We start from the raw sequence: 53,176 nt of genomic DNA, 5'->3' as shown, positions 1-53,176 counted from the left end.
TTTTCTGCAAAAGCAGTTGCTTTTGCGGAAAAACTTGCCAGTCTAGACACAGCCAAGAAGTAGCAATTGGGTACCTCAGTAATGAGTGTGTAATTAGGGCAGAAAGATGATAGCAAGGACAAGGCATTTCTACTTGATGTAGAATTAGCTGTGAAATCAATTGAGAAATGTTTGTGTTTGGGTAAGAAGGCCAAGGAAGTAGTGGTCATCAAGCAAGAGATAATAGGGCATAGACAAAAAGTTTTGACATTGAGAATAAGGAGGAAGAAGCAGATTTTGGAAATGCAGAGGGAGACTCGCCAGAATTTGGTGGATATCTAATGGCAGGAGGAGAGAAGAGAAGACGAGGATGACCCTCAGGTCTGTGGGCTTGAGTGACTAGGAAGATAGGGGAGTGGTCAGCAGGAATAGAGATAAGGAGAAGGAAGAAAAGTGTTGGCGTTTTGATATGTGAGGAAGAAAGAAGATATGCAGAAAGAGAATTTGAAGAGACAAGCAGCATTATGGGATTGAAGACAAGAGATGAGTTGCCAACATAGGAATCATGTACAAGTGCTGAGAGAGGAGGAAGAGAAGGCCATTTACTACTGCCATTGGGCACAAAAGTGAGGAGAATTACTACCTATAGAGGGGTTGAACAGAGAGGAGGGCCCCAGAAGCCCTCAGAGGAAAGGGTCCAAAGAAAGAGTGTAGTTTACAACACTGAAAACAGCAGAATTCACAGTGAATGAGACCTTTGGGATATATTTAGGAAAGAAAGGATCATAAAAGTTAGTGGGGAGATTGGCAGGGAATTCGAGAACAGGTCAGGCTGCCAGTTTGGTAACGATATCTTCTGTCTGCTCAGCATTACCGTCTGCATTGCATCTTAGCACCTGTCTCCTTCTCTATCTACCTGATGTGTATAATTACTAATTGTTGAAATCAATGAGTAATTTGAAATACTTGGTTCTCTTGTTTCCAGCAATGGGTTACACTGGCAGCCCTCTCTGTCAATGCAGCAGCCCTCTCTGCTGTAAGCAGTTCTTCCACTATTTCCTATGTGTGTGCAGAAGTCTTTGCCACAGAGTGATTGGTCTGTCATGCCACTTCCAAAGCTTTCCAGCCCTTTGTCTATTGGAAGTTGTGCTTGGAGCCGTGAAACTGGCTTTGCCCAGCGTGATTCTATTCTCTCAATGCTCTTATCTGAACTGGCTCTTGTTTCCAGTATAGGACTGAGGACACACAGCATGCCTACAGTCATCTTCCGTATTCCATAGGGGGACTTTTCAAATGTCATGAGTGGCATTTCCCTAAAAGATAGTATGGAGATGGTTAAATATATAGGGGATGCCTTTGGTGATAGACTGGTTCCAGCATGTTGAATGGTTCTGAGAAGTTATGTGAAGGTAGGGAAAGATTAAATTAATTGGTAGCTTGATCTGGGGAAGTGTAAGTTAAGAGATTCGTAGTGCTACAGTCAGTTTGCTAGATCTATAGATTTTGCTTCCTGTTCAGGCTCCTACTTTCCTGTGAAGGGTATGACAATATTAGTTGTTTGTTCAGACATTAATGCCAAGCGTCTTAGTGTCCTTGAGATTAGATGCAATCCCAGCAGATTTATTCTGGAAATGGGATGTTTCCTGCTAATGACTCCCCTGCCAAACATGTGGCTGTATGCTCTGGAACACCACCCCTGAGGAGCAGAAGCAAGAAAGCCCTAAGTAACACAGTGCCGTGCATAGAGACTTTCAGCGTCTTGAATCAGGATTAGGGATGTGGATGATTAACCGGTAAACTCTGACTAGTTAGCATCACCCTTGCCAGGGGATGCTTACTGGTTACAGTTAACTGGTGGACCTGGCCTGATCAGAGCAGCCCCTGCCATACCACAGGCAAGAGGGCCACTCCCGTTTAAGTCATTAACCGGGTTACACATAACGTTTAACCGATAACTGATTAAAAGGGATTTTACATCCTTAATCAGAATGGCTTCTCACCTCTGGCCTCACACAACACATAATCAACCTGTGGAACTTGTTGCCAGGGGATTTTTGTGAAAATGGTACTGGGTAGCCTATGACTTCCAGAAACTGAGACTGGATGATGGGATGGATCATTTGAGGATTGCCTGCTGTGTTCTTTCCCTTTGAAGCACCTGGGATTGGTCATTGTTTAAAGACAGAATTCTGGGCTAGATGGACCATTGGTCTGACCCAAAATAGGCATTCTTGTGTTATTCCCTTCACTGGTAGGCCCTCTGCCTAGGCTCATACATAAGATTTCAGTTCTTTAGGATAAGGGGGCCCAGTTATGTTAGAGCATTTTAGAATTTCCCTGGTCACAATAGCAGTTCTTAAAACACAGAAAACCACAGCTCACGTGGAAAGTACCATCTGTGGATTTTGTTTTGCACAGCCACCCATTGTAGCATGGGCTTCCTAAAGTCTATGCTTATAGTGATCTGGATCCTAGCAGTGCAGGGTCTCTCCAGGCACACACAGGAGTCTGTTGCTCCTACAGAATCTGAAACAGAACTTCTTCCTCCACAAAGATTCTGATGGGGATGCTTGGATTAACCCTGCCGCAAATTACCCCAAGGGAAACATCTGTGGGATGAAGGTAGCTCGCTTTGCTTAGTATATTAGATATTTTATATAAATATGTTTAAGAAACTGTGTAACATGAGGCTGTAAATCCAGATGGGAATTAGGGATGTAAAATCCCATTTAATTAGTTAACAATATGTTTTACCAGTTAACCAATTAAATAGGGCAAGTGGTGGAAGAGGGGCTGCTCAATCCCATGGATTGGAGCAGCTCTACAGTGGGCCGGAGGCTGCTCCAGCCCTTACCAGTTAAACATTCACATCCCTAATGAGAGTACTTGTGACTAAATTGTGAAAGTCTCAGAGCTCCAGTCACCAAAACTCCAGAGTAAGTTTCCTTGTTGTATTACATTTGTCCAGTTTTCACAATATAAAAAGTTCCCTTTATATTCCCATCTAATTCCTGCGGCCTCTGATGTATCTATAACATCTCATCAATTCGGGCAGTTTGTTTTATCTGATCTATAGGAATTTTCAGACATGTATATGGGATACACAAAGTTGAGATTTAACAGAAATAGGATTCTTTCATTTCCTGCCTTGACTAATGAGAAATAATTATTTTTGTGTCCCACCCTAGAGGGACACTTCATTTCAATGGTGGTTGAAGTGATCCTGGTATATAATTTGTAGGCATTTTTGGATGTTCGAGGTTGGAAGATGCTAACATGTACTTGTGTACAGTTAACCAATAAGCCTGGTCTCATTGGTTAACCCCCATGATTACATGCACATACACCCTCTGCCTCTGTATCAAAAGCAGTGGGGAGCGAGGCAGGAGACTTTTAAGCCAGCTCTCCACAAGTACCTGCTCCTCAATGTGTAAACGTGTAACCGTTGAAAATGACAGCACTTACTCATTTTAAAAATAAATGTGTTTTAACAACCCTAATCTAAATGAGTGACAGTACTTAGTAGGGCAGGGATCTCGTGTAGCTGCACCTTGAAACTTCATAGAATCATAGAAGAATAGGATTGAGAGGGAGCTCAGGAGGCATCTAGTCCAATCCCCTGCTCAACACAGGATCAACCCTATCTAAATCATTCCAGTCAGTGTTTTGCCAAGCCTTGCTTTAAAACTCTCTTAGAATGGTGATTCTACCCCTTCCCTAGGCAACTCATTCCAGTGCTTCAACACTCTCCTAGTGAAATATATTTTCCTAATATCCAACCTAGACCTCCCCCATGGCAACTTGAGACCATTGCTTCTTGTTCTGTCCTCACTGAGAACACCCTCTCTCCATCCTCTTTGGACCACCCCCTTCAAGCAGTTGAAGGCTGCTATCAAATCTCCGCTCACTCTTCTCTTCTGCAGACTAAATAAACTCAGTTCCTTCAGCCTCTCCTCATAAGTCGTGTGCCCAGCCCACTAATCTTTTTTGTTGCCCTCTGCTGGACTTGCTCCAATTTGCCCACATCCTTTCTGTAGTGGGGGGCACAAAACTGGTCTCAGTATTCCGGTTGTGACCTTACCAGTGCTGAATAGAGGGGAATAATCACTTCCCTAGATCTGCTGGCAATGCTCCTACAAATGTAGCCCAGTATGTCATTAGCCTTCTTGGCAACAAGGTCACACCATGACTCATTCAGTTTCTCATCTGCTGTAATCCCAAAGTCCTTTTCTGCACAACTGCTGCCTAGCCAGTTGGTCCCCAGCCTGTAGTACTGCTTGGGATTCTTCCATCCTAAATATAGGACTCTGCACTTGTCCTTTTTGAGCCTCATTAGCAGGGCTCGACAAATAATGTAATCTACTCGCCCGTGGCAAGTAGATTACACCCTGGAAGAGCCAGTGCAGAGTGATCTGCGCATGCACAGAACAATCTGCGCATGCGCAGAGCGCAGAACCACGTAGCTGATGAGCCCTGCTCATGAGATTTTTTTTTTTTTTTTTTTTTTTTTTTTTTTACACAGTTCTCCAATTTATCTAGGTCACTCTGGACCTTAGCCCTACCCACCAGCATATGTACCTCTCCCCCTCAACTCCTTGTTTTTTGTTTTTAAAATAAGATTGAAAGAGGAACATTTTTTATGACTTCCTGAAAATTAAATGGGAGATCCTGGCACCACTGAAGTCATTGAGCATTTTTGCCTTTGACTTCCATGAGCCAGGATTTCACCAAAGGCCCCTTAACTAAACATTTAAAAATAGACACCAAAAGCTGGAGCTGTTAAGGCTGTGGGAGTCAGCAGTTTGGAGCTCCTACTTCCTACAAGTTCACTTATTGTGCAATGGTAAATCTGAGGTGCATGGGGCTTTCAGGAACCTGTTTCTTATTCACTGCCTGCAGGCATCCCTTTTTAAGGACAGGCAATGCATGTGGAAGCCAGGGAATTTGAGTTTAATTTCTTGCTTTCCAGACCCTTTTCTGTTGAAAGGAGTGTCAGAGTGGTAAAAGCAAGGGGAGGGGGGAAGACTATGTCGAAGATTCTTATAGACTAGTGTGTGCTACAGTGAAGTAACATGTGAACTGTCTCCCATTTATTGGTTCCGACTATAGCCTGGGCTCTTGGTGAAAGCACTGTCCCCTCAGAAACTGGTTCTTTCTGTTGTTTGCAAGTCTGATAGTCTCTCTCTTCTGTCTGATAGGGGAACTGTACTCTGGGAAGACGCTCTCTATCCGGTGAGTCTTATGTTTGAGGTACAACTTGTATTTTATTTCCTTTTATAACGGCATAGGCAAAGGGAAGAAAACTAACTAGAGTTGATGATAGAAATAAACCAGCGCTATCAGAGTCAAATATATTCTCAAAAATCATCATAAAGACAAACAGTCACAAATTAAATCAGAAGAGAAACAAGTTGTATCTTTCCACCGGTGTCTGATGAGCTAATATAAATGATAACTGGTCCATTTAGCTAAGCTGAAGATTCCCAAAGGCAACAGAGAGATTTAACGTAACTCGTAAATAAGCTAATTGGAGATAAGAGCACTGATTTTAAAGTCATCTGGTCTGAAAGAATCCATCAGAGCTTTTCCTATAGGCCTGAACTGGATCCCAAAGTGCTCTTGCTCTGGACAGCACACTCCATGTCCACCCTTTCATTTTTCCAGGTCTGCTTTGACCATCAGTTACAGCTACTCAGTGTGTATAGTCATAATCTCAAAGCTTTTGATCTTTAAAGAGAATATGTATTTTAGCAGGGAACAGCATGTCAGAGTTGCAGTTTACCACCTCAGTCATTTTCCAGTGAAATGATCTCTCCTGTCTGACCTTGCATAGCTCTGAGGAAATCAGTATCTTCTCAGATTCCTATGCCAAGTGTCCTTAATCTAAGATTAGGACAGAATCGTAATTACCCTGTGCCACAGGAAAGGCAAAGGTCAGGATTGCAGTATATGATTACAGTTTCCTAGTCTCCAGCCTGAAACCAGAGAATGTATGAGCATGGTGAAGCTTACAAAGTTTAAGAAATGCTGGAGAACATCCTTCCTCTCCAGTGCTTTTTCAGAAAGCAGTTTTCTTTATAGGAGATTTCCCGTTTGTGCTTATAACAGGGCAATAGGCTCTCCTGTGGGTGCCTATTGGGAGTTGAGGGGCTCTTGTCTTTTCCTTATTTGGAGCTCCTTGCTGCTAATACCATCCCAGCTGCAACCCCACATTCAATCAGGATGGGCAGCAGTGTCACAGGGTATCCCTTAGGCTCTTTTAACACTGAATAGATTACACTGAGCTTGCTCAGAAGGGTGTCTTTGAGTTTCTTCTTATAAACCCTCGCCTTTGTGGTGGGTGTATGGCTGGGTAGCTGCCTATAGGATAAGTTTTCAGTTGAAGTGGTTTCTGCTTTGCAGGTGTATCTCGGAGCCAGAGGCTGGCTTACACCAACAGCAGCAAGCTTGTGTAAGTATCCATGGAAAAGCTAAGGCCTGCTGCAGCATGTCAAGGGGAAAGGCTGCCCTAGCCTTGGTATCTGGTGAAGTGTCTGCTCTAATTGTCATAAACCCCTCTGCACATCATAGGGGCTCAGCACGAGACTCAGGAAATTCATGTGCTCTGGCTTTTATGGGCCAGGAATTGAGACTCTTAACAAAATATGTGCTGGTTTGATCTGAATATGGATACATGGAAGAGACAGGAATGAAGAGGTCAATAGTAAAGGGAAGGGGATGATTCGTGTATCCACCTGTCCATGTTGTCACTGTTACTGCACCTGTCACTGTGGTGTTTAGTGGTGGCCTCCCAGCAAAGACCTATTGGAAGCACAGCAAGACAGAGTCTCCTTGAGGAAAAGTGGGATGGTTCTGGAACAAATGATGTTTGGGCAAGGCCTGCTCTGCTGGGGTGGTCTTAGTGCACAGCAGTGCAGACCAGATACAGCAGGCCTTCCTCCCATGGGAGCCCACGGCATTACACATTGGGACATGTGTGGTGTGCATCTAGTAGTGCTAGAGCCTGTTCACTCTTGCTTCCCAAATGTATTAGCTCTTGAAGAAAGTGATACTTCTGCAGTATCTCTCTAGAACACTTGGGATGCCTAGCTCCCCCTGAAGGGCAGTGTCAGAAATGTCTGACTAATGTGGCTGTCAGACTTTCTGCAATAGCGTCGGCTTTGAAGCACCCCTTACAGTGCTGACACTAGAATTAGAGGCAAACAAATCATTATTGCACTAGCCAAAGGTGTGGGGTTGGAGTGTGGTCAGCTCTTTGTCAGGCTCTAAAGCCCCACGGCTTCTGTCTGCTGATCTCTATAATACACCCATGACTGGGGTACCTCCTTAGAATCAGATTCTGTAAATACCTGTTATTCATGGACTTCTGTACTCCTCAAAGGTATGCTGAGTTTTCTTTGGGTGTCTAGCAGGGATACTAAGCATAAACCACTAGGTAAATGTCTGTTGGAGCACCTGTGCATGCATCATCAGAGCAGCTGAGTTGCCTTCGGATTAATTGGAGCAAGCCAGTATAAACTTGCGACTCACTTAGCTGTCCATGAGAGGCCTGGGCTGACCACACTCAGGGCTTTTTCATTTTGTGTTCATTTCTTTCTCTGTTTCTGCAGAGTAAACACCTCCAGTGTCTTCACCGTCCGTCACTTCAGAATCACAGCAGTGTGCAGTAAGTAGCTAAGATCCAGGAACCAATGGGGCTACTTGGTCTGCTCCCCTCTGACTGGAGTGCACATGGCCCTGAGCCATAACTAAATCACCTTTCCACCCTTGGTCTAAGCCTGCTTCAGTCTATCCTCCATGGGTGAGTGGTGGGAGCTAGGTTTGTGCTTTTGGCCCTATTGTAGTGTGTGGTTTTCTTGTGTTGGGTGTTTCTGGCACTGTGACTTCCTGTCTATATGAGTGCCTAGCTGTCAAAAAGTGTGGTGTTGGCCTTCTTCCTCACGTAATCTGCTGATCACTGGGCTGCCCCTTTCCAGGCAATTCCCAGTGTCCAAAATGGAGAGGTGTTTGAGTGGGTGCTTGAGTTCTGAATAGGTATCAGGTTCTCACTTTCTCTTCCTTCCACAGGGAATGACGTGATTACAGTTAACACACCAGCATTTGCAGAATCAGTCACGGAAGGAGATGTCAGGTGGGAGAAAGGTAAGAAGTTGCACTCCACGGATTGGCTTTGCACTGCTACTGCATTCTTTTCATGCTTCCATGGGACAGCCCTGGGGACAGTTTGTAGCTGGTTGGCTGAAGTTCTGCTTCTTAACACCTTTCAGCCTGGGGAGGATGAGGCAGCATGGTGATAACTACACTTCCCATTGGGGCAAGGAACACTTGGCACTATCACTGCTTGTCTAAGGGCCATGATGTAGAAGGATGAGACTGGAGAGAGGTACCTGAACTGGGATCAGGAAGACCCTGAATGTACTGTAAATCTCTTCAGCTTCATACAAGAAAGATCGTGCAAGTCTAGTGTGAAAATTCTGGATTACTGGGAGACTGTGCTGTGGGTTGGAAGGGGAGGTCAGAACACAGCTCCCTGCTCACAGCAGTTCTTATGTTGTTCAGCTGTTGGAGACACAGTGGCAGAGGATGAAGTGGTGTGTGAGATTGAAACAGACAAGGTAGGCATGTTCCATACTGGTCCCCTTCTTCTCCCTCTCCCCAGTCTGTGTTCAACAAATATCCCATGGGCCTTTCACAGTTTAAAATCTTCATTTCTTTAGCATAAGTGCTTAATTGTATCTTAAATTAGTGAAATCCTTGGTAGTTTCTCTTCTTTCCAGTCATTTGATGGCACTAGTGGGGGCTGCTGTTTTAGCAATGCTTCCCATCAGGGACTCCAGTTACATAGCAGGGCCTGGGAAATCTTCTATTTAAAAACATGAGAAATCAGAAGCTGTGTAGGTAAGTTCAGAGTCCAGAAAAATGGTTAGAGTAGGTATGTCACTTTGGTTTTCAAATTACTCAGAATAGTTTCTAAAATAATTTTAATCAAACTAGTTTATTTTCAAGTGCTTGCTTTCCCCTGAATCCTTGGGAGCCGTGTTTCCTGTGTTGTTCATTGTCAAGAAGGCAGCTTGCTGTACGTGAGACCCACTTCATATTATGCCTCTGTGATGAGGCAGATGGATCAAGCAGTTATGCTGCTGGCTTCTTTTAAAGCCATGATGTCCAACCAGTTCTGAAGCAGTAGCCACTATAGTGGCTACTGCTATAGTGAACTAGACACACTCAACCAACCAAATAGCCACATGTGGCTAGCGTGTTGAACACCACGGTTTTAAATACTCAGAATCACAGCGCTGTGTGTGTGGTTTTTTTGTTTTTTTTTTTTTAAATAAAAGGTGAGATGGTCCCTTTGCAAAGCTCTAGCTCCCTTGCTGGTATGAAATCTGGAACACAGGATGTTTCCCTTCATATACCCCCTGTTAAAGATGAGGGTCTTCTGTTTGGATAACTGTTCACTTTCAATGGTCTGGGAGGATTTCACTCCTCTCCTTTCTGCAGACATCAGTGCAGGTTCCATCCCCGGCTGCTGGTGTGATTGAAGCACTTCTAGTACCTGATGGGGGGAAAGTGGAAGGAGGGACTCCTTTGTTCAAACTCAGGAAAACTGGAGGTAAGTCAGGAACACGTATTTAGCCCAAATTTTTATGTCTTTGTCTTCCCCTGGAGAGGCAGGGGAAGGAAGTGAGGCAATAGAATCCCCTTAGTGCTCTCCAACCCAAGAATTCATAACCAGTTCTCTTTGGTATTCCATCTCCTGCACAGTGATAAAACTCGTGCATTGGAGGGATAGAGCTTGAGATACAAGTGGCATTGTGAAGAGGACAGACAATATCATGGCCGTTCTCTGAAGTGATGTCTCCTCCTGGATTCTCCAATGGGAAAGTGGAAATGGAGAAGAGCAGTGGGGGACCTGTGTGATATGTGCATAGACTCTAGGTGGAAAGGAGAGTAAATGGAGAGATAATACATTTATATGGTAAGGATCAGTCTCCCATAGAAATGGACGTCATTACTGTCTCTCCTGTCTCTTAATACAAAACTAATAGCACTCAGGTTAAAAGAAGCAGATTTAAGTAGGATGAAAGCATAATTAGCCTGTGGAATTCTCTGCACTGTGGGGGGACCTCTGAGCATTACTGTAACAAATATTTGAGGCCTCAGCTTCAGCCTGCGATCCACTTGTTATTCCTGAGCCGAAGAGAGCAGCCTCTAGCTTTTGTAATACTGAAATGCACTTCAAAAATCCGGAAGGGTGAATAACTTGTGAGGGCAGGAGAGAGCTTGTGGAGGCCCTAGGACATAGCTGTCTCACATTCCAGGCTGCAACTGCACTTATTTGTTTCTGTCTTTCAGCTGCTCCTGCCAAGGCCAAACCGGCAGTGGCACCTCCTGCTGCAGCCCCTGCACCTGAGCCTGTGGCGGCTGCTGCTGTTGCTCCACCTGCGGAGCCAATTCCCACTACGATGCCTCCAGTGCCCCCTGTGTCAACACAGCCTATTGATACCAAACCTGGTGAGGCTGCAGCCTTGTTCAGTCCTCTGTTCGCAATGCCTGCCTTTGAGTGGGGAGGAAATAAATTTGAGGGCAGCAAAGCAATCTTGAAATTTAAAATAGAAGTTTCTCCACTTTGCTGCATCAGGCCCGAGATCTTTAGTCAGCCTGGAGCCTGCCTTTCCCATAATCACAAGCCAAGGCTTACTCCTTACATATCCTGTTGATTGTACAAGGAAGTTGGAGGCACTTATAATCAGCCTATTGGCAAGGGCCTGGCTAATCCTATTTTAAGATCCCATCTTGATGTATGTATTCTTTACTCTCAGTGTCTGCAGTGAAGCCGACTGCAGCTCCAGTGGCAGCTCCTGGTGTGGAGCCAGGGGCCAGCAAAGGTGCCAGATCAGAACATCGGGTAAGATTCAGAGGACCAGGGCTTCTCAAAATGCCTTCCTTCATTGCTGGATAACAGAGGCGCAAACCTACCTCTGGAGTAAACCTTCAGGACTCTTGTCTAAACTGGGTATGCTCATGCCTAGGTGTATTGTGGAGAGAATGTTCACACACAGATCAATTAGGAGTTGTAGTGCCTGGGGAAATACGTTGGCCCAGGTGCACCATAGAGGTAGGCAGTTTTGCGTTAGGTTAAGGCAGGGCCTGCTCTTAGGTCCCTTGTAGGTAAGGGCTTCTAAACAGGAAAAAGGGGGGAGGGAATCTCAGGTGATGTGTCACTATAATAGGTAAAGACTAAGCACTGGTGGTTTTGTGGTGCCCAAGTTAAAGGTGAGCAGCAGAGATCAGGCAATGCGGCTGCCATGGCCATAGGTATGAAACCTCAAGGGAATGTGGCTGAGCTACCCATATAATAACTGGTCTCAAGCACTGGTCTGGCTTTCTCTTCAGGTTGCTGTTCTCACACTAGCCCACCCACAGCTCTGCCCCAGGAACTTTTTCCTTCAGCAGAGTTTCAGGGGCACAGAACTGTGCCACATTCTGCCTGTGTTGTGATTTGATTCTGTTTTTCAATCAAACCATTTCCTGAGCCAGGAAGCCTCTCTAGTGAGCTTAGGGCAGCTCTCTGGGCCCACTGCACTATAGGTGATGTGTCCATCTCACTGTGCCCAAAGAGATCATGTGAACAGCCCAGCCCAAGGCACAGGCTGCTAATCATCAGGAAAGAAGACTGAGGGCCCTGTGGTTTTCCTCTGCCCATCTCCCCTTTATATTAACCCCATGGCTGCCCTTGCTCACTGCCTCTTCAATTGCAGGTGAAAATGAATCGGATGCGTCAGCGCATTGCTCAGCGCCTGAAAGAGGCTCAGAATACATGTGCCATGCTAACTACCTTCAATGAGATCGATATGAGGTGAGGATCATGCCCTTCCTTTGGCCCTAGCAGGGTGGGGATCCCCATTGCACCCAAACCAGCAGCAAGGACCTTGCTGATCACACTTGTTACTTCAGGGCTCCTGTAGTCAGGTTTCTCACTGCATTCATTTGAGCAGCTTCCTCCAAGCCATCCTGGTGTCCCACTGTGACATGTGTAGTTCACTAAAAGTCCTTGGGACTCCATGGGGTCTCTGCTTCTCAGAAGTAAGAGGGCAACCTGTAAAATTCTTGGTGGAAGACTGGGTAGTGCTGAGCTGAAAAAGCTGAAGCAGCTTATGTTCCAGCTGCTGGCGATATGAAGGCAGTCTCCTACTTCCTAATATCCCTTATGGGGAAACTGGAATGTGAGTCACCTCATGACAAGTAAGGTCCGGGTAGCTCACCCTCCAGATGTGGGCATCCCTTCAGCTGTGCCCTGCCCAGTGGTCAGGTATAGCAGTCTTGTGGAGCAGCTTTCCAAGCTGGTCAGCATCCCTTCCGCATCTCTTTGATCTGAGTTGGTGGGGGTCTCTTGACTCACAGGGAGTGCATGCCTGGGCTAACCACACTAATGGCTTTGGGGGTGGGCAGCTTAGATTTCAGTGCATTAAGGGAAATTGTGCCCAAATTGAATTGCCCTGTGAAATCCTACTCTGCTTCTTAAGACAAAACATGTAAATATTTGGGGCTCAGAATGATAAGGTTGGCAAAATAGTCTTGATTGGAGGGGAAGTGCTGCAGCTTTATCTCCTCTCTGAGGCTAATCAAGGTGTCGCTTTACGCTAGCCTGGGGCTCTTGTTGCAGCCAGTAATGTGGTTTGGATTGATTGCCCTTCTAGCTGTATGCCATGCTGCCGACTTGCAAGGGCCTCCACTGAGGCCTCCTGCTCCCCACTGGGGCTCAGCGTCTGAAAGGAGGAAGCCATAATGAGCTAGTTTCTCAGCAAACCTCCTCCTCGCTTCTGCAGCCCTTGCGTCTTGGGAAGCGCTAATGTCTTTGGGCAGTAACCCTAGCACTAAACAAGGTTAGGTGCAGGAAAACAAACATTTTAATCCCATTGAGACCTCATCCCACCTCCTGCTAAAACTGTTTCTTCAAAGACACATGGTCTGAGAAGGGGGCAGGGCAGAGGGTACAATTCCAAAGTATCAGGTCTTATCTCACAATGGACAGAGATGAGTCTATGCAGCTCAGTTCATTTTCTGTAACTGGTCTCTATTCCAGTGAATGGGAATGAGGGGAATAGTTATTTCCTATACCTTGATCCAGGATGGACAGAGCAGACTCTGTGCTCAGGCCCTCTCTGTAGTGTTTTGGAGAGGCCTCCCACCAGTGGATCAAAACCTCATGTGCCTGCAGCCTGTCAGCACCGAGGAAGAGGGCCAGTTCTTGGAGCACAAGCATGTGAGTTAGGGCCCAGAAGCCAAACTGAAGCTCCTTTTTTCTGCTGTGCTGATGAGTCTTCTCTTTCCTTTTGCTCTTGGCACCCTGTGTTATCTGGTCTCCTACCCCACAGTGCTTGCAAGGCAGCCCCTGGAGACTGCACACATTTCATCTGTAACTGCTCCCCAAAGCACCAGACACTGGATAGTGGTTGACACACCAAAGACTCCACTGTCCATAACACCAGCCCTGGAGCTCTGACGCATCTGGGCACAGCACATTCCTGCCTGGCAGGGCATCCTTGCGACTGCAGCAGAGCTTGGTTTGATTGGATTTGTGGCTCTGGGCTGATTCTTAAAGCAGCTTCCCTGGCAACTATCTTGAAACAAATTAAAAGCTGCCCTGTCTGTGAAGCTGGGGGCAGAATTGTTGCAGGTTTGAGATAGAACATTTGTTAGTGAAGGTTTGTAAGCACAGGAAATCTGTCATAGAAGAAGTGAGTGATCTCTGTTCCCCTCCATTCCTGGCAGTAATGGTTGTCTATTGGTGTTTGCAGTAACATCCAGGAGATGAGAGCCCGACACAGAGAATCTTTCCAGAAGAAGCACAACCTGAAACTGGGCTTTATGTCAGCCTTTGTAAAAGCTGTTGCCTTTGCCTTGCAGGAACAGCCCATTGTGAATGCAGGTGAGCATGCTAGCCTCTGCTACTAATGCACAGAGACAAGGGGGCTGTGTCTACACTGGGCCACTTATTCCGGAAAATCAGCCGCTTTTCCGGAATAAGCTGCGAGCTGTCTACACTGGCCCTTGAATTTCCGGAAAAGCAACGTCGTTGAACTGTACAAAATCAGCCGCTATTTCGGAAAAACTATTCTGCTCCCGCTCGGGCATAAGTCCTTATTCCGGAACACTGTTCCGGAAAAGGGCCAGTGTAGACAGCCCAGTAGTCTTTTCCGGAAAAAAGCCCCAATCACGAAAATGGCGATCGGGGCTCTTTTCCAGAAAAGCGCGTCTGCATTGGCCGCAGACGCTTTTCCGGAAAAAGGGCTTTTCCGGAAAAGCAGCCTGCCACTGTAGATGCTCCTTTTCCGGAAAAACTGAAAACGGAATAGTATTCCGTTTTAAGCATTTCCGGAAATTCATGCCAGTGTAGACACAGCCGGGGCGTCCTGAAACATGTGGCCAAGCCTGTAGGGAACTAAAGGTGCTGAAGAGCCACATCCCCCCACGTGAAAGGTGGGGAAGAGGACAAGTCTGTCAATACTGATGGACTACAATGAACTTAGCTGGTTTCACTCATGTAGGTAAGAGCCATTATGCTGGGAAGGCACTTTCACAGTGAACCCAGCAAGAGCTTTCAGGGCTCTGATCGACTGGGGACCATGTATATTAAGGTGCATCCCAGCCCAGCACTGCTCATAAAAACACATTCTACTAGATTTCACTGGAATGGCTATTGTACTGGGAAGGCTGTCCCTGAAGAGCTGTCTCCTGGGGGATTGTTGTGCCTATGAAGAGAGAGTGACACTTGGGGGAGGTGTGGTTGTCCCAGGAGAGTGAGCTATCCTAGCCAACGCCCCCTCTCTCCAGCCATCTATCTTTCTGGGCCGGTGCTCCCCCCCCAAAGAGGCAGTAGGACTTAACCCTCCCTGGTACTACAATTAAAAGCATGGAAGTTAGAGATGAGCAAGTTGTTGCTGGTCATTGATTACTTCTGACCCTTCATGACTGCAGAGCCCTGACTCTTGGGCTTTCTCTGTGTAACTGTTTTCCTCTCTCTCCCTAGTGATTGATGACACAACCAAAGAGATGGTGTACAGGGACTATGTGGATATCAGCGTTGCAGTGGCGACTCCCAGGGTATGCCCTGTGGGCTTTTTACCGGCCTAGACCGCAGCCCAGGTTCTGCAGGGGTGACAGCTGAGCAAACTGAGCCATGGGACTCAAAGGTGGCAAAAGCTGCTCACATGAAACTCGGATGCCCCAGATTATGTGTCCAACACTATCTAGTCCTGCAGCAAGAGAACTGCTAGCTGCTGACCCTGCTGGCAAGGGACAAGGCTTCCATAGCTTTGTGGGCTATTGGGGAAAGTTCACATTATCAAGATCTCCGCTCCCATCTTGGCCTCACTAATGTAGGTACATCAGGAGTCGGGGAAGTGGTGTGTCTTGGCTTCATGTATAGAGACTAACCTTCAACCCCACAGAGCAGTGCAAATAGCACTGAGAGTAAATGGTGTGCTCTGCTCTTCATGTTCCCAGCTTACCTGGTCAGAAGGGGAAGAGGTTAAGTGTACTTAAGGTGTAACCTCCTTTGTCTGAGACTAGGTTCCCCTTGGCTTTGTTCTCAGATGCCTCTGTTTGCTGCTACGTGTGACTGACTGGATTCTTTGCTCCCTCACAGGGTCTCGTGGTCCCTGTCATCAGGAATGTAGAAACTATGAACTTTGCTGATATTGAGCGAACCATCAATGAGCTAGGGGAAAAGGTAACAGGAGCTGGAGGTGGGCCAGGGTGGGGTGTACTGGCCAGGGCTTTCTGAAAGCGGCACAAAAGGGAAGCAATGAGCAGCCACCTTGATCTGTGGCAGAAGCAGCATTAATTTCTGGCAGGGGTGGCTGGCAGTGCACAAGTGTTCACCTTTGGCCCTTCTGACATGCTGCTTGTCTCTAGGCATTTTCTACTAGCCCAGATGGTGATCTCTCCTTAGGGGACAGACCCTTCTAAATCTTTTCCTTTTAACTGAAACTCCCAAGCAAACTTGGGCTCCAGTTGACTCTATGCTCCCATTTTCTCTCCTTAAGGCCGAGGCTTGTTTACCTCTTCAGAGGCAGGTAATTCCCTAAATAACAAGTTTTTATTGAAAATCAAGGCAAGAGAACCCTGTCAAACCTTGTAAATGGTCCTGTTAGAGGAAGAAGAAAATAACCTGCTCATAAGTGACTGTCAGTCCCTTGTGGTCAGTCTCACCATGGCCCTGTTTCAGCTGCAGATGGACCCCTTAGTATCTGAGACATGTAGCTCTTCAAACCTGGGATCATATCAAAGGTTCCAGTACAGTTCAGTGCTGCCTCCACGCACTAGTGTCTACTCTATCACTGACATAAGAACTTGTCACTGCCTCTCTTGTCTGCATTCTCCCCTCGTCTCCACTCGTGATTCTTTTTGCTGGCTGAGGAGGTGTCAGCATCTTGCTAAACCCTAAAGGGACAAAGCCCATATTTTAAAGTAACCTTATCTACACTAGCAAATCAGAATTGGCAGGTGAAGTTCTTTCCTTTTCCTATTGCTTGTGGAAAGGTTTCAGAAGAAGCTACACCCTACGAATGTAGTGAGTGAGGAGCAAGTACCTCCTGTCTCCGTCTCTTTGCTTCCTTGGATGCCTTCACTCTGAGCAGCTTTCTGAGATCCTGTTCTTCTTGTTTCAGGCCCGAAAGAATGAGCTGGCCATTGAGGACATGGATGGTGGCACCTTCACAATCAGCAATGGAGGGGTCTTCGGGTCCCTCTTTGGAACGCCCATCATCAACCCTCCCCAATCTGCCATACTGGGCATGCATGGCATCTTTGACAGACCTGTTGCTATCGGAGGCAAAGTAGGTGCAGCTGCAAAGGCCTGTATTCAGGGTAATTAAATGGGCAGAGGGGAGGAGTTCAGCAGCAGAGAGGACACAGCTATGACCAGGGCCAGAGGAGGTGGCGGGAGCCCTCCTAAAATGCTTTCCTGTTGCAAAGTTACTTACTGGGAAGGGCGCAGTGGGACCTGCAAAGGGTTCCAAGCAGTCACTGCTGGCGACAGTGCCAGTCTGTGGTGTTGAGGAACAGACAAGCCCTCCTTCCTCCACGCTGGGGCAATGGGGAACAATAAAAAACACAGTGGCTGGCAAAGGGATTTCCTGGATCCCCTTAATGCTGTTGGGAGACGGTGCCTGCAGTCTCCATGTTAGACATTAGCATGCCCTGGCACCTGGCACAACCACACCCAGAGCCTGTGCTTAGTGCGCGACTGAAGGAAGGTGAGGAGCTGAGCCTTGGCAGCCTGCTGGTGTCTCTTCTGACTTGGAGAAGCACATGCTTTCCTGAGCAGGTGATCTTGCTACGCTCCCTCCCTATCATGTAGGGTAGGAACAACTGGGTCTTTCTCCAGTGGGATGGATGCTGGTACAGCTGACATGCTCCATTTCTCCTCAGGTTGAAGTGCGGCCCATGATGTATGTGGCACTGACATACGACCACCGGCTGATTGATGGCAGAGAGGCAGTGACTTTCCTGCGCAAGATCAAGGCTGCAGTGGAGGATCCTCGTGTGCTGCTGCTGGACCTCTAGAGCACAGCCACAACCCCATACAACCCAACCAGGGCAGGGACGCAGCACCAGCAGGGGCAAGAGAAGACATTCAGGAATCAGCAGGAGTTCATTCCAGTCTCCTCCTCCTCCCCTGTGGTAGGAGGTGTTTTGGAGGGAACCCTGGAGCTAGCTCCTACCTCTCTTCTTGTTCTCTTGAAGGATGGTTCAGTGTCTTCCTGGGGCTCTTGTACAATGGCCTGGGTTTCCAGAACCACCTATGTAGCCTCTTTCTTACCTTTCCCGCCTTCCCTGAGCGTGCCTCACCTCCAGCAGAAGCTGCCTGCTGCTGTGCTAGGCCACCTTCCCCTGTGGCTCCTGTGCCAGTTCAGATTCCCTTCCAGCACTGGGAGGGAGGGAAAGGTTCTTGTGTGTTCCTGCCTCCTTCTTACTTCCCTGCAAAGCCAGTCAGGGATGCCTGGGGTGACTTCGTAGCAGTGTCTTCTCGCACCCCTGCATTCCTTTCTTTACTTGTAATCTCAGGGGCATGGACACTGCAAGGTTTGTCTGCCTCCACTGCTCCTCAAATTAACAGCTGAGATGCATCTATTAGGATTCTGGCACCTGGTTCCCTCCCTTCCCAGGCAGGAAGGCAGAAGTAACCTCTTCCATCCTCTTGTGTTAAGGTTTTGTTAATTTTCTCTGGCCTGGTCCACATGGTGTGAATGTCTGATGTTTGACAGAGATGAGACAGCAACTCACATGAAGGGAGGCAGCTCCATTCCCTGCTGGGCCTGAGGCCAACCCAGGCCTTAGGCCAGTACCTGCTAGCATTTAAGATAAGAAACACCTCCCTGCAGCTGCAGCAACTCCTGTTTAGCAGGGCTTGCCCTGCCCCACCCCCTGCTGTGAAACAGCTGGGCAAAGTGCCCATGCACCCTTGCCCCAGGCTGCTGGTGGGTGGGGACATATTCTTAGTACAGAGCGTGCACGTGTATCTGGGAGTGAGGGCCACTTGAAGTCCCTGCAGGGTCTATTACTCTCATCCTCAACACAATTTGTAATTAAAGTATTTAACACAATGGGTTTTAAAGACATGAACCAGGGAAATGAGCTAAAGGTGGGGTGTAGTGGGATGGGGGAGGGGAGCAGGAGTGTGTATTTGCTGGTGAAGGGTTTTGAATGTATGTCCCTGACTTGGTGCAAGAAATTAGCTGAATGCACTATAGGAAGAACAGATATACCCTGGTGAAAGGCTCAGCATGAGATTCTCCTCCATGGGGCCTGTGTCACCGGGGTAATGATGGAAGTTGAGGCAAGATTTTTCTCACTACGTTCTCTGCACCAGCTCCCTCTCATGGCCTTTTTCTCAAGGGAATAAATTCATTAACTCTCCAAGCCTGTTTTTGTCTGAGGGCACAGGTAGCTGGGGGAGGGAGGGATAGCCTGGCATGGCTGCCTCTGGTGGCTCCCTCACTCCCCATGTATGGGGGCTTTTCTGATTGTGGGGTCAAGCATGCAGTTCTATTTGCATGTCTATAACAGCATCAGCACGTGCGTCCTCATGCTATGGGCGTTACCTTCACTATATTTGTGGCTGTGGTGGGTTTGACAACCTTTGCTGGTTGTCTCTGCTATGGGATTGAGAAACACAGGTGCTTAGTTTGGTTCCATGATGGTCTGTTAGGGGTCCAGAACTGCTCAGTCAAATCCCAGATAGACAGGAACTTGTGAGGGATTCCATTGCAGTGCCATTTTAGGCTTCAAGTGCAGGCACTGGGACCACTCAGGTAAAAACTTCACTCTGGCATCTCAATACTAGCAGACTGTCAAAAGTAACGAGGGAGCTGGAGTTACTGGTTTGGGCGAAAGACTGAGAAGTGACTCTCTAGCTAGGTGGTGTCATTTAATTTGCTCTTTGCCGGGTTTTCTCACTGAGCAGCTAGAGGGATGTTTAGTTTTACAGAGGAAGGTAGAATGAAGGCTAAAGCGAGGAAATTAAAACTGGAAGCTGAATCTCAGGCACAATAGGCTGCCATGGTGTGACATCATTGCCTAAGGGAGAAGCCTCAGCCCTCAGAACATTGTCTTTGAATTGGGGCCATGCTGGGTAGGGCTCTGGCCAATGTCACAGCTATGAGCATGAACTGTCCTTTCCTACTAAAGGATCCAGTTGCATCTACTGCAGTGGCACTAAGGAGAGGGAACAAGCACCTGCCCCCTGGCAGAAGCCAAAAGCTCTCTGCTGCCAGGCCCTGTGATTCAAGCCTGCTTCATTTTGTGACTGATGCTGGCTTGTGCAGGGTAAGGAAAGCTGATCTTCATTTGAAGAAATATCCATGAGGTACAAAATATTTCTCTTTGAACATAAAGAAAGCAGCAGCCATGGTGCTATTTAATACAGGGGCAACAGCTAAACAGGAGCAAAAGGGTCACAGCTGTCTAACCAGATGTACTTAATAGCCACAAGGAGAAACTTTTGACACTACTGCAAGCCACCATGGCCAGTGCCACATTTAAACTCTGGCATTGTGTGTGGAAGAATTACTCTCTTCAGAGCTGGCAATTTAATTTTCCTGTTTTACCCTTAAGCTCCCTTCCCTAATTTACAGTGTCACTGCTCGCTTTGCCAGGTTAAGCCTGAGCCCACCATTAGTAAGTGAAAACTGCAGCAGCTGTGGCTGTGATAAGACATATCTTCCCGTGTGCTTTCCAGAACAGTAGTGTTGTTAACATGTATCAGGTAGCCTGGTACGTAAACCAGCTCCTCGGCTCTGCGGGGAAAGCTGCAAGGAAATGGTGTCACAGGCAAAATCCTGTAGGCCAGTGATCTCCAAAGCACAAAAATCACTTTGAATTTCAGTGTAATCCAGCAGCTCTCTCAAACATACCTGTGCCTGCCTCTTCTCCAAGGCCCACCCCTGTTCAGGCCGTTCCCCCAGGCTGGAGCGCAGGCTCTGGGAGAGAGTTTGGGCACAGGAGGGCTCAGGGACAGAAATTCACATGGCTCTGTTAAGTACGCTGAGCATGTTCAGCCACAGGTGCTCCTGCCAACATGCTCCCTTCATCCCAAGCTCTGTCATGTGTTCTCCATGTGTGGTGATGGGTTCAGGAGAACATCCTGACTGCAGTGCCCCCTTTCTTGCTCTCCCCCTCAGGCTGATCTTCTACACGTTGCCAAAAGGATAAGCCAGGAGCACTAATTTTATTTCTTGCTTTTGAGTAGCAGCTTCTCCAGGCATCCAGCTCACTGACTAAGGGCAATTAGTGAGGAGCAGGGGCAAAGCCAGAGCCAGCTACAGCCAGTCACCTCCATGTCTGTAAGTGGTTCTGTGGCTTAGCCTTTAGCAGGCAGGTAAGGGGAACCCAGCTGCAGTACAGCTTTGTTGGTACCGTTGACTTCCCTGCCCTGTGTACAAACTCCCCACTGCTCAGGCCTGCAGTCCTTCGAGGGACAGGGCTTGGAAACAGAAACCTGCCTCAATCTGGCTGTGAGGCTTATCAGCAGCATGGTCCATTAGTGTGCTTCCACGAGCTGCTCAGCAATGCCAGAGATCAGAGCACAGTGCTCATGGCAGCCTCTAAGCCCTTTGCTCTAAGTGCCAGGTCTTCAGCATAGGATGGCAGCAGCAGGAGGCCTGGCAGCTGCTCATCAGTAAGAACATGTGGCTCTTTCATACCTCTCATGGCAGCTAAAGGAACTATTGGCTCACCCACCCTGCTGCTGCAGCCATGAACTCAGTTCTCAGGCATCCCAACTAGCACTCCCAACATCTAGGCTCTGTCTACACTGGCAAGATTTTGCGCAAAAGTGGCCGCTTCTGTGCAAAAACTTGCCACCTGCCTACACTGGCCACGAGTTCTTGCACAAGAACATGGATGTTCTAATGTAAGAAATCAGTGCTGCTTGCACAAGAACTATGATGCTCCTGCTCAGGAATAAGCCCTCTTGCACAAGAGGCCAGTGTAAACAGGCAACATGAATTTCTTGCACAAGAAAGCCCAATGGCTAAAATGGCCATTGGAGCTTTCTTGTGCAAGAGCATCTACACTGGCGCATCTCTTGCGCAAAAGCACATGCCAGTGTAGACGCTCTCTTGCACAAATACTTTTAATGGAAAAACTTTTCTGTTAAAAGTATTTGCGCAAAATCATGCCAGTTAGACAAAGCCCTGGGGTTTAAGAAACACCCTCTGCTGCCAGCTAAGGCATAGGCAGGAGGCACTGGTCATTCCCCAGAGCCATGGTGTCCAACCAGTTCTGAGTTCTGCTATAGCAAACTAGCCCATTCGACTGGGTAAATAGCCACTAGTTGCTAGCATGTTGGACACCGCAGCCCTGGAGGCTGTTGGGGAATGCCTGAGAAGATGCTGCCCCACTACCCAGCTTGAGGTGGTGCAGAACAAGCACAGTGGTGAAGGCAGCACATGGACACTTAGTTCTGCCAGCCTCTCCCATCTGCTCCTGTTGCCCTGCTGGGCCCTCACCACCATGGGCCGGAATAGCAGCAGAGCTGCTGCAGAGCAGGCCTGAGCTACCAGAGGTCAGGAACAATCCCCTCACCTTGTCTTCTTCCCACCCCTTGCACTGCAATTACTCAGCATAGTTAATGGCTTGCCTGCTTCAGGCACTTGGCCAGTTTCTCAGAAATTAACCACCAGCTACAGGCCCTGCCCCAGCCATTCGTTCCACCCTCACCCACTAACCTCCTCTTGCCCACAGCCTTAGAGGCCAGCAAGTTGGGAAGTCAGTAATCCTAAGGAAGGAGCAGTGCTTGCAAGTGCAGCAACATCTCCCTGAAAGGAGAGCTCAAGGATCCAGGGCCAAGGGTGCTGTAACCAGAGTGGGTGGGGGACACAGAGCAGGCAGAGGAACAGGTAAAAGGCAATAGGAGGGGAAGTAATGGGGTTCAGTGTGGTGACAAAAGCACCCCAGACTTGCTCACTGCCAGACAGGCAGAAAACAGACATGCAGAATCCCCTCCTACCCTCATTGAGAAAGGCACAAGCAGCTCAGGACACCCCAGACAGAGGCAGCAACCTGAGTGTCATTATTAAACAGACTTATGACCAATCTGTCTAAGTCCTAGTCCTTGACCTTGAAGCATGGCCTGGAGGGCACAGAGGTTGCCCCAGCCTGGTGGGGGGAGAGGGTCTCCTGCTCTCAGGTGGTTGAGGGAGGTGTCTCCGGCCAGGCCCCAGTTCTCTCAGGAACAGGTGTTGGCCCGCAGCCTTGAGTGCTCATAGTCCTGTGTGGCAGAGGAGCTAGTGCCAAGGCCTGTGACCTTTGAACAGGTCTGTACCTAGGCACCCTAGCCCAAGGTTCAGGAGCCCTACCTGGAACAGGAAGCTGAGCAAGAGCTCCTGCTATGTAAATCAGAAACAAACACTACTTGGGTGAAGCTGTTTTATTGATTTCAGACATTCACTGGGAGCAGGTGAGTTCGTGGGGGAGCCTCTCACACATGAGGAAGGGTCATCCTCAGCCCTGTCACAGAACACCATGGGCCAGTGCTGCTAGTGCACATGCAGCAGATGAGACGCACAATGCCAGACACCATCTAGTGGTAGCCATTGGGAATGCATCAGTAAGCCATAATGGGCTCAGGCAGCAGCAGAGAGAAACTGAAATAGGGGATCCTATGTTGAGAACCTCAGGCAGAACCAAGGAACTAGTGGAGTCCATGAGCAGAGAAAGGGCCAGACACCAAGGCTCTGCCCACACTGGTGGGTTATTGTGCAAGAACACATCCACGCGGCCATGTGTTTTTACGCAAGAGCATCCATGGCAGTGTGGACACTCTCTTGCGCAAGAAAACTCCTATGGCCATTTTAGCCATAGGGATTACTAGTGCAAGAATCCCCTGCCACGCTTCCACACTGCCCTCTTGCACAAGAGAGCTTACACTTGTTAGAAAAGAGCATAGCTCTTGCGCAAGAAGCCCTCTCTTACCACGCTGCACTGTAAATCTTGCGCAAGCGAGGGCAGGCAGGGTGGACGCTCTGTGAAAGAACAGTCGTTCTCGCCAAAGAACCCACCAGTGGGGCAGCCCTGTTGGGCTAAGTCTACAGAGGAAGCTACTGCCCCACTAGGCCCCTGGGTGAGTGGGATAGTCTCATTCATAGTTATGGAAATTGGGTCTCCAGGAAAGCACCAGGCAAGGACAGCATAGAGCTGGGGGCAAGACTGCCCACGGAATCCATGGGACAGCAAAGGCACTATGCCCAGGGGACTGAGTTTGGTCCCTTGGCACTGCCACCTTTACACCTGTTGGGGTCAGTGACATACGTAGGTGAGTTAGATATAGGGTAAAAGTGGGAGGACCTTAGGGAAGTGGGGAGCAGTACCTCAGGAGGACCAGGGACTCCATCCTGGCCTGATCTCTTGGAAATGTAACTGCAACACAAATGTAAGTTAGCTCAGGAGGAAGAACCCAAGGCTGCAACTTAGACCTCTCCCCTCTCTCTCCCCCCCCCCCCCCGGCAGACCTACACAACCAGCCTGTGCAGAAGTGGACCTCCCCCAGAGATGAAAATACCACCTAGGATCACAGGTCCCAGTGATCTACTAGGATAATCTGCCTCCATGGCAGGATCTGGCTCTCTCCCTGGACCCTACCCTGCAGGCCCTCAGCCTAGCACCATAACACTGTCCTTCACTCCTCACTGCTCTGCATGCATCTGTCTATCCAACCAGCTTGTTCCAATGGACAGGACTGAAGAAGGGGTGGCTCTTCAGTTTGTTGACCCCGCCTCCTCCAAAGCCCAAGCGCCGCTTGGGGTCAAACTGCAGCAGCTAGAAGGAAATAGACACGGATGAGATGGGAAGTGGCAGTACAACCCCAATGAGGACCTGTCCCACCCCAGAAGGGGAAGGGACATCTTCAGGCTGCAGCTGAAGCTCCCTTATGCCTACTCCAGAGCCGTGGCCCCCTGCCCACACCAGCAGGGTGTCCTCACCTCAGTGAGCAGGGATGCGGCAGGCAGGCTGAGCTCCTCTGGAAGGTGGAGCTGGGTGTGAGGTTGAATCCCTGAGGGGTGGCTCTGGGACAGCGACTGTGAGAGACAGACAATGAGGAGACCCCATGCAGGTGGCACTGTTCAGAAATAGGAATGTCCCCCTCACACCTCATCTGCCACTGCCCCTCCCCAAACTGCAGAGGGGTGACAGACTCAGCCCCTCAGTGCCCATCTCCCAGAACTCAGTAGATCATCAGCTTCTGGCTCTCAACAGGAGAGCAGCATCCAGATACCAAGGCTCAGGTAGTAGGAGTCACATGCCCAGCAACAGCTCGGCCTAGAGCCTGATCTGTGCCCCAGAACACTAGCTCCAGAATGCAGACTCCACCGAGCCCCACATATGCACTGGGGCACCAACATTAGGATTGTTACTGTGCTGCCCCCTCCCTGTAACATGGGATGAGGACAGAGAAACCACTCACCGTTCCAGTTAGTAACTCGTACAGCAGAGACCCAAAGCTCCACCAGTCACAGGCCTCGGTCAGCTCAGCAATCCCACCCACTTCTGCAGAGGAAGCCAAATGAGTTGAAGAGAAAATAGGAGGGAGATGCTGAAAGGCAACTAAGCATTAGGATCCCATGGGTGCTGGTGGCTGCTGCCCTTGAAAGAGATCAGGCAGAGGGGGAGATGCTGCAGGGCAGCTATAAATCTCTCATTGCATTTCAAGGAGGCACCATTGCCCCACATATGGGGGGGGAGGGGAGAAGAGAGAAGTAGACAGTCCCCTTACCTGGGGCGCTATACATATCTTCCAGGGCCTGACTGCAGCACTGCGGCTCCACCTCTGTCCACTGGCCAAAGAAGGTGAGACGGATGTGACCTGTGAAAAAGTGCAGTCAAGGGCAGGGCAGGACCAGACACCCAATAACTGTAGCATATGCCACAAGCCCTGACTCTGTTCCACTGGCATCTCCCCTGTACCCTGCAACACGGTTGGGCTCTGATGTATTCACGGTTCTGAACCCCACAGAGCACCAGGCCCCAGAACATGCAACTTCCCACATTCATAGTGGGGCTGGACTCCCCTGGGGAAGGAGCAGAGGGAGTGACAGTGACAGCTAATGGAAGGGCTGGATAAGACTAGAACCAAGCAAGGGTAGCTGGATGCAGGCTGGAGCAAGGAGAGGAGGAGAGGCCTGGGGCAGATGTTGTTTTTCCCAGCTCCTCATTTAAAGGAGCCCTGCAAGGATTCACTGTTTATTTTGTAGGTTGCTAAAGTTGTCCCACATTCTCTTTCACTCACACTCACACTGCAGTGCTCTCTGAGGAGCAATGAACTCAGGCTGCCAGGCCTAAGGCGGGAGGATTGACTTGCAGAATCAAAGGCCTCTGCACCATTAACTCTGGGGACTATTAGCCTGACTGTCCCCAGTTGATCTCATCTTCCCCTGTGGGGGTCACAGGGTTCTCCCAAGTAGCCAGGACTCCCCAGAGAACAGGAATAATGTGTTCCATGTAGCTAACATTGCTGAGCAGCCTTGTTCTGCCTCCACTGGAGTTCATGCTGGTCTACAGGCTCATGCACACTAGGGATGTAATAGTATAGTCAATTAACTGATAAGCAGAAGCTTAGAGGTTAATGCTATAGACGATATGCCTTTCTCCTTCCACTTGCTAGTAAATTTTTTAGCAGGCTGGCCAGCAGCCTGGCTCAGTCTCCGCTGCAGTTCTGCATTTAAAGTGCATTAGGAGCCAGGTGGGCAGGCAGTCTGGTTCAGTTCTGGCTCATGCCAGGTTCAAAAGCTTAGGCTCTGCTGCCTCTGGACGGGGTCTGCTGCCACTCGCACTGCTCCTCTTGCAAACCAGCTCCTGCCTGGCACCATACACTGCTGCCTCTGATACAGAGGCAGAAGCGTGAAGTGGCAGGGGGCTCCCCGGGAGTGAGGCCATAGCGCACTGGCTGCTGGCCCCACCCCCGGGGACTATAGAATAGTTGTGTAACAGATAAGAATTCATGAGGTTAATCAACTATTCAATTAACCAATACAGTGAAACCTCTGTTATCTGGCACTCTGTTAACCGACATTGCCCCCAGCCACAATAATGTCACATTTTCAGGCACACAGGCATGGCTTGATTTACCATGATTGGCTTAAATAAAAAATTAAGAAGTACTATCATCTTTAACTCAAAATAGAAATGAGAGACCAACTGCCTCACACTACAAAACTACCAATATTAAAAACCTGAGTTTTACTATTATTGTCCATTGGTTTTCCTAGGTTGATGGGATCCTCAGATAATGGGAACGCCCTAATCCCTGAGCATGCCAGATAACACAGTTTTACTGTATTGAACATCCCTGATACACAGCAGACTGCAGCTGTTTGCTAGAGCCTGGAGCTCAGTGGTAGGGTCTGGAGATGCTCAGACTTCACAAAACAAACAAAGATGGAGTGAGGGGGATCAGATGCCACAGGCCCCTTAGCTGAGGAGATAAAATCTCAAGCAGCACCTACCAGCACCATCTAGCAGCAGGTTTCTGGGGTTAAGGTCCCGGCACAGCACCCCCTGTTGATGGAGTCCCTCCAGAGCCAAGAGCATTTCAGCTCCCCACAGCCGGACGAGTTCCTCATTCACATGCCAGGACCTCTGGCCATCCCCTTGGAAAGTCTGATGGGCTGGAGGCCCACGCTGTCCCGCAGTTGCACGCTCTCTATATTGACCATGGCCTGCTCCTTCTCGGACCCTTGAGATACTCCTCAAGGACTCCTGTCCCCCAGAGTCACACCAGTAGGACTTCCTGGAGCTGTGCAAGGTGTTGCCAGAGTGCAGTTGCCTTTGTCCTGGGGGAGCCAATGCAGGCTGTGTGTGCCTAGCCCTGGGAGCAGCAGATACCTGGTAAACCTGAGGTTCCACCTTCACCAAGCAGCCTCCTCCCATAGTCTTCGAGGCTGCTGAAGGAGACTGGAGCAGCCTTTCACCAGCCTGTAGCCTTAGGTCCTGCTGAGAAGTTTCCCTCTTTGATACGCTGCTGACACCATCACTGTTGGTTAACAAGTCACATGACTGGAAGCTCAAGCACTGGTTGGTCAGATGGCTGTGTCCCTTGGCCATTGCCAAAAAGACAGAATCGGGAACACCAAACATAGTATGCGTTGCACTTAAATCCTTCCCCCCAGTAACTTCCCTCAGGCCATTGATGAGTCCAGTATGGAATCTGCAGCCTATCCCTGGTCTAGCATCTGTGTGCTCTGGAGAGGATGATTGGTCAGCAATTTCTGATGGGTGGGGATTCACAGAGGTTGGGAGGTCAGTGCCATTCTCTGGGTAGAATCTGGAGCTCTGGCTGGACCGGGATCTAGCGCCCAAATGGCTCCCTCCTCTCTGCTCCTCACCAGGACCTGCCAGAGTTGAGTTGGGCTTTGAGTTTAGGCTCCTTAGGCCATCGGAGGAAGCTTGCTGTAAACGAGGCTGAGATTGGAGATGGGACCAAAGTGTCCCCCCTGGAAAGTGAAAGGAATACAGAAGATATTAGGGAGTGGCAAGCATTCCAGGCCCCTGACAGACACCCCAACAACCTGCTACCTTGACACCCGCCATCAGGGTCACATGCTGAACAAATTCACCCAGAATCTTCTCTGGGCCCCAGAGTCACAACGGGTTCCTCTCTCCCTTTCCTTCTGGCCCCCCATCAGCGGCTCGTCTCCACCTCTTCTTCCTCCCAGGACCCAGTTCCACTCTCTCTCCCCTTTGATCCTAAGAGTGGTCTCTTTCCCAGACCTCCTACCCATTTTCACCCATCCTCTTGTCCCAAAACCATCTCTTCTATGCCCCCCAGCAGGCCTTTCAGGCCCTCAAGGCAATGAAGATGAAATACTGTCAGAGACTGAAGTGCCCAAAGAGGGGGAGTGCTGGAACAAATAGATACATTTCAGATCAGGGAGTCCCCCCGGGCTCTGATGGCATTCACCCAGGAGTTTTCTGCAGGTGCTTGACAATGAAATGACTGAGCGGTTAACAAAAATTTGCATTAAAATCAGCTACAACCTGAACACTACAAGGGTAGCAAATGTGACACTTACATGGGAGAGGCACAAGGATAATGGTGGGAACTGAAGACCAGGGAGCCTTGCAGCCAGAGGAGAACTCCCCTGGTGGAGGGCAACACCTCCGTGGCATAGTCAACCCGCACAAGCTACCCCTTCTGCCAGCCATCACATTCCACACAGAAGACAGAGGGGGAGGGAAAGGTGGCGGGGGAGAGGGGAGTCTAAATTAGCCATTACCACTCAAGAAAGATCTTGGGCTCATTGTGGATAGTTCCCTGAAAACATCTGCTCAACGTGCAGTGGCACACAAAAAACAAGAAGTCCTGTGGTACCTTATGGTAAGCCTACATTACAGATAACAATCGAAGCTGCCGCTATCAATCTTCCAGGGTTCGAATTAGTGGGTCTAGTTAAGACAGCTATTTGAACTGAAAGGGGCACTCCTGTCAATGTTAGTAGTCCTGCTTCCCATAAGGAGTAAGGGCAGTTGAAGGGAGAGTGTTCTCCCTTCGACTTCCTGCAGTGTGGACAGCACCAAAAGTCGAATGAAGGTACTTTGACTTTAGCTATGCAATTAACACAGCTGAAGTTGTGTATCTAATTCGACCTTATCCTGTAGTATAGACATACCTTTAGAGACCAACAAAAATGTATATAGCATCATGAGCTTTTGCAGGCACAACCCACTTCTTCAGAGGAACCGAAGTGGAAAAAACGAATTTAAAAATCTAAACACAATATTGGGAATGATTAGGAAAGGAATAGATGAGACAGAAAAAAAATCGTATTACTTCTATATAAAGTCATGGTAGACCCCATCTTGAATATTGCATGCATACCTGGTTGCCCTATCTAAAGAGAGATCTATGGATTTGAAAAAGGTCCAGAGAAGGGCAACAGACATTATTAGTTTAAGGAACTGCTTCCATATGAGAAGAAATTAAAAAGACTGGGACTTTTCAGGTTGGAAAAGAAATGACTAAAGGTTGGGGGATATATTAGAAGTCTAGAAAATCATAAATGGTGTGGAAAAATAGAATCAGGAAATGTTATTTATTCCTTCACTAACATAACACAAGAAGGTCACCCAATGAAATTTATAGGCAGCAGATTTAAAACACACACAAAAATTATTTTTTCACAGTCGACCTGTGGAACTCTTTGCCAGGGAATAGTGGAAAGGCCCACACTATAACAGGATTCCAGTACGAATGAAATAGGTTCAGGGAGGATGGGCACAGATGGCTTCCCTAGCCTGCCTGCCAGAAGTTGGGAATGGGCAACAGGGGATAGATCATTTGAGGGTCGCCTCTTCCGTTCATTCCTTCTCAAGCACCTGGCATTGGCCACTGTCAGAATACTGGGCCAGAGGGACCATTGGTCTGCAGTCTGATGTTCTTATATAGTACCCAGATGGATCTGCTCCTTGCTATAACCCACTAGACCAGGGGTGGGCAAATTCAGGCCTGGGGGCTGGATCCAGCCCACCAAGCATTTCTCTTCAGCCTGCCCAACTGATAAGTAGAGGTGCATATTTGCTAGCAGTCTGTGTTCAGCTGCCCCTACCCTGACTTTGCTCCATCCAGCAGCTAAGCCACTTCCAGGATTTTCCTGCTAGCTGTGCAGAGGGATGGAGGGGAGAGGGGAGTGCTGAAGTCATGGTGTTCTCCTGACCCTGTACCCCATCTCCACAGAGCAGGGGGTCACAGAGAGAGACAGTATGCGGAGAAGGCGGTGGGGTGAGACAGAGCAGGACAGATTTCCCTTGAAGAGTAAGAATGCAGCTTCTCTCAGATACTGGCGCACACACACACACACACACACACACACACACACAATTACTGTCACACACACCCAGTCAGTGCCACGCTGCCTCTGTGCCACACACAGTGTCTGTGTGTGACACACACACACACACACACACACACACACACACACACACACACACACTGTCTCTCCCAGCCCAACCCCTTCCCACCCGAGACTCTACTCCTGCACTAGACTCCCCTCCCTGAGCTGATATAGACCCAGCAGTCCTGGTAGTCTCAGTCTCTCTCTCTCTCTCTCCCCCCCCCCCCCCCCCCCCACCTTCCTCCTGCCACCCTCCCCCCCCCCCCAAGTTAGCAACGAAAAAAGAATATGCATTAAAATGTTAAGGCTAACCAGGGCCCCCTTAAGTCACTGGCTCCCAACCACCGGTCCGTGGACCAGTGCTGGACTGCGAACCACTGGCTGCCGGGCCACAGTGGCTCTGGGGGCCAGGACTGGGATACACTGCCTAGCACCTCCCTTCCCTGGGTGGCTCTGGGGATGGGGCTAATATCGGGAACTGGGGGCTGGCACTGGGGTCTCTGGAGGGGTTGGGTGCAGTGGGGCTCTGGAAACAAGAGGCTGCACTGGGGGGGCTGTGTGGTGGAGTGTGCTAAGGGGTGGGGGGTTGGCACTGAGGCGTTAGGGATGGGGCCTGGCACTGGGGGGCTCTGAGGGCAGGGCACTGGGGGGAGGGAGGGTTGGGTGCAGGGGACTCTGGAGTCAGTGGCTGATATTAGGGGGAAGTGGGGATGGGGGGGTTCTATGGGTTAGGGCTGGCACTGGGGGGCTGTGGGGACCGGGGCTTTTGGCAGCCCAGTAACATTTTATTTGCATATATAAAATGTTACCAGTCCGCCAGAAGTTTGTGAATGGGTTTGCCGGTCCGTGGTATAAAAAAAAAAAATGTTGGGAATCACTGCTTTAAGTGACCTGCCACAAGATGTCAGAATGTGTTAGTATTAGAACTGAGTGGATCTAATACTTAATTGTCTTTCTTTTATAAAGGAATTAGATACAATGCTCCTGTCAAGTAGTTGCTAAATTATTTGCCAAAAAACTAGTTTTCAAGTGCCTTAGTAGCTCCTGGAAAGAGGTGATGGGGAGATGGAAAGGGTCCATCTTCCTCCCCATTTGCTTCTTGGCTTGTACGGAGCATGCTCAGTAACACTGTTGAAGAAATTGTCCTCAGTCTGGCCCACCCATGCCCTCACTCTGCCCCCTTCCCCCATTGTGGCATGCACAGGTCACCTTCCCTACACACAATCTGAAATGGCACCTCTGCACACTGCCCAGCCACTGGATCCCCACAGTATCTATCTGATGATGATATGGTGGGGGCAAACCAGAACGGTTTCTGCAAAGGAAAATCATGCCGCCTCAAATCTACTGAATCAACAAAACAACAAGGGAGAAAAGGAGAACCGGCCAATGTAGTTTATACATGCTTTCAAAACCAAAAACAACTTCACAATGCCCTGCCAAAGTGACTAACAAAATAGTACAGTTTTTCCCCTAGCTCATTTCTAATCCTGGACAAAAACAAAGGGCAATTTTCAACATGTCAAAAAAAGTTGAAAGAGGCACTGTGACGTGTGGTACTGTTCTCTGCGCTTATTAACACTCTGGAGGAGGGTGAAGAGCCAGGTGGCAACATTCGCAACTAATGATTTACGCAAGTGGAAACTAAAAACTGAGGCACTCGTGGGGGACCCAACAAAGCTGGGTGAATGGGCAGCACCATGGCAGATGGAATTCAGTGTTGACAAAGCAGGATAATGCACAATAGAAGGAACAATCTGAATTACTCAGACAAGAGGCTAGAATAGAAATGAGCTCCAGCTGTAACCCACATAGGTGTGTGGGTTACACAGCCACACAGAGAAAAAGGTTAGTTGCTGTCAGATAGTGAGTGACAATCTGTGCTCTGCAGTGTTGGGCAATAAAACAAAGTATCAGGATTCATAAGGAGTGGAATTGAAAATATTCCAGGCAGTAGGATAATGCTGTTTGTGCGCTCATTGCATGAAGGCCAGGAGACATGGTATGGATTTCATCCAGGCTGCAACTTTAAAAACATATGAACGGCCTTACTGAGCCAGACCAAAGGTTCATCTAGCCCAGTATCCTGTCTTCTGACAGTTGCCAATGCCAGGTGCCCCAGAGGGAGTGAACAGAACAGGGAATCATCAAGGGATCCCTCCCCTGTCACCCATTCCCAGCTTCTAGCAAAAAAACCCTTTATTAGTCAAAATACATCCCAGGTTCCCCTTAGTGGGCAGCCCTGCATGATCCCTCACTTCCATTGATTCTTTGTCAATTCTTGGGGGGGTCCCATGGCAAAGGGAGCTATTCACCACACTAGGAGCAACTCAAAAGGTCTCCACTTGCCCATTAACATTTCTCCCCCTTTTGGGGGCTGAGTCAAAGAGGGACCTCAACCCCTAACCAGCACAGCAATTACTGGCCAGTAGTCTCCCTGCCGTAGTCTCCCAGCCCTTGGTCGCATTTGCCCCCAGGAGCTAAAGACAATGCCCCTATTTCATAAGGCAATGCCTTTGGGATGCCCACTACATTACCTTTTTGAATCTGGAGCCTGAATTAGTGAGTTCTTGCTCTGGGCACCTGCCAAAAGTTGGACAAGTAAACAGCTCTCACATGGGTCCAAAATGGGACCTCTGCGAGGGGAAGAATTCCAGCTCTCCAGTTGCCCAAAAGCCAAACATGAGGTTTTTCTGTGAGAAGTGGAAAAAGCCCAAGCCAGCTCCACCAATTGTCTAAGGAAGACATTCCCTCTGGACCCCAACACAACTAACACAGCCCACAGCAACCTAGCATAGGCTGGCTGCTGGCAACCAGCTAACAAGAAGTGGCTCCACGCACATGGCTCCAAATCTTCCCTAGAGTCCTGTTGGGGCTGGAAACTCACAGGACCCATCCTTTTTCCTCTTGCCTTCTCTTATGGGAGCCACCAGAATATACCCCTTGCTAGGCTCAGAGCCTTCTTATCTTAGTTAGTGCCACCTCCTCCTCCCCCCAAAATGCCATGCTCCAGTCACTCTTTCACAGGTCCAACATAGCAGAAAGAAAAAGGGGTTCAGAGATGGGAGTGAAAGTGATTGGAAGCCGGAGAGAGGGAGGAGGGACTTCCAAGCAAGCACCCAGGGTGATGAGTGTGGAGAGTTTAGTTTAATGACGTGACCAGGAGGGACATGCTGCATGTCTACAAAATAAAGAATAGCGGAGTCAGAGCAGGTGGGGGGGTACATAGCTCTGTGTGTGCTCGCCAAACAGCAAGAAGGGGGAAATGTACATTCCAGCTGCAGGGGTTATGGAGAACCTGTCCCAAAAGGTTAATTCACAATTCGTCCACAGGAGGGTTTCCTGCACCTTGCTCAGAGTACTTGCTATTAATCACCATGGGAGACTGGATACCAGATTAGACACGCCAATGATCTATGTTCCAAGGAGCCCTGCCTCCATGAGCCCAGCAGCCTTGCTTCCAGCATACTGGAGCCCCACCCCAGCCTAATCTCTATCCTACTCTCTCAACCACATGGATCCCAGAAAGCCTCTTATCTATTCCACCAAACCCCAGTGCCGCTTGCTGGCACCTGCTGCAGGGTCTCCAAGCCCTACAGCATCACCTTTACAAAGCAGAAGGAGACTTTCATAATCACTGCAGAACAGTATCCCAAATAGCCCTAGCGAACAAGAGAGACTCACTCCAGATCAGAACCAGGGAAGTAGGGGCTAGCACAAAAAAGCTGTGGAGTCTTGGCTCTCTCACTCACCCTGTACATGCTCCAGGTGAAGGAAGATGGAGTCTTCACTCACATAGTAGTGCAGCAATTTGGCCATGAAGGGAACTCCGTGCGGGATGATCGTCTGCCGCTCACGGCTCTCCAGGTGGGATTTGGGGAGGCTCTACGGGGGGGGACAGAGCCAGGAACTTTACAGCTCAGAAGTCACTGAATCCCTGAAGAGAGGCCACCACCAGGGGGAGACTGGATATGAGCACCCATTGGTCTAATCCATTCTGACAAGCCCCTCATTTCTACCTCTGTCCTCCAGGATCACACAGACTACAGTAATGATTCTCAATCAGAGGTACATGTACCTCTGGGCATGCACAGCAGTCTCTTAGGGCAGCAGTTTCCAACCACTGGTCTGGGGCCCGGCACCGCTGGCTGTTGCGCCATGGTAGTTCTGGTGGCTGGGGCTGAGATGCATCTCCCAAGGTGCTGGGCAATGCATGTCCTGTTCCACCTGTCACTGGGCAGAGGCAGGGTCTCCTCCAGGAAGCAGAAGAGCGGTTCACTGCATGGTGGGAGGGCTGCACGGAGCTAGATGAGGGGAGCAGGGCTAGTTCTGGGAGGCTGTGGGGGCTCCAAGAGGAGAAGGACTGGCACTGGGAGACTCTGGGGGGCAAAGCTAATACTATGGGCTAGCACGGGGGAGTTCTAAGGGGTGGGGGGCTCTAAGAGGTGGGGGACTGGCACTTGGGGCATCCTGGGGAGTTTGAGCACAGTGGGTCTCTGGAAACAAAAGGCTGACACGGGTGAGGGGGGGGTGTCTGATGGTGGTAGGCTTGCACTGAGATATTTGGAATGGGGGGCTGACACTGTGGGGCTCTGGGGATGGGAGGCTAGCATTGGGGTGGGTTGGGTGCAGGGGACTCGGGTTCAGTGGCTGGCACTGGGGCGTAGTGGAGGAGTGGGATGCTCTAGGGCAGTGGTCCCCAACCTTTTGAGGTTGTCGGGCGCCAGGGGGCGTGGCCGTTCGCCCACCGGGTGCCAGGGGGCGGGGACACTTGCGCGCCCGGGGCTGGCGCTCCCCCCGGGGCCGGCGCTCCCCCCACCAAGCGCCGCGCGCCCAGGGCCGGCGCTCACCGTGCGCCATGTGCCTGGGGCCAGGCCAGCCCCAAGCACCTGGCGGGCGCATGCAAATGCCCCTGCGGGCGCCATGGCGCCCGCGGGACCGTGTTGGGGACCACGGCTCTAGGGGTTAGGGCTGGCACTGGAGGGTTCGGGGCCTGAGATGTACCCCAGCCCCCAAACCTGCCACCCTAACTTCAGCTGCAGCAGCTGCATGCCACGTGGTGACTGCCGGAGCTGAAGCCAGCTGTTCACGGTGGGTCTGGGAGCCGGGCCTTTTGGCAGACAAGAAACATTTTATTTGCATATTTATTATTTGCATAATAATTTCCACCAAAAGTTGGTGAATGGTATTGCCAATCTGTGGTATAAAAAAGGGTTGGGAACCATTGTATTAGAGGCTGGGTGCACAACTCATCTAGATATTTGCCTGCTTTAACAACAAGCTACGGAAAAGCACAAGGAAAGTCAGTATCAACTAAAATTTCATACAGACGACTTGCTTATACTGCTCTATATACACAATAATAAAAGTACAATATTTATATTCAACTGATTTATGTTTTAATTATATAGTAAAAATGAGAAAGGTAGCAATTTTTCAGTAAGTGTGTGCTGGGACACTTGTATTTTTATGTCTGATTTTGTAAGCAGTAGTTTAAACGAGGTGAAACTTGGGGCTACACCAAACAAATTAGACTCCTGAAAGGGGTGCCGAAGTCTGGAAAGGTTGTGAGCCACTAGCTTAGCACTCTCCATCTGCTGAGCTCAGCAACCCTGTCAATACACCCACACAGCACCCTTTGCTACTCCACAATGGGGTTCCCATGCGGCTCTGCCGATGCATGCGACTACTGATCTGTAACCTCCCTTACTATTCTGATGCCAGCCCCAACCCATAGAGCTTTGCCCATCTGCCCCAATCCAGTTGGAAAGTCCTCCTGCTACTACAGTCCTCTCTAATCCCACAGCTCCAGCTGATGTCCCTCATTCTTACCCCACAGCCTCTAAACTCTGTTATTAAAGCCCTGGCAGGCTTTTCATGAGCAGTGACAATCACTCCGAACTCTGCTGGACAAATGTTTCAGGGATTCAGTCTGAGAACTCATAGACTCATGACATTTGTGTTCCAATTCATGTCTGAACACAGATCCACGCAGCTGCAAGGTTTGGGTTCCACCAGCTCCAATGGGCTGGGTTCCAGTAGAGGGACAATAGGAAGACAGCTCATGTCTGAGTGAACAAAGAGATTGAATTCCCCTCTGACTTCAGAGAGAAGGAGAGAGGGACTGTGCCAGAGCATGAGAGACTTTAGAGGGGATATTGAATACTGCCATAAAATTTGTTTCTGCTGAACAGCACAAACAGACCTGAGGAACCCATGAGAAATAGGGTCTCAGATCAGGCTGGTATGAGCCACCCCCTGCCAGAGGGTCCCCTAAAAGAGAGGTATGAAGGAGCAGAGGGATAGGGAACACCCACCTTAAGTATAAAGGTCCCTCCAGTGGCTGGATCCTGGATGAGCTGCACCTGCAAGCAATGGTGACAGCACAGATCAGAAACAGAGACCTCTGTCACTCCAAGTCCCATTTCGAGTGACTTGGCTCATTCTAGTCTCAAAGTTACCTCTTTTCCTTACTGTTTTGGAGTCACTAGCTACCCCTGCCCCCGATCACATTTTTAAAATCACTCAACATAAATTACTTCAGAAATAGGGCGATTCGGGGGGAGAGGAGTGTAAACACACTTTCTGAGCTCCTGAGCAAGGTGTGGGGTGTCTTGCTTCATGCTCCCAGAAAGGGCAGAGCCTCAGGAGGAAGAGGCATAGGTGGGAGCAGCCAGGCCTTAGCATAGGGGGTGGGTAGATCCAGTCTGCCAGGGTTAGCCCCTGTTGGGCCCCCATACCACCATATTTACCTCTGCAGAGATTGGGGATTCCAGCTCCCATTGACCACAGATCATCACTCCCAGAGATGCAGGTAAATATGGCAGTGTGGAGGTCCACCAGGGGATAACCCTGGTGAAACGCCAACTTTTTATTGCTCACCTGTGCCTTAGCACCACCCGGAGGGCACCGCACAGGACTCCAGCGGCGATTTAAAGGGCCCAGGGCATAGTTCCTGCTAAGGTGCGTGCCCACGCACATACAAATTCATTCCCTACCCACATCCTCTGTGTGGCACTCGCATAGCAGGTGGCTGCCCCAGCAAGTAGAGCAGGCTGAGATGGCATTTTGAGGGAGCTGCTGGGATGGAGGGGCAGGACCTATTCTAGTGGCTGGGGCCGGGAACAGGACATGCCATATGGCCAGGGGTGGAGGGTGTCTGCTCTGGTGGCTAGAAATGGGACATGCTGCATGGTGAGGGAGGGAGGATTTCTGCTCCGGCGGCCAGGAACATGCGCATGTTAATAAACTGGGTGCCACGGTGGCACATATCCAAACCAGCACACATGACCTCAATATTGGTGCACAAGCCAAAACTCACTCCTCTCAGTTGGAAAGTCTTAGAGGGAACACTGTCCCACAGCTCTGGCTGCCACTGCTGTTGAAGTAGCAGTGGCAATGGCCAGGAGCACCAGGTCCTTTTGAATCACCACTGGGCCCAGGGCAGTTACCCCTGTTGCCTACCTCTTCTCCCCATTGGCAGGTCTGAGGATGATAAGGGTTACAAGAAGTATTAGATACACTAAAGGGGAGGGGAAATCCCACAGCATTTTCAGCTTCTGCATCATTATTATATGTTCCTCCCTTTAGATCTGTGTAACATGTTCTGTCCCACCTTTGGGCCTTGGCAGTGGAGGTATATGACTTAGGCCTCCTGGAGAGGGGCAGGGTGGAAGAAACAAAAGATAATTAATCTCATCGATCAAAATTCTGACCTTCCTTTGGGAACTAGGGCAAAGGAACTTACTGCCTTCACTCCAAGGCCTGGACATGCTGAATGTGCAGGGAAACTAACTCCGTCATCCAGAGACCTGACTTCTGCTGGGGTCTCTGGAACCTATAGGCATCCATCACCATAGCAACAGAGCATCAGCTTACAGAGGTGAAATGTAGCTATGCAGGTTGGAATTGTTTGCCAAGGTCCTGAGGCTCTTAATAATTAGGGGTTCATCAGTGTTGTTTCTCATCCAACAGTGTCCTTAGTGGCACAACACGCCTCTCCACCACTCTGGGGTCAGTACTAGCTCAGAAGAGGGAGCACCATACCCAAACCATTCTGAGCCTCCTGTCAAGGCACTGGAGCAACGCCTGTTCAGTCAGCGCTCAGCTCAGAGTGCCTCACATGCTTTAACACTCAGTTTTCCCTGGTAGGAGAAGTGCAGGTGGCTCTGTGCACTAGGTGTCCAGGCTGCTGTGACTCGGCTGCTGCTCCTTACCTTCTCAATCACCCCCACAACCTTCCAGCGCCTCAGGTTCTCCACAGCTGAGCAGAGTGTCCTGATGGGCCGAAAGCGAAGACTGCTATAGCCCTGTGAGACAGTAAGAAATGAGAATGAGGATCCTGGAGTTGCTCTTGTCCAAGGGTGTAACTGGGAGAGTTCTCCCCTTTCACCTGTGGGGAGTCATGCAAGCTGCCAACCCTAAAAGTTCAGACACCATCAGCCACTACACCCACAAGTATGGTAGCGTTAACATAAACAACTCTGGTATGGGACAGTGTCTGAATTTCTGTGTCTCTAGGGCAAAGCACCTACCTCCAGCATATATAAATTCAACATTAAGTGCACACACAGAACTGCAGGACAGCACTTACTAAGTCCTGACTCGAGGTGGAGCAGTTGCTGTTCTACCTCTCTCCATCCCCCATTCAGCTGGCTCACACCTTCTTCTCCTGCCCCAACCTGGGCTATCACTGTGCCCTTCCCAGAATCCTGCCCCACTCTTCTCTCTGCTACTCCACAGTCTTCTGCTCTCATACTCTCCCTCTTTTTCCCTTCAGTTTGCTGCACCCATGCTGTCCCCTTTTAACCTCCCTAGGCCACCAAGTCACTCCCATTCCCCAACAGTCCTGTTCCTACTCTCCCCACCTTCTCCATACTGTCTCACTGCTCCACATATTCACCTGACTCTCCAATCAGGGTCCCAGTTCCTCACATGCCCTTTAACAGAACCTCTACCCCACTGGTTTCATTCCCTGCTCCTCCACATTCCCCTGCCTCCTGTCTGGTCCACACAGGGGCATGGGGGGTTGCCATCTTAGCTGAGAACAGTCTGGCTTCAGTATCACTGGGAACAAAGAAATGGAGGCCATTTGCACTAGAGGCAGGCACGGTATGGTGTCCATCTTAACTGAGGGCAAACCATGGCTTCAGCACTTCTGAAAACAGCCATTTTTAATAAGAAGAAAATTGCAAGAAAAATTGAGGCTTAAATAAACCACCTTAAAAAAAATCACGAGTCCCAATAATTCCACAGGTCATAGTCTGATCCAACTCAGCCCTTCACCTCTGCAGCTTGATGGGGTCAGTTCCCCTTCAGCCCTCCCACACAGATACCATCAATATTCTGCAGCTGGTTCAGGACTCAGTCTTGGTTTGGGCCCAGTCCATCCATGTTGGGCCCATGCCAGGCCAGCAGGGGGTCCGCAGGAAGCCATTTTCCCAGTCCCACCTCCTCACCGTGGCAGTGGAACTCCCATTCCCCAGAGTCCGCTGCAGGTGGCAGTTAAAGATCTCCTCGGCCCGTTTTAGGTACTGCGTGATCTTCCGTTTTACAGCCTCGCGACGTTCCTTATTGGGGTCAACTGTGTGGAGGGGAAGGATGTGGCTTTAGTCACCATTCCAGCTCCTCACAAAACTCTGGCAAACATGTCTCAATGCCACATGGCTCACCTAGACACTCTACTCCTCACAGCACCCCATCCTCTCACCATATTCCAATGCCAGGCCCCCATATGCAATTTACTCCCTACAACTCTTCCCCGCAACCACATCAGCCAGTCACTACCCTGAGCCACATGTCTTCAGTCATTAACCTCTTCTCATGTCCTCTTGCCTTACAGCTAGTGACTGACCCATTCCCATCATCCTACCCACTCTGTCCCCTAGTCATGGTGTCAGCCTCACAATCGCTGGCTGCTACCATAGAGACCCAAAGAACTCCACAGTAAAGCCATGCAGATTCTCCTCCCTTTATATACTGCCCAGATGTGCACATAATCCCCACACACTGCTAAGCATTCTGTATCACAAACCCTTCAATCTCTTATGTAGCCCACTCACAGCCTCTGAGCACTCATATGCTCCCAACTCTCCAGTGCTCAGTGCACCCCAGGCTCCTGAAACTCACAAGCTACCAAGCATCAGCTTTTACATCTTACACTCCTGCCCCCCAAGCCCACCATACCCTGCACTCCGCTGAGCAGCACATCCACACCGTTCTTGTAGTGATTGAAAGCCTCCTCGTAGTCCTCGCTCACATCCCGCTCCAACGCCAGGCGGATCTGCTTTGCGGCATCCACTAGGTAATCCCGCTTCCCAGCTCCATGCACATCAGGGCCCCCTGGAGCAACGCGGCTCCGAATCTGCTCCAGGTACATTCGGGCCTGGGAGAGTGCCCGGGAGCAGGACTCTGAGTCCTGGCGCTCACGGGAGACCCTGCTCATGGCTTAGCTGCTTTCAGGACATTCTTAGCAGCTCAGGCCCTGCAATCCTGGGTGGAAAGGCAGAGGAAAAGCAAAATAAAGCCCTACAACACAACACTGGGGAGGAATAAGGGTCACTAGAAGGGAGGGTTCTGGAAAAGTTTGAAAGGGCAGCAGCAGAAGGGCTGAGCAATAGCAGGGGACCAGGCCTTGCACATTGGCAGACTGACAGATGGAAGAAACCAAGCCTGGAATGGCCGATTAGAAGTGAAGCACTATGGCAGAGCTATTTAGGGAGCCGAGACTGGAATTATAGGATGTTAGCAGAGCTGGGTATGGGGTGTCAAGGATATGATTAGCAGAGAAAGGGTGTCTGCCTGCACATTGGGAAGAAGGGGCAGAGGCAGACCTGTGCTGGGGCACCACTGCTGCAGAAAAGAAGAAATGAAAGGCTTATCTCTGGTCTCTCATTGCTGCTGACACAGCCAGCGACCAAGCAGGAAACAGATCAGCAGCTGCAAACTGCAGGAGAGCTGCACAATGGCAAGCCTAAGCTCTGGCCCCAGGCTCATGATCAGGGTTGATCATCCCTCCACAAATATAACAAGGGGTCCCTGTGGATCTCAACACTCAGGGCCCTGGGATCCTTCCAGTGGGTTTCACTGTGGCTGAACAGGCTACCAGGACACACTGACCCCAGCAAGCACCTGCTCCCCTTTGCCTGGGGCTGCCTGAGGTTAACAGCACCAGCTACAAATGCCTGGTGCTACAGTTTGCAGGGCTTGGTGCTGGCAGGAAGCTCACATCGAGCGGCGCTGGCACAATTTGTCTGGGGGGGAGGCGGCGGCTCAGAGCCACTATACCAAACTGTTAATGCAGCGTATGATGGAAACCGCTTGAAGCCAGGGGATGCGGCAGCAGCCTAGTTCCCGCACCTCTCACACCGCGCAGCTCTAGGCAGGCTGATGCTGGGGGAGCTGGCGCCGGTCTGCTAGGAGGGTGGATGGCAGCAGCGAGGCAGCTCCCCGGGCCCCCCCTCTCGGCTACAAACCCGCCCTCCTCCTCCTGGAGCAGGAGCGCCAGCCCGGAGAGCGAGCCCGCCTGGTCCCGGCCGCAGAGCAAAGGGCTGGGCAGGGCCATGCAGGAGGAAGAACGGTACCTGCTGGAGTCAGGAGCCTGGGGGTGCGGACCCACCTCGCCGCCCCATGGAGCCGCTCCCCGCGCCCCGCCGCTGGGGCCGGACGGCTTCCCCGGGCGCGGAGCGAGAAGCAGGCGCCCCGCCGCCGCCGGTTGGCTGCAGATGAGCTCATCCCCCTGCCTGCAGAATAAAGCACCAATCCTCGGCCACCGGCGGCGTCTTAAAGAGGCAGAGCCCGCGCCGGCTGCGGCGCCGAGGCAGCTCCTGCCAGGAGGGGGCGCTGGTGGCAGAGCGGGGCGATGAGAGTCTGGGTTGAAGGTCTGAGGCTGGACACACTGCACCGCAGATGGCGAACGGGGAGATCTGCCCGGGACCAGCTGGGCGGGCAGGAGGGCGTAGTGCAACCAGAGCAGCCGCAAAGAGACACACTAAGGAACGCGGGGCCGATGATAAATCTGGTGGCGGAGGAAGATCAGATCATCTATTCTAGACCCTCTCATCTGCTTGCCTCCCCTATGGTGTGTGGCTCCAGGCCACAGGACCCACGTCTGGGATCTCATGCCACCCACCAGCAGGAAATCTAAAGAAGGGTTTCTGGACAGCTGGGATTCCAGGGAACCTTGGGAGGGGGCAGAGATGGGAAATACAGCCAGGCACAACTGAGCAGCCCTGGGAGATGGGCATGCTGCTGCACAGAGACCATGGGGAGAAGGGAAATGGGATAATAGACAAGTGAACTAACTGTCCTACTGACATGCAGTAAGATTAAAAAAGGATGATGAGGACACCCATGGTCACTCTAGCTGTGACAGAATTTGTGTCAGAGATACAGGCCCCATGCTGAAACTGACAGGGTCAGGAAGAAACTTCTCCTGTGGGCAGCTGATCCCATAGCTGGATTTTTTATTTGTTTGCACCTTCCTTTGAAGCATCTGGTTCTGACCAAAGTGAGAGACCCACTGCTGTAGGTGAATTACTGCTCTGCTCTTGAGCAACAATTCCTATGTTTGAATTCTGAGGTATATTAGAGGGGAGAAAACATGGGCCTAGATTCATCCCTCATGGTGCATTAGATTGCACTCTGCTTTCCAAGCCCTGCCACAATGGTGAATAGTCTTGAGACAACTGCAGCATGAAGGTATTCAGCTATATCCGTTTATTCTGAATCCAACCTTGCCAGTGTGATTTCGTCATATTCTTAATGGAGTGGAGAGCACAAAGACACAACTCTTCAGCTGTTACCCTCCAGTTCCCAGCATGCTCTCAAGTGTCCCCTCTGCTGGCCATTTCGTTGGGAGGGAAACAGATACAGGCCTGGCTATGAAGCTCCCACCTACAACCTTGTGTGCCAGGGTGGTCTCTGAAGTGGGGTGGGAGGGCCAACACCTGCCCTATATCCCCTATGCCCCAGCCAGCCAGTGCAGAGGGATGTAAGGCAAAAGTGACTGATCATCCAGAAAGGAAAAGTGTGCGGTCACAACCTTGGGAGGGATTAGAATTAGATTCAGAGCTGGGAAGGTGATGAAGAGGGGAGAGCACATTGGGCTACAGCATTCAGGAACCCTGTGGTTTAGAGCAGCGGTGGGGAACCTTAGGCCTGAGGGCCAGATGCAGCCCTGGGCTTACTTGGATCTGGCCCCCCAAGGCTCAGAGGCCCCCTCCCAGCATTGGGGAGCCTGCACTGGTGTTCCAGCCCCCCTGCTGCCTCACCACAGGCCTGGAGCACCCAAAATCTACTAGGCTGGGCCCTCCTAAGCTCTGGTGGGCAAGGAGAATGTGGGGAGTGTCTTTCTCCTCAGTTGGGGGCCGTGTCACTGAAGGGGGGGGGGTTGCTTCTCACTTGTGTGCAGCCCCTGACTGATTTTTCTGTGGGTCAAGAGCCTTTGTCCCCAAAAAGGTTCCCCACCCCTGGGTTAGAGCCTCAGAAAAAGTGAAATGAATGAGTTGCATTGGAGTTAACTGAGGCATTCAACTCCGTACAGGGTGTGGGGTGTGCAGCCACAACTCCCTTAGGCCTTTCTGCACTACAGAGTGAACATGACTTGGACAGATAGCTCAATTAAAGCTAACACGATGATTTGCATTTACACTTGCATCCACACTTGTGGATTGTTCAGTGTATTCTATATTCAGGTCATTCTATGGGTTGTTCAGTTGCTGCTCTGGGGCAACAGTAAATTGTTAAGTGCTCTGACTTATGAGCAAGCATCTCAGTTCCTGGGTCATGTAACTTCTGCATGGCCTTAGCTGCCAAATCTCTCTCCTCTGAGGCTACATCTAGACTACAGGCTTCTTTCGGAAGAGATCTTCTGAAAAAACTTCTTCTGAAAGAGAACGTCCACACTGCAAAAGTGCATCAAAAAAGTGATCTGCTTTTTCAAAAGAGTGAGTCCAGACTGAATGGATGCTCTCTCACATGTAAGCTGTGATTGTTATGGATGGAATGGCCACCAGGGCACCTGTGCTTTTTTCTCTTTCCTCTTCTTCCGAAAGAACTCCTTCCCCATCCACACACGCCTTTTCCCAAAAGTGCTCTTTTGCAAAAAGGCTTCTTCCTTGTAGAATGAGGATTACCAATACTGGAAAAACCCCTCTGTTCTTTTGATTTTCTTGCAGCAGAATGCAATTGCAGTGTGGACGTTCCTCTGTAGTGTACACATACACTGAGGTTGCAGGCTAGAGAGGCTGAGGTAGAGGCTGACCTTCCTTTAATGCAAATGGAGCCCTCCAGGCCCTTAGGGGAGCCCCCAGCAACTCCTGGCCCAGCAGGTAGAAAAGGAAAAGCAGGGAACAGGGCAGCAGCCCTGGCAGGTTGTGCTGTAGGGAACAGGGGAGAGGCACAGGCTGTGAAGAAACTCCAGCCCCAGAAGGAGTAGGTAAGACCAGGTGTTGGGGACATGGGACAGATGCATTCTCACAGATACTTCTGGATGTCACTATGATAAGATTTTATTCAGGACTTAGCTTGAAAATCGCTGTGCTGCAGCCAAGGTACTGGGGGTGTCATGTCATACAGTTTGGGACTCTCTATCACACCCTAACCCACCCAGGGAACTTCCACAGCGAATAAGTCCCAGGTCACCTGCCTCCATGCTTCACTGCAGCTTCTCTACTTCTTTCCTGCGCCAGAATTTGGATTCCCCACAGGGGACCAGGTTTCTTCCTTCATGACTGTGTGGTACCCTCCACACACTGACAACTTGGGAGCAGGCTTGCTCTGCAAAAGTGGGGGTGGCAGCATAAGACTCCTGTGGGTGACAACAGCAGAAAGTGTTCCCAAAGTGGCACCCTGTGGACTGGCACTTCCTGGAGGTTCTGCACTGTCCTGCTCCACCCTCAGCACTTTGGGACCCTCCTCTAGCTGCAAAGGCCACAAAAACATTCCCATGTTTGCAGAACTCGGCCCCTGCTGTCCTCTGGCAGAGTGCTGAATGCAAAGCCTAGGACCTCAGAGCCTCATTATGCAGTATTTCAGTCCTGAATCTGGCTCCTGGGTCCTTTAACCATTAATGTGAACTGTGCAGAGTCAAGGGAGGCCCTTAAGGGAGAAGCCAGGCAGGTTGAGGGGTGTCTGCCCCTAATTCAGCTAAGTTCCCCTCATCCTGGTGTTGGATCCCTGCAGGCAGCCAGCAGGAGTCCAGATTATCTTCTCCTGCAAAAGGGCCCATGCGCTTGTCCTGTTGCTCACCTCACCGCTTCTTGTCTGCTCGGAGGACCACAGCTCCTAGGTTGCAAGCAGCCACAAAGTCCTACAAGGTTCAGTCAAGAATGCAATTGGTGCATACGTACAGGCAATTACGTAATAAGTTCAGGTGCTGTGGTCCTGCCCTCTCCTGCTGAGATGACTAACTGCGTGGAATGGCACACCTGCAAAGAGAACACAGCACAAGGACAGGATGGGGGATAGAACAGGGGGACTGGGAACCAGTGACTTTGGGCTCTATTCCTGATCCTCTTGGATGATCTTGGGCAAGTCCACTCCTTTCTGGGTCTCAGTTTTCCCACCTATGAAGTGGGGGTAATGACACTCACCTTCCAGTGGAGCAGAACTGGGGTCAGGGATCAGGAGGGTTTAATTTATGTTTGAAAAGTACTTTGAAATCCCCAGGAAAGATGGCAGAGGCAGGCCCAGGTCTGTATCAGCCCCTGTGTGTTGGGATGCAGCAGTTTCACGCCAGGTGTTGGTGCATTTTCCATGAGCCTAATTTGTGCAGCAAGCTGCAGCCAAAGGACCACAACTGAGAGAAGCTTCTGGCAAGAGCCACTGCCCTGGCCCCTCCTCCTGGATCAACAGCCACTCACTGATCACAGCCTTTAGGTCGCTGCTTCTCTCGTCTCCTCTTGCCTTGGCCCTTGGGTCTCCTCCTTCAAAAGGAAAGGGGGAAAATAAGAGGCTGATTGGATGGGAGATGAGCCAGGGCTGAGGAGCCCAAACTCCAGAATCCCTGCTAATACTGCTTACCTTCCTAACTTCATTGTAGTCCGCCGAGGCCTAGAGGAGAGAGTAAAATGGAGAGAGTAAAACGATCACACCACAGATGTGGCATCTGCAGAGTGCCTAGGTACTGGTGGAGGATGGAATGCTAGGAAAATACCAAGGGCTCCACAGGATGGAATCACATCCTAACTGACAGACTGCCCGCCAGAACTCCACTGCATGGGCTCCACCCCCTTGCAATAAAGTATTGATATCATTGGCAAAAGGATGGCTTGTGGCCAGGAACGTTCAGAAAGCATTTAATGCAGTATAGCATCTTTCAGTCTATAGAGTTCTTCGAGATAAGGGAGAAGCCAGAACACAGCCCAGATGAGGAACTAGAGTGAGGGTCAGAAATGAAGGCAAACATAGTGGCCATTAGTTTTTGGGAGTCCAAACTGACATCCCCAGTGCTTGATTTGCTGATGTGCTAAATACCCACAACTTCAGCTGGAGGCAACAGGGACTGTAGTTGCTCCACACCTCTCAAAATCAGGCCCCGGGGTGTCTCAGTTTGAACTCCTACCATTGAGGCACCCAAAACCAGAGGCCACTTTTGAAAATCTGGCTTGACTCATTCTTCAGCAGCAGAGCTTCTTGGCAAGCTGGAAAACAATGCAGTTCTGGCACAGCCTCTATGTTTGTGAGAGCCAGGCCACTAGATGGTGCAGGAGAGCCACTAAGCAAGGGGACCATAGTGACCTGCCAACCCCAGGGTTATGGAAGTGACATGCTGGGGACCTTCCTGCTGCTGCATAACTCCCTGTGGTGGAAAAGGGTGAGCCTGGCTGGGCCATACCTGCACTCGCACTGCCTGTGCTCAGTAAAGGACAGCTCCACATAGGGCACCTGCCCCGCTGGCTTCATCTTCAGGAGCTGAAAAGGAACAAAAGATCTTCCCTAGATCTTCATAGAAAAGCTGATTCATCATTCCCTTTCCCTCTGCTCCTTGCTAGGGTGGTGCGCTGATCTCAGACACTTCAGGTGGTGCTGGGGGAGGTCTAAGGAGTGAGAGGGCGACCTCCTGAGGCAGTGGGAAAGGATAGAGGCTTCATGGTCCACCCCTGCACTCCAAGATTCCCCACCCAAAGAATGCATGGTCCCTGTAGGATGGGTGCAGCAGTGACTGAAAACAGTGTTTTGTCATTCCCATTCTCCTGTCTGCCTGCCATTGGCATCGCCCTCGGCCTCTCCAGCCTGACAGGCTTATGATGCCCACGGGGAACAAGGATCTTGGGATGCCCATTCAATCACTAGCTGTAAAAGGTGATGGGTGGGTGGTCCAGCATCCCCAGAGACACCTCTGGTTATGACGAGAGGGGCGGAGAAAAAACAGAACCAGAGATGCAGGGAATAGTTTTGCTGCAATTTCAGGACAGTATCTGCTTCACCCCACCAGGGGGCACCACCCTTCACAGGGACAACAAACTCCTCCTCTCCCACACCCACACAGATACGTGCGCAGTGTCAGCTCTCTGTGTTTGTAACTGCAGGTTCGAAGAAGATGAGACCTTCAAGGAAAGTCATAAAAGGGAATGCAGCAAAGAGCCAGTGAGGGGAGCACTGGCCCAGCCCATGCACCTCCTGGAGCGAGGCACAGATGTGGGGAAAAAGATGGAGCAGAGTCCGGGGGCATGTTAGGAATGACTCGACGTCTGACTCACTGTGACCTGGGGAAGTCAGATAACCTCTCTGTGCCTTAATTTCCCATGTTTGTGTGACACCCTGACCTTGTGAAGTCATACCAATACTTGACTTAGCTGCCAGGAAAGGAGCCCATAGCCCTGCACTGTGAGCTGAGCCCACCTGGCTCTTACCTGCATGGTGATGTTGGCTGTCTCCACTGGGACACACTGCAGTGTCTCATCTCCACAGCAGCCAGTGCAGCGTTGCAGGGAAATACAGGAAGGGCTGAACATGTGCTCCATCTCACTGGGGTACTCGGACACAATATCCACCAGCATTTCCAAGGGCCGACAGAAGCTGCGCCCCCAAACCTCCTGGAAGGGCAGTACTGGAAGAGATGAAGGGGAGAGGGCTATAACTCATGCCCAGAAGATGCCTGCTGACCTGTTCCCTTGGGCCTTCACTAAACAGTGGAGTTATTGGCTGAGTCTGGGAGGCCTGCTATGTGCCTGGCACAGGCATCAAAGCAAAACCCATTGTGTGTCCCAAATGTAGTGGGCAGCTCTCAGCAATATGACTCTCTTTCCAGGCTAACAGATCCATTTTCTCCTCTTTGAGCTGTTCCATCTGTTGCTCTTCTCCGGTCTCCTCTGTCATGTGCTGAGCTGGAGGCAGAACATTTTTCATCTCCAGACACTGATAAAATCTCCATTTGTTATGCAGAAATGGTGCTCCACACCCTAGCTAAAACAACAGCCCAGTTTTTTCTAGAAGCCCAATTCTGGACTCCCTCTAAAAGTCACCAAGCAATTCTGATCGTCCTTAAAACTAGGGAACGAGTCCCGGAATAGTGGTTGGATTTTTCTGGAAAATTATGTGTCATTTGGAAAAGATGGGGAGATAGCGTCCCGATATGGGACAGCCCAAAAACTAGTGTTTGTTATAGGAGCTGCCACACTGAATCAGAGCAGTTTTCTGGCTAGATCACTCTACTGTCTCCACATTGGCCAGTACCAGATAGATCACTGTTGGTGGCAGTTGCAGGCTAGTCAGTCCCCAGGGGCAAGTATCCTTCTAACCCCAAATAGTTACATGTTGGCTCATGCCCTGAAGAATGATGGCTTATAGTGCCCAAAACCTTGTTACAGGAAAAGCTGCCACAGAGCTCAACTTGGAATGTTTCAGTCATCTGACATTCCAAAAAAATAAAAACAAAAAGGAAAACCTGCTTGGGGTCCAACAAATTATTGCAGTTCAGTTTTTTCACTGTTTACTTTTTAAAAAATTAAATGGACGTGAAAGTCTAAATGAAAAGTCAAAATCTTCTGCCTGAAAATGTCCATATGAAATGTGTTTGTTTGCACCAATTTTTTAACTGAAATAATTCAGCAAATTCAAAGCTAATTTACAAAACATTTTGGTCAAAAATAAATTTCACCTAAAGAATTCTGCTCAGTTCTGATCCTGCTCTTTCCCAGAAAAGGGGCTGCCCTGTTGGCACTCATCAGTTCTGAAGAAGGCTGGATAAGCATCTTCCCAGAGTGCAGTAGTGTGGGTGTCTTGGGGAACTAACTTCTTGGGGGGGGTCAGAGGAGCCATTTTCCCCAATACATTTTCTATGTGTACTCCTCTGTCTCCCCCCAATGACTTATGATAGTCCCAATCTGATTCCCCATAGGCCATGTTTTATCACCTACCTCTGAAGCCTGCCGCCCCTTCCCTGGGGTCTGTCTCCTCCTCTGGGATTAGTGGACATGAGGGGATCCCCAGGCTCCCCGGGCAGGGAGAAGAAGAGAGAGAATTCCAGAGCCCACCGGAGATCTAATATTCTCACATACAGCCAGGAGAACCAGCTACAGACTCACCTTGCGCTTCTGAGGTAATATTTCTGCTGAATCTGTCCCACTGCTGGGAGAGAAATGCAGAGACATTTAGAAAGAGGCAGTGGGGAATAAGCAAAGTGCAGCAAACCCCCACCCATTCTCACCTATCTGCATGCATCATTCACCCACCTATCCATCCACTGTACTTGGCCCTTCCAGCTCAGATCTGTTGTGGAGCATTTGGAGGTATACATGGAGAAGCAGGAAGACAACTGAGCTAATAAATAATAATGATAATAAATAGCATAGAATTATAGGCCTAGAGGGGACCTCATCCAGTCCAATCCGCAGCACTCATGGCAGGAGTGAGTGTTATCTAGCATGTTTATAGCTGTTGTGGATCCGCAAGAGATTGTTTCACTCACCACTTAATGTGGTGACCTTTGAAGTATAATGTGGCAGCTGTATAAGAGCGGCCATTGGTGAAGTTAATTTTAAAACTACTGTAGATTGAGTGCAACACAACAGGGACCGACTCTGCCCTGGCTCCCAGGAGATGGGCTAGGTGGGACATTATTCACTAAACAACAGCTAAGGAGGTTGTGGGAAGGTGAAGACTTTGTGTAACTTCAAACTGCAGGAGGCAGAAGAAACCCAGGCTGACATCTCAGCTCCTATCCAACATGCCATGGGATCCAATAACCACACACGGTCAGCATGTCAGTTTACCTCTCATCCATATAACACCTACCACCCTACCCCCAGTCCTGCCAGGCTGGGGCCTAGGGTCAATACTGGATTAAAATGGAGCCCAACACTGCAAGGAAAGAACTCCCCCTACTGAGTCCCCAGCACTCCTCCTCCCTTTCCTGAGCTAGTTGAGTGTCTCAATACCCCAATCATCATGATGCCAGGGATGTAAAAACTGCCTAAAATAGTTAACTGGTTAAACAGCATGTTTAACTGGTTAACCACTGATCACAGACAGCAAAGGCTGCTCCAGCCCCATGGGCTGGGGGCTGCTCTGTCCCCTCAGGTCTGTCGCAGTCAGGGTCCTGCTGGCCGGGCTGCTCCTGCTAGCTGAGCCCTTTGATTAACCAGTAAGTATGCTTATGCTAATGCTTACAGGGTAACCAGGTAACCATTTAACCTTTTACATCCCTACATGATGCTGTCTGAGCCCCATCTGATTCCCTTCTGCCAGCTCACAGCATGTTGTCATCTGCCCTTCTGGACTCATTCAGGGGCCAGGTATATCTGGGATGTGCCATGCGTATCTGGGATGCTGTATAAATCCGAATTCCTCCAAGCCATGCTCTGGGTTTCCTTTGCAGGGGGAGGAGGGGCTTTGCCATCTAAATGCTGACCAAGGCTGCCCCACTGTGATGGACGGGTAGCACAAAGTGGGCTGGCTGCAGCAGGTATGAGTAGCCCAGATCAGCTGACAGACACTTAGCAGAAGCAAATCACAGGGGTATCAGCTGGGATGGACTTTTCCTCAATGGCAAATGTTTGAAACCAAAAATCAAAGCAAATTAATATATGCTTAAAAAGAGGAAATACCTCCCCTCATCTCCTGGGCTGGGCTGGGCTTCCTCCCACCCCTGGGTACTCAATCAATTACTTAGACTTTCTCAGAGAAGCTGTACAAGGGAGGGGCACTGTTAAGACCTCATTTGCTGGAGAGCAGATGGTGTTCTTGCATCAGGCCACATCCCTGCTTCAGTGCAGTAATGCTCTGCTGCCTTGCTGGTCACAGCACATGCCCTGGGACTCAGCATCCATGGGATATGTGGCTCTGGTAGGGGGGGTCTGGGAAGATGAGTCTCCCACTTGTCTTTCAGCAGATAGGAAACTCTCTGCTGTTGTTCCTGGGAGCAGAGGGCTCTTCCATGGGATTTGCCAGGTGTAGGAGGGTACCTGGGGCTCAGAGTTCACCCGGCTGCTTTGACACCTGTCCCGCACCATGGGACTGCTCTCCTGGGCGAACGGCTCACAGTCTTCTCCAGACACTTTCAGCTGAAGAGCAGTCGCTGGACTGTCTGCAAGCTGCAGACCCATTGCAGCTTTCCTACAATATTGGCACTTCCCCTCTTCTCACAGGATGTAACCTGGGAGTTTATTTTTCCTGGACATAAGATGGAGCCAGCCTTATCATCAGAGAGCATCTGAGATACTGATCTTCTACCCCCTCCCCCCCAGTTGTCGGCCAGCCCAGCAGGATCTCAGTCAGCCTCCTCTTCTTGTGCAAAGGGAGGTCCCAAGGAACAAGGGGTCACTCACAACTCAGAGACTGGGGAGGGTTAGTAGTGGGACAACCCGAGAACAGCTCCTCAGACTGATCTCCACTCTGCAACTGTCCTGCCAAGTACACTACAGGGGCCATTCCTCAGCAGTTCTCTAGTCCCACAGTGATGCAAGAGGGTAACGGGGCTTGGGACCATTACACCAGGATCCCTGAGGACTTTCCCACGGCTAGTGCCCTCTCTGTTCCCCCAGACCCATTATGGGGGTGCAAGAAGCTGCGGTCCCTCACCTGAGCGGGTGGTGCCTGCAGCGCGAGAGCCACAAGAAGTCTCAAGAAGCTGCCGAGAAGCTGCATCACTGGTTCTGCCTCCTCAGTTTTGCCCAAGTGAAGAGTCCCGTGGCCCAGCTAACACAAACATGCTGCCCCGCGGGAGATTCCAGTGCGGGGGGACGGCGGAGCGACCCCCTGGCTGTGGCGCTCCCAGGAGCTGGTCACAATCCAGGACCCGAGCGTCCCCAGCACAGCACCCGTGGATCCAATGACAGCAGCTTAGCCCTGGGAGAGGCTGTGTCCTGCAGGCGATGCTGGCCCGTCGCCAGGAGATGGGAGGACAGCGCTACAGAGCCCCGAGTAGCATGGGTCTTGGGGACAAGGGGCGCAGATCGCCGAGGTGCTCGTCCTGGGACACTGACACCACCTCTGCCCCGCTCAATCGCCGCACCCAAGCCCCCTCCTGCTCCTGCACTGGCGCCCCCCTGCACCCAGCAGCTGCTCTCCAGCCATGTGAATGCTGCCCTGCCGGCTCCGCAGCTCTGTTTCATGAGCAGCAGGCTCCGCCCAAGCCCCTCCCCACCTCACACCCTCACTCCCACTTTCTCTTCCTCCGAGACCGCACAAAGCGGCGCTGCATCCTCCGGACTTCCGAGCCCCGCAGACTCCAGCTGTCCGCCTGCTTCCTCTGGTTGTGCATCCGCGGCCCCGCGTGCCCCGGCGGGGCTCTGGGTGCTCACCCACAGGTGCGCGCGCGTCACTGGGCAGGGGCTGCTGCGAGTGCTGCAGGCGCGCGC

The 53,176-nt window shown here is 50.3% G+C and overlaps 3 protein-coding genes across 6 annotated transcripts in view; 1 reads left to right on the top strand and 2 right to left on the bottom strand.

The window, feature by feature from the left end:
• Positions 1-18,909, top strand: part of DLST (dihydrolipoamide S-succinyltransferase) — a 20,420-nt gene extending 1,511 nt beyond the window's left edge. The window contains exons 2-15 of the mRNA XM_075926865.1: positions 5,178-5,211; positions 6,382-6,430; positions 7,590-7,645; positions 8,047-8,121; positions 8,539-8,594; positions 9,481-9,592; positions 10,336-10,494; positions 10,803-10,888; positions 11,742-11,839; positions 13,782-13,912; positions 15,014-15,087; positions 15,632-15,715; positions 16,656-16,823; positions 17,419-18,909. Of these exons, the coding sequence (XP_075782980.1) occupies positions 5,178-5,211; positions 6,382-6,430; positions 7,590-7,645; positions 8,047-8,121; positions 8,539-8,594; positions 9,481-9,592; positions 10,336-10,494; positions 10,803-10,888; positions 11,742-11,839; positions 13,782-13,912; positions 15,014-15,087; positions 15,632-15,715; positions 16,656-16,823; positions 17,419-17,553 (1,317 nt within the window). The 3' untranslated portion in view covers positions 17,554-18,909. The remainder of the gene's footprint in view (positions 1-5,177; positions 5,212-6,381; positions 6,431-7,589; positions 7,646-8,046; positions 8,122-8,538; positions 8,595-9,480; positions 9,593-10,335; positions 10,495-10,802; positions 10,889-11,741; positions 11,840-13,781; positions 13,913-15,013; positions 15,088-15,631; positions 15,716-16,655; positions 16,824-17,418) is intronic.
• A 3,994-nt stretch (positions 18,910-22,903) lies between these two features.
• On the bottom strand, positions 22,904-42,111 carry RPS6KL1 (ribosomal protein S6 kinase like 1). Of its 3 annotated transcripts, none has more exons than XM_006117755.4 (11): positions 41,957-42,111; positions 40,560-40,865; positions 39,833-39,957; positions 38,591-38,683; positions 36,692-36,739; positions 34,127-34,259; positions 26,991-27,977; positions 25,262-25,351; positions 24,953-25,035; positions 24,471-24,566; positions 22,904-24,306 (listed from the first exon to the last, which is right to left on the bottom strand). In XM_006117755.4, the coding sequence occupies exons 2-11, from the start codon at positions 40,816-40,818 to the stop codon at positions 24,196-24,198; spliced, it is 2,025 nt and encodes a 674-aa protein (XP_006117817.2). In that variant the 5' UTR covers positions 40,819-40,865; positions 41,957-42,111; the 3' UTR covers positions 22,904-24,195. The 3 variants fall into 3 exon arrangements, with proteins under 3 accessions (XP_006117817.2, XP_006117818.2, XP_075782979.1); XM_006117756.4 differs by having other exon boundaries at positions 40,590-40,865; XM_075926864.1 differs by having other exon boundaries at positions 41,992-42,093.
• Positions 42,112-44,870: 2,759 nt separating this feature from the next.
• Positions 44,871-52,949, bottom strand: PGF (placental growth factor). Of its 2 annotated transcripts, none has more exons than XM_006117758.4 (7): positions 52,398-52,949; positions 49,904-49,943; positions 48,230-48,426; positions 47,212-47,288; positions 46,398-46,427; positions 46,238-46,300; positions 44,871-45,802 (listed from the first exon to the last, which is right to left on the bottom strand). In XM_006117758.4, exons 1-7 carry the CDS (start codon positions 52,461-52,463, stop codon positions 45,781-45,783), a joined length of 495 nt encoding a protein of 164 aa, XP_006117820.1. In that variant the 5' UTR covers positions 52,464-52,949; the 3' UTR covers positions 44,871-45,780. The 2 variants fall into 2 exon arrangements, with proteins under 2 accessions (XP_006117820.1, XP_006117819.1); XM_006117757.4 differs by having other exon boundaries at positions 49,904-49,946; positions 52,398-52,942.
• Between the last annotated feature and the right edge of the window lie 227 nt (positions 52,950-53,176).

The sequence above is a fragment of the Pelodiscus sinensis genome, chromosome 4, assembly GCF_049634645.1.
Source record: "Pelodiscus sinensis isolate JC-2024 chromosome 4, ASM4963464v1, whole genome shotgun sequence".
NCBI lineage: Eukaryota > Metazoa > Chordata > Testudines > Trionychidae > Pelodiscus > Pelodiscus sinensis.
The sequence above is the reverse complement of the archived record's forward strand: the minus strand, read 5'-3'. Positions and strand labels throughout refer to the sequence as shown.

Coding starts and splice junctions, on each gene's coding strand:
- RPS6KL1 (XM_006117755.4), bottom strand. CDS start 40,818: ATGAGCAGGGTCTCCCGTGAGCGCCAGGACTCAGAGTCCTGCTCCCGG. Junction 39,958..40,559: donor GCTGCTCAGCGGAGTGCAGG/GTATGGTGGGCT, acceptor CCCTCCACACAG/TTGACCCCAATAAGGAACGT. Junction 38,684..39,832: donor ATGGGAGTTCCACTGCCACG/GTGAGGAGGTGG, acceptor ACTGTCTCACAG/GGCTATAGCAGTCTTCGCTT.
- PGF (XM_006117757.4), bottom strand. CDS start 52,463: ATGCAGCTTCTCGGCAGCTTCTTGAGACTTCTTGTGGCTCTCGCGCTG. Junction 49,947..52,397: donor TGCAGGCACCACCCGCTCAG/GTGAGGGACCGC, acceptor TTTCTCTCCCAG/CAGTGGGACAGATTCAGCAG. Junction 48,427..49,903: donor TATTACCTCAGAAGCGCAAG/GTGAGTCTGTAG, acceptor CATCTCTTCCAG/TACTGCCCTTCCAGGAGGTT.